The following is a 72089-nucleotide window of genomic DNA, read 5'->3' as shown; positions in this document are numbered from 1 at the left end:
GTAATCGGTTATTTATAACGTGCATAATACCCAGAGGCTTCTAAGCGCAGACCCGGGGATCAAATCTGTGTCGCACCACAATGTCTTGCTTCCAAGGCAAGCGCGTTTCCCCTGAGCTATCCTAAAATGACAGACAGAGCAAACAAAACACCCGTTTTGATTTTAGAGACCAATTGTACACAACCATATAATAAGATCCAGATGTGATAGGGTCCATCTACTGACTCAGAGCTATCCATACAAATCATTGAAAGATAACCACATATCATCATATAAATCAAATTGCTCTCCTCTTTTGTACATTACCTTCTCATAGTTGGATAATACAAGCAAATTATTTAACCAGGTATCAATCTGAGGCTTTTCCCTGTTTTTGTACACCTTTAAGATCTTGTTATGAGATACCACTAATGCTCTGACTAGCCACATCCCCATACCATAATTGATCCCCAAGGTGCATCCTTCTAAGGATAAGATTGTACGTTGGGGGCGTCTAGGAACTCTAATGTTTGCTACCGGAGCTATCCGATCTAGAACATCTACCAAAATTCACCAATTTTGGAGTAGTTCCACAACATATGTAACAATGTCCCCCTCTCCTTCCCACACCCCCAACATTGGTTATCGTCCATATGTCCCAATAAGTACATTCTGTCTATTGTCCAATATAACCTGCCCAAAATACGTTCTAAATTGAGATCCAACTTCTATAGGGTTGATCTTTTAGTTGTCTTCTACCATTTTTCTTGGGGTGTCTCATAAAATAATTCCGTAGCCCATGTTAGTCGCAGATGATCTCACCCATCAGAAATCTCAATCCCAACTGGCATACGTTTTAGAAAAGTTGACACCATTCGGGGAGGACAATCAAAACTCTTACATTACTCTGGCCCATCAGCTAGAGGAGTGTTTGTCATAAGGATTCTTTGTGACAATAGTGTACTTAACTCTGAGAATATCTCCCTCTCTCTTACAGCCAAGTGGCATTTGTCTCGTAATCTGTCAAAGCTAATTACTTGATTACCTCTAAAAAATCGTCCACTTTCAGTATACCCCTGGAAATGTAAACTTTCTAACATATCATTCTGTTATTTAACTGAAGTGCTGGTTGTTCCATGAGGAAGCATTCTTATGTAACCAAATGAGTTGATTATTCTCCTTCAACCAAGCAAGCAGAACTCTGAGTTATCAGAATAGTCGGCAATCATTTATTGGCCTGAGGTAGTTTAGTCACAGAATAAATATTTGCAAGCCTGAAATGCAACAATGGATTTGTCCAGAGCAAGCCTGCTGCTAAAGTTCTGATGATCCAGGCTGCTGCAATACATGTTGTCATACCGAGAATGCATTATCTGCAGGACAGGGGAATGGGGGCAGGAGGTTTGAGAGCCCTATCAAAATCAACTGTGTTGAGACCCCTGTGTGGACTGAAGCTCTCTCCTGGGCTATTCTAACTATGCCCCTTCCTCTGTCTGCCTCTATCAAATGAATTACAATAATGAGCACCCAAGTATGCAGTGACCAATGTAATGACAGGACTGTGCTTGAAGCACCCCTTCCCAGAGGACCTCCCAGGGTGTGTTCCTGGTAACTGGAGGAGATGACTACCCTTCTCATGGGGATCAAAAAGTGGGCTTCCTGGATTGGACTGAGCATGGTTGTTTTGGGTACACTCAGCCCAGGCAGTTTATTTCACAGTAGGCCATGTCATGAATGAGTAACTATCCATCAAGCTGACACTAAAACTACATCAAATGATTGTGGCTGTCTAACTGTGTAATCTCAAAGGACACCATATAAAAATAAGACATGGCATGGATTACATTGTTAAAAACTGACACCCTACTTCTGAGGTAAATAATTATGATTTTGTTTAACCAGAGGTGAATACAGTTAGAACGCCACCTCTACCTGTTGGAATTTTGGATCTCAGCAGCTATATTCAGGACTGCACTAGTGACATGTGAAGTTGCCCTGCTGCCGCCACAGGGCTGCTGACAGGGATGTCTGGAGATGGTCACAGAAAGGTACACTGGTGCGTTATGTTTTTTGGCATGGTGCGCTATAAAAGCAGGTTCTGATTAGCAGATCCCACTTTCAGAAACAGGATTACCCAAATAATTTTATATTTAAGAATCAAAAAAGGTTAGGTTATGCCGACCTCATCAGATGGTATTCTGTCACAGAAAACCCTAGATTGCTGGAACATAATAGGTAATGTTTCCTTATTTGTCATAGTTATTCAATGAGGAACAATTCCTTCTGAATATCGTAAACTGTCTGAAAAAGCAAGTTTTCCTTCAGGGCCCATGAGCAATAGCTCCGAAAGAGCAGCACTGTATTCCAATCCGTTGTTTTCTCATTCTCTGCCGCCTGGATCCAGATATCTAAAAAATGGATTGACCAATGGTGATGGATCGAGCAAATGGATTGACCAATGGTAATGCGATGTGTGAATTGTAGATAGTGGTTTAGAATGTTGATTCACTCATAGTAATCTGTCAGTTCAATTTCTTATTTTCATTCTGCAAGGGTTTGAGTCCACATATATTGACTTTTTCTCAGATGCATTCATCATGAATACATGATATCTTTGAAGTATTCCCAAGACCTCCAGGACAACCTTAAACATCTCATCCATCACTTTTTGAGAATTGCCACATGACTGCAATTCCTAGGGCAAGCTCACTCCAATGTGAACTGACTGATAGAGCATCTCAATTTCCACAGCTAAAGTGAGTCCCACGTGGTTCATAGGCCTACTGAGCTGTTTAAGTGTTTTAAAAGTAGGAAACTGTGCCAGATTGGGTGGTCCAGGGGATCTCCATGTACCATCTCTGGGCCTGCATCATGCCACAGGTGGCAGCCCCTGTGGCCACCCCATCCCCTATTCCCAGGGAAAAGGCAGGTGATTTCCTCATCGGCTGTAACCTGAGAGGGTAGGAAGCTGCCTTACATTGTGTACAGTGTTGACAAGCAATTTTCGTGTTTGATCAGTGCAGAAATTGTGTATTTTGATTACATTCTAAGCTTCCACCAATGATGGTTGAGGGGGTCACAGGTGTGAAACCGCAAAGAACTTCGAAGATATGCTGCTCAATTATGTTATATCCATTGCTCTTGAACGCTTCAACAGAATGGCACTTCAGAAGAAAGTACACCAGCCTGGTTAAGCACAGGTGAAACATCTCCAAGAAAGGGCAACAGTCATCTTTGAGGGTAAAATTGGACAGGGCCTTCTTCCACAAGCACATCATTTGCGGGACTCTGGTCCTACTTTGATCACTAGATACACTTTGATCACCAGACGTCCCGGAAGGATAACTCAGACGACACGAAGTAACACAGGTTCGATCCCCGGGTCCGCGCTTAGAAACCTCTGGGTATTTAAGCGCATTATAAATACGCAACTAAGACAAAAAGAAAACCATTACGCAAACAAAACGAACAATGTAACAGCGCCTCGTTGCCCGCGGGCTGTGTGAGCGCCATAAAAATGCAAATGAATAAATAAATAAAGCAAGCTCGTTCTTATGAGTTTATTCTTCAATTTGTAGTGTCTATTTTTAAATGCATCCCTCTATACAGTATAATTGTTTCAATATAGAATTTCGCTATTTTCATGCTTTCCTGGAAAGGTAGAAGTCTGAGACCACACTGGGCTTCACATCCACTGTTTTAAGGCGAAGGAACAGTTTCTGTACCAGTGTATTGGCCTCAAATAGAGATAATCCATAATGTTTCCCCTGCTACAGTAGGAATTGTTTGTGTCGTCCGTTCATTATAGGCCCTCTCACAGCTGCAACCGATCTCGCCAGCATTGTATACATTTCCTTAGTGGAAGTGGGGAATTCACATTTGCTTTGTTTCGGGGTGATTAGGGATTCCAAACCATTGCCTAGAGCAGAGCTGCATCGCTGCTGTGTATGTGTTCAACCACATGCCCAGGACCACCTCATACTTGTTTCTCAGGCAGTTAGCACTGCTTTCTTGCCTATAGCACACCATATGTGCAGGGACGTCATTTAGGGATCACTAGGGGTCACACATGCGACCCCCGAGGTCTCCCTTGCTACCCCTAAAAAAAAAAAGTACAAAACAAGTTTGTTTTTCTTTTTTTTTTTTTTCGTTATGCAAGCTCCTGGGCTGTGGCAAGCGCCATGTGGCTCTTTGCTTCTGGAGTGGCTGGCTTTCTTGTTCAGACCTTTCAGCAGTGACCCTAAATAAGAAAAAATAGGAATACCAAATAATGTGTCTTTCTGAAATTCTTACAATAATTGCTAGACTCATTAAAGGTTTATTTCAGGCACACTTCAAGAGTCGAGTCACTGATTAAACACCTCAACTCAACCATTCACCCTTCTGAGGGCGATAAATGAGTACCAACACATGTTGGGTGATATTGTATGTATTTTTTCTTCTATATAAAGTGCTTAAGCGTAAGTATTATATAATAACATCAATATTTAGCCATGGACATCTGCTTGCCGTCACAGTAATTTAGTAATATGGGACTATAAACACTGATCTTAATGATACATATGGGACCCATTCTTGTATGAAATGTACATCACATTATAGTGATATGGTAATCGTATTTTTCCTAGTGTACTTAGAAACAATGCTATTTGATGACACTTCCTGTTTTTCAGGGGTGAAAGTGTTCCATCACTTCCTGCGATATCATTTGGAGGTGGGGTCAAATTACATCACTTTGTGTGAAGTCATCAGAGGTCAAGGGTCATGTAATGTCACTTACGCCACCCCAGGCATTTTGGTGAAATGACGTCCCTGCATATGTGTTTAAGAGCCTCATTCAATCATAAGATCTTACAGAGTTTTTCTCCCCCTTCCGACGTTGCCTTGTGAGTCTCTTCTGACAGTTTCTAATTCTTCCTTAGACCCTCTTCTTGGTGCCCTCCTTCCCTCTCACCAACCTCTTTTTGTTTCCTGCCATATCTATCCACAGACGTTTGTAAGTACTCTCTCCAATGGCCCAATATTTCATTTTCCAGCTTCTTGTGCTCCTGCCTTCTTGCCGACAGGCTGTGCTGGTGTCCCCTACCCAATGCCCCTACTTAAGGCCTAAAACCTGTCTAGTGCCTGTCCGGGGCATGTCCGGCACTGTCGGCCTCGCATGTCTCTTCTATACCTTCTGCCACCCCTGACATTCTCCCATTGGGAAGCTGTGCAGCTACGTCGCATTACACATAAGGTAAGGGGGATCGGGGACCCTTACTACAAACTCTACCAGTGCTGACATTTCCACTACATTTAGCCCCTGTGTCATGATTCACCTGCCCTGGTGGATTCTTCCGGTTGAACACTCCCCTGATCCTACTCAAAGCCTCCCTCCAGTGTGGCATTCAACCCCAACTCTTTATTTACTTTCAGGCTGCCTTCACCAGAACCATTTCATTTTGCTGCCTCTGTGGCGCTTTCTTGACTATTCTCCTCATCACATGTTTATTGCATCACTGGCTGCTGTGACTATATTTACCCTATGCAGCATTTCAACCTCATTCACATATGATGTTGCCATTCTACTGTGCAGCTTTTCCATACTGTTACTTTCCTGCCTGTATCGCTGTTATATTAATGGTTTCACCTGTATGCTATGTTTTATCTTTGCTTGCAGCCTCATACTGCCTGACCTCTGCAATGCCCTCCTCCTCCTGCACTGTTGCCGCTGACTGTGCTCTTCTTGCACTGCCTTCCCCTTCCTTCCTGTAGTATCTTTGCATGATTGATGTAGCCCCCGTACCATGAGGTCTGGCTTTCTCAGCTCATACTCCTACTTGACTTGGCTATGTATACCTGATGTAGCCCCCCGTACCATGAGGTCTAGCTTTCTTAGCTCATACACCTACTTGACTTGGCTATGTATACCTGATGTAACCCCCGTACCATGCAGTGCGGCTTTCTCAGCTTATACTCCTACTTGACTTGCCTATGTATACCTGATGTAGCCCCGTACCCTGAGGTGCAGCTTTCCCATCTTATACACCTACTTGACTTGGCTATGTATACCTGATGTAGCCCCCCGTACCATGAGGTGCGGCTTTCCCAGCTTATACACCTACTTAACTTGGCTATGTATACCTGATGTAGCCCCCGTACCCTGAGGTGCGGCTTTCCCAGCTTATACACCTACTTAACTTGGCTATGTATACCTGATGTAGCCCCCGTACCATGAGGTCTAGCTTTCTTAGCTCATACTCCTACTTGACTTGGCTATGTATACCTGATGTAACCCCCCGTACCATGCGGACGGCTTTCTCAGCTTATACTCCTACTTGACTTGCCTATGTATACCTGATGTAGCCCCGTACCCTGAGGTGCAGCTTTCCCAGCTTATACACCTACTTGACTTGGCTATGTATACCTGATGTAGCCCCCCGTACCATGAGGTGCGGCTTTCCCAGCTTATACACCTACTTAACTTGGCTATGTATACCTGATGTAGCCCCCCGTACCATGAGGTGCGGCTTTCCCAGCTTATACACCTACTTAACTTGGCTATGTATACCTGATGTAGCCCCGTACCCTGAGGTGCAGCTTTCCCAGCTTATACACCTACTTGACTTGGCTATGTATACTTGATGTAGCCCCCCCGTACCATGAGGTGCGGCTTTCCCAGTTTATACACCTACTTATTTTTATGTTTATGTTTATTAGGTTTATACAGCGCTTTAATCCAAAGCGGTTTACAATATAACAACAAGGTACAATAATGAAAGAAGCATATTTACAATCATGAAACAAACCAGTGAAACAATATGTAGAACAATTTACTTAGATGGAGGAGGTGAGGGAAGGGTGAGGAGGAAGGGAGATGAGGTAATCAAGGGAATGAGGAACAATATTTCAAATTTCTGGTTCAAATTCAAGTGGGTGTGAGAAGGAAGGGGAAGGGGAGGGTAGGAAGGGGATAGGAGGGGGACAGGGAAGTTGGAGAAGAGAGATGGTAGGGAAGGAAAGTCAAGGGGCAGAGAGGAGAAGAAGGGCTTTGAAGGAGGTGCGGAAGGAGATGTAGGTGGGGATGGAGCGGATAGAGAGAGGTAAGGAGTTCCAATGTACGAGGGCCAAGAGCTGAAAGGAATGGAAGCGTGAAGTGGCACATGGGGAAGGGGGTACAGTGAGTAAGAAGAGGTCAGCAGAGCGGAGAGAACGGCAGGGACTGTAAAATGAGAGGAGAGAAGAGAGATAGGGGGGAGCAAGGTCATGAAGAGATTTGAAGACCAGACAGAGGAATTGAAATTTAAGTTGGGAGAAAAAGGGAAGCCAGCCAAGGTGAGAGAGCGAGGAGGAAATAGAGTTGCGAGGACAGAGGAGACAGAAAGTACGGATAGAGGAGTGGTAGATGGATTTGAGGGTGGTCAGATAAGAGGCAGGGAGTCCAAAGAGGAGAGAAGAGCAGTAGAAGAGACAGGAGAAAATAAGAGAGGAGATTAAGAGTTTAGAAGCATGGAAGGTGAGGGAGGAGCAGATCTTACGAATGTTGAAGAGATGGTGACGACAGGCACGAGAGGGGAGAGAAATATGGTGGGAGAAGGAGAGAGAGGAGTCAAAGTAGAGGCCAAGATTGCGAGCATGGGTAGAGATGGGGAGATTGGAAGGGGGAAAGTGGATGAAAGGAGGGGAGGTAGGGGAAAGTGTGTTAGAAGGAAAGAAAAGGACTCCGTCTTGTCACTGTTGAGGGAGAGAAAATGGGCAGGCAGGAATATAAAGTGTGGTGGAGATTGGGAGTGAGAGAAGAGAAGGAGAGAAAGAGTTGGGTGTCATCAGCATAGAAATGGTGAGAAATGCAGAAAGAAGAGATAGCGGGGCGAGAAGGGAGGTATAGCGAGAGAAAAGAAAAGGGCCGAGTACAGAGCCTTGGGGGACACTGTAGTCCAAGGGAATATTGGAGGAGGTGCAGCCGCCCCAGGAGACAGCAAAGGAACGATTGGAGAGGTAAGAGGAGAGCCAGGAGAGGACAGAGCCTTTGAAGCCAAAGAAGGAAAGAGTACTAAGGAGTAAGGGGTGATCTACGGTATCAAAGGCAGCAGACAGGTCAAGGATTATGAGGATAGAGGATTGCTTAGCGTAGCGAGCAGTAAGGAGGGAATTGAGCCCGTAAGTGAGAGCAGTCTAAGTGGAGTGTTTAGGGCGGAAACCAGATTGAGAGGGGGAAGGAGAGAGTGAGTGGATACAAAAGCTGAGAGTTGAGAGTAGGCTAGGCGCGAATGATACTAGCGAGTTTGAATGCTGAAGGAAAGGTGGCAGAGGAGAGACAAATGATGAAGAAGGTAGTGACGTAGGGAATGAGGAGGGGGTAGACTTTAGGAATAAGGGAGGTGGAAGGGGATCAGAGGGGGCAGCAGTAGGGTGAGTTTTGGACACAAGAAGAGAGATGCAGGTTGCAGTGATAGGAGAGAAGTTAAACATGCAAGCAGGGGTGGGGGAGAAGGAGGAGGAAGGGGGGAATGGGAGGGGGAGAGTAGGATGTTTTGGCGTAGGGAGAGAATTTTGGATGAGAAGAAGTTGGCAAAGTCGGAGGGAGAGAGAGAAGAGTTGGCAGAGGGATCAGGAGTAGGAGGGGAAAGAAGGCGAGCGAGGGTTTGGAAAATTCGGCGGGGGTGTGAGGCTTGTGACTTTCATATGTATACCTGATATAGCCCCCTGTACCACGAGGTGTGGGTTTCCCAGCTTATACACCTACTTGACTTTCCTATGTATACCCGATGTAGCCCCTGTACTATGAGGTGCGGCTTTCCCAGCTTATACACCTACTTGACTTGCCTATGCATACCTGATAAAGCCCCTCGTACCATGAGGTGCGGCTTTCCCAGCTTATACACCTACTTGACTTGGCTATGTATACCTGATGTAGCCCCGTACCATGAGGTGCGGCTTTCCCAGCTTATACACCTACTTGACTTTCCTATGTATACCTGATGTAGCCCCTCGTACCATGAGGTGCGGCTTTCCCAGTTTATACACCTACTTGACTTGCCTATGTATACCTGATGTAGCCCTCCGTACCATGAGGTGCGGCTTTCCCATCTTATACACCTACTTGACGGTGTCTAGTCAAAGGATCGAATCTAAAAGGTCGACAGGTCAAAGGATTGACACCAAAGGGTCGACAGGCCAAAGGATTGAATTTTTTTTTTTAATTATATATATTTGTTTAGGTTTTCGTTTAGGGAAAAAAAGGGGTTTTTAGCAAAAAAAGGGGGTTGGGTGGGACCCCCCCCCAAAAAAAAAAAATGTGTGAAAAAAAATAAATAAATTCGATCCTTTGACCTGTCGACCCTTTAGATTCGATCCTTTGACTGGCAACCCTACTTGACTTGCATATGAAGGCTTGGCACGCTGCTATAAATGCAAAAAATGAATAAAATAAATAAATACACGCGCAAAGGATTTATCCGCAGGACACCTGAAAACTAAGGATAACTAGTCAATTATCTAAAACAATCCTCTGCTGCAGGTTTCATTGGGAGCCTTTCTTAGAGGTTGCGCCTGAGTTTCCAGACCTCAATCCAATACAAATGGTGTGGGCATGAAAGGGGCCCCTAGGGGTCCCTCGTGATATGGAAACAAGGCAATAACCATACACGAAAAGATGCGCCAGACACGAGGTTCAAATTCCCAATGCTAGGGTTTATTGCAAGCAAAAATAGTCCCAATTGGCCAATTCTGGTCTCACGCCCCGCAACGTGAGTTTCCTAGACCTCGAGGGACGCAAGAGAGCGAATTACGTCCATCAGTTACATATATACAAAATGCATATCATACAAATCAGCTATGTCATGTTTAACACCCTCCTTTATTAAGTTTCTTTGAACTCGGGATGACGATGAATATTTCCGACGGGTATGACAATTATGACACTTTCGATGTCTATTCTAGTAACAATGTGCAATTTAGAAAGTGCGGAGGCATCTTTTAGTTGTTGAACAGAACACGGTGGTTCTGTTCTTGGAAGCAAGTTGCACACGGGGGAAGAGCCACATTCCATGCTTTGCTATCTATGAGGTACTATTCGTGTCCTGGGAGCCGACACGCTCTAAAGGGTTTTGCGAAGGGGGGCCGTAGGAAGAGCATAATTCAAGCCTTTAGCTGGTTTATCCTAACATATTCTACCATCGTACGAGACTGGCTGGCAGCTGTGAAGTGATTAAGGCCCTGCAGTTCTCCCTCAAGGCTACAGAGAGGGAGCGTGGGCATTCCTTTCTGGGCTACTCATGAGGAGTTTTCAACGTACTCCTCAGTCCCGCGACCTTGCCCTTTCATATTCAGACAACAATGTTAACAGTTGAGCAGAGTAAGCAGAATCCGCAAGAATTGCAAGCTGCAAAGCAGTTTTAGACAGAAAGCAATGAGCAATGGTTAACAAGCAAAATGGCGATTCTTGCTACGTTTAAAATGGCTGCTTGTTGGTCAAGCATAACAGTCTATATTTCTATAATTCGGTGCATAAGACGGTTGGCCTACGGCCATCAAGTTACGTCTGTCATTCAAATGAAGGGGATTCACTTTTCCAGATTGACAGGCAGACCTCAAGGGATATTTAAAGGGGGTTCATAAACACATGAATGAGCCAAATTAATGGCTATGGGACAATCTGCCACACTAAAGCTCCTGCAATTGGGCCTCGAAAGGAATGGGGCAGCAACAAAGGTGGAATGTGTGTGTATTTGTGTGTGTGGCTGTTTTATCACATTCTCTTTGAATGTTGTTGTTTTTCTGACCTTGAACGATGATAAAATAAAACAGATATGTTTCCTTGTGCCAGCCTCCCTCTGGAGCTTCTTTTGGCAGGAGGGACAAGTGCAGCAAGATGGTGCTGGGGGAGTGGCGGGGCTTTTAGCCATGCAAAGGGGAGGGATTTGTCTAAAAGTGTTCTAGTTGACTTCACCTTAATATAAGTGTGTGGGAAAGCAGAGCGGGTTTCTGTTAAATGGTGTACATTGTGTCTTGGGTTGGACAAATCACACGTCGTGCTGCACAGTCCAGTGAAATGTATCCAGGCGCGTGGGCACGGTGGGGGCAGCTGTAGGAGCCGGGCTGTTTTGCAAGCACCAATAAGGTCTTGCGGCCAAAGTCAGAGGTAACAATTTGGGCAGAGTTAGGTCTGTTATCATTAGCAGCCCAAGCTAAGATTTGAGCACTACAATTAAATATAAATATCTCGCTGGGAAATGTGCAGAACAGAAAAGAGCCTTAATATAGCACATCTTCTGCCCACCAAATGAGTGTGTGTGGAATATGGGCAGAGAGAGTATTGTTTCTCATGGCACAGTCCACAGTCCATTGGAAATCAGCCTAGAGCACGGTGTGTGGGGCAGTGCAAAATGGATGGGCAGAATATTACTCTATGCATAGCGAGTGGGGAAGGCAGGGTCTGACGCTGTGCTCCCAGCTCAGCACTCAGGGGAGGGGCAGTGCAAGGTACTGCTCATGGATGGGCAGAACAGTACTCTATGCATAGCGAGTGAGGAAGGACGGGTCTGACGGTGTGCTCCCAGCTCAGCACTCAGTTGTGAACGGAGGGGCAGTGCAAGGTACTGCTCATGGATGGGCAGAACAGTACTCTATGCATAGCGAGTGGGGAAGGCAGGGTCTGACGCTGTGCTCCCAGCTCAGCACTAAGTTGTGAACGGAGGGGCAGTGCAAGGTACTGCTCATGGATGGGCAGAACATTACTCTATGCATAGCGAGTGGGGAAGGCAGGGTCTGACGCTGTGCTCCCAGCTCAGCACTCAGGGGAGGGGCAGTGCAAGGTACTGCTCATGGATGGGCAGAACAGTACTCTATGCATAGCGAGTGGGGAAGGCAGGGTCTGACGCTGTGCTCCCAGCTCAGCACTCAGGGGAGGGGCAGTGCAAGGTACTGCTCATGGATGGGCAGAACAGTACTCTATGCGTAGCGAGTGGGGAGGGCAGGGTCTGACGCTGTGCTCCCAGCTCAGCACTCAGTTGTGAACGGAGGGGCAGTGCAAGGTACTGCTCATGGATGGGCAGAACATTATTCTATGCATAGCGAGTGGGGAAGGCAGGGTCTGACGCTGTGCTCCCAGCTCAGCACTCAGGGGAGGGGCAGTGCAAGGTACTGCTCATGGATGGGCAGAACAGTACTCTATGCATAGCGAGTGGGGAAGGCAGGGTCTGACGCTGTGCTCCCATCTCAGCACTCAGTTGTGAACGGAGGGGCAGTGCAAGGTACTGCTCATGGATGGGCAGAACATTACTCTATGCGTAGCGAGTGGGGAAGGCAGGGTCTGACGGTGTGCTCCCAGCTCAGCACCCAGTTGTGAACGGAGGGGCAGTGCAAGGTACTGCTCATGGATGGGCAGAACAGTACTCTATGCATAGCGAGTGGGGAAGTCCGGGTCTGAGGGTGTGCTCCCAGCTCAGCGGTTGTTCTAGGGCAGGAGAGAGAGAGTTCATTGAGAAGTTCCAATGGTTTCTTTATACAGTGTGTTATGTTACGTTGTGTTACGTTGTGTTGATTTATACCGCGCACCGCTACCATTTGCATGGTCTTCAGGCGCTCTATGTGATGCCTTTCCACTGCCTTCACGAGCAACTATATAACTGGCACTATAAAAAGAGCAGGGAACAAATGAAAACAAAACCTAATGCATAAGCAATAAAAACTGAATGTATTCACCGACATCACGTGCTTATTTCCCACCGCCCAAAATATTAGTGAAAAACACACCTGCAGGTGTTACATGTAGTGTTTACGGAACAGATTTACTGGATTACTCTGTCTATTGTCTACTTTGCTGTACATGTAGGACCAGTACATTGGCTCAAAAGGCGAGGGAATACACAAAAACCCGTTCTATGTTCTTAGGTCGACAGGTTTTGTTTCACTGAATTTTTTGCTCATTTTATTTTATTTGGGGAGGGTCCTGCCAAACCCCCTTCCTTATTATATTGTCCCTATTCCCCACACCCCCTACCCCTTGTATCCCCTTACCCAACCCCCATATTTTTCAATTATTTTTTTTGGCCAAACATTCCCTGAAAAAACTCAGCGAAAAAAAGCTTGGCGATGTAACAGCGCTGTAACATAAAACATATGTTTACTGCATCCATTTACTGGTGTTCCGTGCTAACTGTACTGTATGCATGGGGTAGGTACATTGACTCATAAAAATCAGAGAATAATCAATACACATAATAAATCTGTAACAAACATTTACGAATGCTTTCATTAGTCATGCATTTCATTGAGGATAGCTCAGCTACAAAGTGTTCGCCTTGGAAGCAACACGAAGCAACCCAGGTTCGATCCCCGGGTCCGCGCTTAGACACCTCTGGGTGTTTAAGCGTGTTATAAATACGCAACTAAGACAAAAAACAATTATGCAACTAACACACAATTCCTGTAACAGCGCTTCGATGCCCGCGGGCTGTGTGAGTGCTTTAAAAATGCAAAATATAAATAAATAAATTAAAATAAAGTAAAGTACACAACATATTGTATACAACAAAATGACTTAAGTGGAGCGGATCTGGTGCTCGATTGAGGTGCCGCTCAGTTGTTGAGGTGTTTGCCAAGTTGAGAAAGCGCTCACCAGGCCCGAACCCTAAGCCCCTAATCTATTATGGAAAGATCAGGCAGGTGTTTTACCGCATGCCATCTGATGTGCGAGCAAACCGCGGGTGCATGAACACCTATGTATAATACAATACAATGCAAGGTACTTTATTGGCATGACAAGTTAGACACATTTTGGCAAACTAAAGACGTAGGCTACATACATTTTACATTCTATGCCAAGACCGGAGGCGAGCATCATGCTTCTCTTCGTCATTTCTACCCTTCAGCAGATTTAAATCTTCATACTTTCTTTTAATAAAACATATACATTTTTTTAAAACGAAAAAAGATATCTAGGCTCCATTTCCCATGCCTGCCTTTAATGCGATAATGTACTGTTTGTTTGTTGTTTGCACGTTTTTATGACTCGATAAAGACTGTTTTGTTCATAGAAGGTGGCATGGTCATATGTGCAGGTTTTATAAACATGTTTATTCAGAGGGCTTTTTGTAGTGTTACAACCCACTGTGAGCATGTGTTTTTGTGTGTATATATATATATGTGTATATATATATGTTGGCTTTCCGCTGCTTGTCAGGCTGGGCGAGGGCTGGAAGTACCAACAATTGTAAACTTATTTTGGAACATTAAAGGACATTTTAAATCCATTGGACTGCGGTGCATTTTGTGGGACATACTGGAACTTGACTCTACTTTCCACTTCGTGAATGCGGCTCAGGGCTACGCCGACGTACTGGTGTCGAAATGTTTGGAATATATAGATATAGATATATATAGATATAGATATATATATATATCCTTTTGGTCAAGTCTGGTGCATACAGGCACAATACAATTGAAGATATATATAGTGTGAGAGACAGGGCAGAATGTTGCTTCCTTGGCTCATTGATATCTTTCAGTTTTGATTGGCACTATGCACTTTCGATCCAAGTGCAGCATTTTAAACGCACTTTGCACTTTATCAAGGCTAATGTCGGGTTAAGAAAACATACAATTGTCTATCAATTGAAAATAAACGAAGATGTCTTATTATATCATATCTTAGACCACGTGCTTGTATTTACACCATGTACATTCTACATAAAACACACTTAACCCCATTGACAATTAAGAACTGCCCTAAAGTTTGAATTACCGATGCACTATGCACCTTAATGTTTAGCGTATGCTGTTTTTTAATGATAATCCTCGATGCACTTTAATTGCCAGACCGTACTTGTGACAATGGAAATAGATATCTCATTTCCTAGCCCTATATCAATGGGAGCAAGCTTTTTAGAAAAAGTTACATGTATAGATTGTGATATACATGCAAGCTCTGACTCTGTGCCATTCTATCCTTCTTGCACCTTGCACTTTATCTGACGCACCAGAAATTAACAACATAGGTAGGCTCAATGCATCATAATTGGCTCGTGGGAATTAATTTCAGGAAATCTTCTGGAGTAAATGCATAAGATTTGCAAGTTATTATGTGGAATTGCATTCAATAGTGTTTGGTTGTATTAGCAATCTGGTGTAATGACCGTACTTGGGACACCTACATTTTGGGAATATAATGTGCACTTTGCACTATACTCTTCTCGAATTCAGTGTTAAATAATATTAACACGTTTTTGTTGTTCTGAATTACGATCTGAAGGTCGTTTTAAAAACTTGCAATGGATTTACATATGTATATAAATGTATGCATGACGAATGCTCTGCTGAGCATTATGTTCAGCAAGAGAGACATTATATATATTATGTACATGTGTTACTATAACATATATGTTCTTACAAATGGAGCCTGTCCTTTCAAAGATGGCCATTACCAATTCAATGTGCTATCAGTCACCTTTTTTATGTTTACCACAGTATTTTTAAACTGGTTTCCCTGGAAAGGGAGGAGTTACTGTGATCAAGCCACAGGTGTGTGGTGAAACGCGTCAGGCTGCCGGCCGGCATTGATGTGACTGGGAAAACCGCATTTGAAACTGCACTATTTTCGAATAAAGGTTGCTTTATTAATCCGACCCTTGCAGTTTGTAAGTTGACTTTTGTTTTGCTGCAACCATTTGGAAAGACAGTGAAACTCATGCATGGGAGTGCTGCTCCCCGAAATGGCGTTTTTGCTGTTTGCTTTAATAAAATAAAAAAAAAATATATATAATGACAGCAGTCATGCAGCATAATGAAACGTGACCTCTTGGTCGCTTGCGTGCAGAATTCTATTCCCCTCACAGCTATCGCATGCTGTCCTTTTGCTTTTTGCTGTCTTTGCAGCCGCGTGCGCGCGCAGCGAACAGGGACAACAGTCACTAAAGCGCAGCCTAGCCCACGAGTATCACACAGGGATAATTACGATTGTAATTATAATTATATATGAAAGAGTAAGGCCCAGGCTCTTGAATAGTCCAGAAACAACTGAAGGCTAACGCGCATGCACAAGACGTAGGGCGCAGAGAACACAGCATGCAGCTAGTGCCTTTTCTCTAATCTCTGCGAGTGATCAATGGCAGGTTTGTACAGTGCTCTCACGCCAGTAAAGAGTACAATCCTTTCTATTTACTCAGCAACAGTTCAGGAACAGCTCTATCATGCCAGTAAAGAGTGCAACCCTCACATTGAGTCTGCAAAATAATAATAAAGCCCAACTGTGCAGGCTCCATAACATCAGGGCCTCAGAGCAACACCTGAAAATAACGATCAAGCCCAGCTGGGCAGGCCCCATAACAGTGAGGGCCTCAGAGCCAAATACCTCAGCAAGCCACCTCCAACCCTCCCTTCCAGGAGGACATGCCATTCAGCCTGCACCGTTCAGGCACTCAGGCACACAATTATTATGGATTCAGAGGAGGGGAGTGTTGGAAGCCAGGAGCAAGTGCTCTCAGAAGAAGACGAAGAGTCATATCTAACTCGTAGTTTTTAGCAGGTACTAGGGGATTCTTTGACTGATGCAGTGGCACAAGGGGTACGCTCACTCCAGTATAGATTAGACACCCTGTAGTACCTCACTGGGGATGGCCTTAAGAAAACGGGCTCTAAAGGAACTGCCAGCACGTCCTCCAAACCGCCCACTAGCAGGGCGACAAATAAGAGGATCGAACAGACCCGTAAATGTAAAGCCTCACCAACTCACCAGGGTCATAACAAGGAGGGTAAGAGGAGACCTCCTGAGGCTGTTGACGCTTTCGAGAAGATGAAAGATGCTTTTTTACTAAAGTCGACCGCGCCAAGCCTCCTACCCACTTCCCCAGGGACGAAAAACCCAGGGAATGATGAATCCTCGTCGGAATCTAGAGATTCAGACTCTAAAGCTTCCCAGAGGCACAAGGCCGGCAAAAGGAAGCGCAAAGAGAAGCATTTAGAGGAGCACAGGTAGAATTAATGGATATGTTTGACCCTGAGTCAATAATACACTGACGATCGAACAGCTGGCAGCCATCACCCAGAGTGAAAGCATACATGGCACAAATATTGTGCAAGCCCATTTAGAAAGAAGTGATGCTTCCCAGGCTTGAGTTGCCAGGCAAAATAGTGGAGACCCCAGAGCTGGACCCAAAGGTGACCACATTCATCTCTAAAGCAGCCAGTGATCTGAGGAAAGGCATGGACCGAGCCTGGAGAGGCTTCCAGGAAAAGGTCCTGGACTTATCTGGACTCATAGCTAAGATCATGGCTAAGCTACGATTAGCAGAGAGAGCCAGAGATAACGGAATGCTGGTTGATCCAGAAGTCCTAGCCAACTGGGATCAAAGAGCAGTATGCCTCCTAGGAAATGCAAATTGTGCTCTATCCTCCGAAAGGAGAAGAAGCCTTCTGCTAAAGGTGGATTCCAAACTGGGAGATTTAGCATCCTACAAGGCGGGAGAGGTGTTGCGTCTGGTTGCTTCCATTCACAGAGAAGACCTCAAAACTCCAGAGCGCATTACTGGGAATCCCGCCAACAATACGCCTTCATCACAGCTCGCGGACGCGGCTACAGAGGACGCAAAGGACGAAGTTACTACCGCCACCCAAACACACCAACGGGTGAGGAAAGTGACATCCTATCCCTCCCGCCCCCGTCAGACAGAGGCAGGACGCTACCATTCTTAAAATATTGGCAGATGCTTTCAAGCGATGCATGGCTACTTCAAGCAGTGATAGGTTTCAGCTTAGAGTTCGTAGCACTAACTCCACAGCAGATAAAGCCAAAACACTTCACTATAGCGCGCAAAGAGAGCGAGTTGCTACAAAGGGAACTGAGTATGCTAGAGAGCAAGGGTGCCATAGAAGAAGGGGAGACCAGTAATAAACCTAAGGAATTGAATGGTTGGCTGATCTACAGACACTTCAAAATGGAAGGAGTGCACCTTCTCAGGGACATCCTCCTCAAGGGAGACTGGTTAGTAAGACTAGATCTGAAGGATGCCTACCTGACAGTTCCGATCACCAGGGAGCACCGAAAATACCTAAGCTTCATATGGAACGGGCAGATATGGCAGTTCAAATGCCTCCCATTCAGCATGGCATCAGCGCTGTGGGCCTTCACAAAGATTATGAGATCAGTAGCGACAGCCATGAGAGAGAGAGGCACCCGAATGATCATCTACCTAAACAACATTCTAATACTAGCAGAGAACAAACAGATCCTCATCGAGCAGACCCAGTTTCCTGATAAATCAAGCGAAATCAGAGCTCATCCCCAAACAACGTCTAGAGTTCATAGGGTTCATGGTGAACACCAAGAAGGAGACACTAGAGCTTCCAGGCCCCAAAATCAGAGCGATAAAGGAGCTCAGAGCGACACTGACGAAAGACGTAATATTGCTCCGAGCACTGGCAAGAATTGTAGGCCTTCTAGCAGCCTCTATACAAGCCATCTTTCCCGGGTCCCTGCACTACGGAGCTCTGCAAAGGCTAAAGATCTGACACCTAGAGGGGGACTAGGATACCACAAACTAGTCTCTCTAGATCCGGAGGGGAAGTCAGAGCTAGAATGGTGGCTCCAGAACATGGAAGCTTGCAACGGGCGTGCCATATTTGGGGACATCCTGGAGCTGATCATAGAATCCGATGCCAGCAGTGTAGGCTGGGGAGCAAGGTACAGCAACCTAGAGACAGGAAGAAGATGGCCCCAGAAAGCTAGACCTCCACATCAATTGCCTGGAATTGCTTGCAGGCTTGTTCGCAGTCAAAGCTTTCACCAAGGACAAGGTGGAGTGTTGCATCCTACTCAGGATGGACAACATTTCTGTTGTCCGATATATCAATCACCTAGGGGGGGACACGGTCACGCATAGTAGAGCTAAAAAAAAGACTTCTGCCACTATTGCCTCAATCACAAGATCTCCATGACAGTGGAGTAGCTTCCAGGCACCCAGAACTTGGTAGTGGATTGGAATACTCACTATTGGCATGACTCCAGCGGCTGGAAGTTGCACAAGGAAGTGTTTGCGCAAATAGCAGCCCCCTGGGACCCCCTGAACACCAACTTCTTTGCTTCCAGATTGAACAAACAATTACCAACATTTTTCATCTGGAGGTTAGACGCAGAAGCACAAGGGGCAGATGTGTTTCTGAAAACGTGGTCGGGCGTTGTACACTACGCCTTTCCCCCCTTCGTAATACTAGCCAGAGGACTAGCAAAGATTAGGAGAGAAAACGCAATAGTGGTAGTGATAGCCCCAAAGTGGAAGTCGCAAGCATGCATTCCAGTTCTGATGGAACATTCTACGGATTTCCTGCAAGTCCTCCCTCTCAGAGAGGATCTCCTTGAGGATCTGTTAGGGAACTACCATCCTCTGACGAGGACCGACCAACCAACTACCTCTCATCGTGTGCAGAGTATCGGGAACAGATGGAGCTTGCCAGGCATTTCGAGGTCGGCTGCAGAGTTCATCAAGAAATCCTGGGCCCCTTCTATGCTCAAAAGTTACGAGACGACTTGGAGGAGATGAGCCTATGGTGCAACCAGCGCAACCTTCATCCTGTTTCTGCCCCTTTAGTGCAAGTCCTCGATTTTCTAGCTTCCTTAGCTAAATAAGGGAAAGCTTTCTGAACCATAAGGGTTTACAGATCGGAAAGTTTTGCTGTGGTGATCTGTACCATTCTGGTTTGGTTTGTTGCCCTAGTTCTGCTCTCCAGTGCATTGTATATTGCTTCTTTAAGGTCTGTTCTGGCCTTTGTACATTTCTCCTCCTTTCTTTGGTTTCCTACGCTGTCAAACCGTGGGGCGCTGCTGCTGAACAATCACGTTGCTCAAGGGATTGCTTCGAGGGTTTTGCTGGTCTTGCACTCACTGGTAGTGGAGGGCGTTTGGGTTACTGCTCTTGATTATGGCACCAGAATTTAAAAAGCCTTTGGATGTTGAGCAGCAGAGGGAATATCCCTAGTAGGCATCAGCAATAATCCTGCCGGTGAAATGGAATTGCCAAATTCGCCAACAATTCCTTTCCTCCGACGGGGGTTATTTTTCACCTTTTTTTCTGCACTTTGTGCAGAGGGAATTTCCAGTGAAAATTTTGTTTTGAATTTGAAATTGGTGGATTTGCTGAAATTCACCAGGAATCCGCCAATCATCCCGTTGGACGGAATTGACAATTTTCGGTCACCCCTAATCTTTAGTTCTGCTCTGCATGTGTGGCCACTTTCTATGCAAACAAAGTAACTGCTTGCAGAAATGGAGGGGCAACATTTCCTCACACCTCGCTCTTGAAGAGTCTCAGCGGGGCACAATCCTTTCGAAGAAGTGCCTATAGGAGAGCACTCTGCGGTGGTGAGACTGATGCAGGGAGTAAAAGCTAGTACACCTCACCTTCCGAAATATGCCCAGTTATGGGACATGTCAACAGTCCTACGACTACTCCTAGACTGGCCTCGCAATAGAGATTTATCCAACCAGCAGTTATCAGGAAAACTAGCTATGCTGCTGGGCTTAGTGTTGTGTAAAAGTGTGTCAGACCTGAAAGTGCTAGAGATAAATCGGAAATATTTCGGTCCAGACGGGGCGACCTTCTCCATCGCGAAAAGGATCAAATGACACAACTCCGCTATCACGTATCCCAACTTCCATGAGCAACCCAAGCTATATGTAGCAGAGTGTATCCAAATATACGAACTAAGGACAGCAGAGAGATATCCGGCAGGCGTATCACAGCTGATCATCATGTGCAGGAAGCCGTTTAGAGCAGTAGCGGCAGTGACCATAGCGTGTTGGGTATGAGAGATTATGACTCTAGCAGGCATAGATGTATCTAGGTTTAGAGCGCACTCAGTAAGGGGAGCCATGGCTTAAGACTTTCAGAGCCAGTGCAAGTCTTCAAGACATATTAAAGGCAGCAGACTGGTCAAGTGACGCCTCATTTAGGACCTTCTATTTTAAGCCTATAGCAAGTGCTTCAGGAGCAATAGTACATAGCTTTGAACAAGCATAATGTTTGCCTCCGGTTTTGACATAGAATAAAGATTACACTTGCCTTGGGGCAGGAAGTCTTGATTCTATTAAAGACACAGAGGTGAGCATTAACCTGCCCAGTGACTAAAGGGAAATGCACATGATGATAAAGAATGTATGACATTACTATTGTGATATTGCGTCATGTGTCCCTCCCTAACCTATACCTTCTCTGACAGGAGATGGCCAGAAGACGACCTGAGAATAACAGCGGAGTGAGAGCAGTCTACAGTCCAAGTTGCCATGGTTGGCCGTGAGAGGTCCTCATGCATGAGTGCACCGAATTCAGGGACAGTTGGACGCCATGTCGAGTTTCTGTTTAGGAGTTTGTTGGTGTTAAAGCAAGATGTCAGTTAGAAGACATCAAAAGAAGATGAAGGGAACTAGGCAGGAAGTGCCTAATGAGACTCAGTACAAGCATATGGACTACCAGAGACTCTGGGGTTCATGGGAAATGGAGTCTAGATGTTTTTACGTTTAATAAAAAATGTATATGTTTTATTAAAAGAAAGTATGAAGATTTAAATCTGCTGAAGGGTAGAAATAAAGAAGAGAAAGCATAATGCTCGCCTCCGTGTCTTTAATAGAATTAAGACTCCCTGCGCCAAGGCTCGGGTAACCTTTATTCTCTGCGGTAGCAATTATTTTGGTTTCAGCTCTTTTTCTTCAAAACTCTTTATTTGTATTTTCCAGTAAAAACAGTCAATTTACAAACACAAGGATATATACATTAAGAAGTGCACAAACTACCCTAACAACAATTTTGACAAAAACTACTGTTCATAAGAAGAAACGTATTACAAATTATTTTATCATCAAACACCTATATACAACTTTCCCCATGTAGAATGAGTAAAGAACAGCGTAGACACATACAAACATATAAGACAAGACACACTACATACACATACACAACTCTCCACACTCACACTAGTAACCCAGCCAAACTCGCCACTTCCCGTCTCCACAAATCATTCAAGAGCCTGTCCTCAACCATATAGCTCATTAAATGGTCCCCACAATTACAAAAAAGATTATTCTAGATCCCTTTTCTGCATCATGTACTTCTAGTCGCTGGATAAGGTCTGGAAATCTACAGCCAACCCTCTAACATTGTTTTTCTCCTTGTTTTCCACACTCTCAAGATTTGATTGGTCGCCACCATTAGTGCTTTAGCAATCCAACCTCCGGAACTACTAGCTAAATTACATCTCCCATGTATTGAAAGTAAAACCACGGTTGATGGTGACATCAGGAATGTTACACCTAAAACTGCTTCCAACACTTCCTTCCAAAAATCCACAACCCTCGGGCAGTCCCACAACATGTGTAATAGAGTGCCTCTACCCCGACCACAACCCCAACAAGTCGATCCATCTTGCATACCTAACCCATGCATTCGAACCAGAGTCCAATATAGACAACCTAATATACTATGATGGGTATAGCACAGGCTCAAATCCGCCTTTGACCTTGTGCCCACCCTCAATAGTCCCTCCCATTCCTTGCCCGAGATGTCCCTTCCTAACTCCTCAATCAATGCCTCCCCCAATTTTCCCCATGAAACTGCATGTGAATCCCCCATAGGCATCATTCTAGGGAAGGTTGAGACCATACGGGGCGCAGCGTCAAATAAATCACAAACCGCTGGTTTAATCTTCATTGGAGCATCCAACATCCCCTGTCTTTCTGACAATAGAGCTTCCAAAACAGTTTATCTCCTAAATTCTCTTTTGCAGAGGCCGGAGCTGTGGAGAAGCAAAGGAAATCATCCTACGATCATGGCAAACGGCATTGACTTTTAAGGCCCCGCTCTTATTCAGCTTTTTTTTCTTAAATCCTTGTTGCTTTATGCACGTGGTCTTCGTTGGTGACATGCATGCACACATTTGGCTGTTCTCTGCTAATTCTGGCATTTGTCTAAGGATGCAGGAGAGCTGCTCTTGTCAATTCCACTTGCAAAGACTTCCCTATTCTTGCAAAATGTGGTGAAATAAGTATCTAAAATATCTTTGTATGCAGAACAAGGGAGAAAGTGTCTTTCATTTTCTACTTCTCCTAAGTCACATTGCTGACAGATTCTGTCTTCCGAGCTTCTTGTTAGAGCTTTGTCAGCCAGTCTCTACTTCCAGTTTGTGGTCTCCAAGTCTTTATTTGGTGAGTGTTTGCCTGTGCTTTTGATTTTGATTTTTACAAAGATTAGATCTGCAAGTTTAAAGTTCTGCTGTGGTGATCTGTACCATTCTGGTTTGGTTTGTTGCCCTAGTTCTGCTCTCCAGTGCATTGTATATTGCTTCTTTAAGGTCTGTTCTGGCCTTTGTACATTTCTCCTCCTTTCTTTGGTTTCCTACGCTGTCAAACCGTGGGGCGCTGCTGCTGAACAATCACAATTCTGCAATACGTTGCTCAAGGGATTGCTTCGAGGGTTTTGCTGGTCTTGCACTCACTGGTAGTGGAGGGCGTTTGGGTTACTGCTCTTGATTATGGCACCAGAATTTAAAAAGCCTTTGGATGTTGAGCAGCAAAGGGAATATCCCTAGTAGGCATCAGCAAAAATCCTGCCGGTGAAATGGAATTGCCAAATTCCCCAACAATTCCTTTCCTCCGACGGGGGTTATTTTTCACCTTTTTTTCTGCACTTTGTGCAGAGGGAATTTCCAGTGAAAATTTTGTTTTGAATTTGAAATTGGTGGATTGGCTGAAATTCACCAGGAATCCGCCAATCATCCCGTTGGACGGAATTGACAATTTTCGGTCACCCCTAATCTTTAGTTCTGCTCTGCATGTGTGGCAACTTTCTATGGAAACGAAGTAACTGCTTGCAGAAATGGAGGGGCAACATTTCCTCACACCTCGCTCTTGAAGAGTAGGATAGGGTTAATGGTGACATTAAAAAGCTATAGCATTAATTGCACAGGTAGGTTAATATTTGCTTCCTTCTTGACGGAATAGAATGCACGCAGGGCTTTTTATTGCCATTTTAAATTCCTGACGCACATATTCTGAGACCTAGGCATGTGTAGTCTGTAACATGCTAATCTTCTGTGCCATTAAGGAATAGTTTCAATTTGGTGGTGGTCTTTGCTTTGTTCTAGAATAGCATGATTTTGGTCTTTCTTAGGTCCATCTCTATGACCCTCATCTTGAAATATTCTACTATGGGGTTAACGTGGTATTGGAGTCCTTCCTTGGTGGGTGCCTGTATGAACAGGTCACCTGCATATTTCAGGCCTTTTATTTCTAAGCCATTCAGTCTCAGACCTGAGGCCTGGGCTTCATCTATCAACACATGGAGGTCACTGATGTAGAGATTGAACAGGGCTGGGCTGAAGTTGCATCTTTGTCTCAATCCTTGTTCCTGTTTAAAGGCCCCAGCTTGCATATTGTTAATCTTCACCTTACAGCTGATTGAGTTGTACATGGATTTTATAATCTCATAGGACTTCCCCACTTTTCCGGCCTGCAGTATTTTAAGAATAAGGATAGACACCAGATAAAATCAAATTCCTTTAGGGAATCTATAAAGGAGCAAATTAGTTCCCCTGGTTTTGGTCTTTACATCTGCATTTGCAAATCAGAGACTATATGGTGAAGACAGAAGATATGGTCCGTGGTTTGGTGTTTGGGTAGGAATCCTGTATGACTCTTATGTATAATGTTACTCTTGATTAGGAAGTTCAGTGTTTTGTTGTTTGTGAGGCTGCACAGTAGTTTGCTGAGGTTAGTGTAATCACAGACTCCCCTGTGGTTGTTTGGGTCCAAGTCATCACCATCCTCATGGATATGGGTGATGTACCCTTTGGATCAAGAGTTGAGAAATAGCCTACATTGTAGCAATATCATGTTATGTTATTCAGTATTTATACTGCACCCATCACCACCTTAGTGGTCTTACAGCATCTGACCATGTCCGAGAGGTGGCGTATTGCGATCCTGTGCGGGTGCTGTCAGACCTTGGTCTGTGGATATAAAAAAAGAAGGTTTAGGGGAGAAGAAGTGGAAGTGGGTGCAGGCCATTCAAACCTGTTGACGGAAGGCCCTTAGCGACTCGCAGTGGATGGTGAGGTACCCATGGTGAAAATGGTTGGGAAATATTCAGGCTCTGGGTGACTGGCGGGAGTGGGTTGCTGTTTAAGTGTTCAAAGTGCACTATTGATAAAAAAAGATCCCTGCACGTATTGTCCAAGTGTAAAAACATGAAGTGGTACAGCCTCTGGTTGTCTTCTGATTGGACTTGTGTTGCTCAGCTGCTGTTTCCAATCTGTGGCCAGACACTTGGCAGGCACTGGATGTCTGCGCTTTGGGGATTACGCCTCTTCGAGATGCTCTGTCTGTTCACAGTTTTGCCCGAGTGATGTGCAATAGTCCAGGTTGTTGTTTTGGAAGTCTGCTTACATTTAGAGTCATTTGGTAATATGGGGCTATACACACTGATAACAATGCTAAATATGGCGATCCATTCTTGTATGAAATGTATATCATATGACAGTGATATAGTAACCATATTTTTCTTAGTATACTGAGGAACACTGCTATGTGATGCCACTTCCTGGTCTGTCAATGGATGAAAGGTCATGTGCCATCACTTCCTGTTATGTCACTTGGGGTGGAGTAAAATGACATCAGTTCCTGGATGTGATCAGAGGTCAAGGGTCGTGTGATGTCACTTCCACTACACCAGGCATTTTGGTGAAGTGACGTCCCTGCATTGAGGATTTGCAGACCTAAGCTCTTGCACAGATTTAGTACCTTTTAGCTGTTTGAGTTAGTGTTATGGTGGTGGCTAGTTTCTGTGTGTTAATAGGCTCTCCTGGTAGGGTGAATGCCCCGAGAATATGTGTTTGTCTCCTTGGTTTGAGATAAGGTTGAGGTCTGAACTTATATGTGCATTCATATCCCCCAAGATGATTTTCCACTGTCATTGAAACATCATTTCAAAATGAATCCTAATGATATAATCTGAGTCTGCAGCGGGCATTTACATTGCACAAAGGCCTGATTACATTTGCAATAAATATTGAGATATTTGCATCCAAATTATGTGCAGCCTTCCTTTTAAGAGGTGAGCAATTCTGCTATTTCTTTCTTGTGCCTACCAGGATGCTCTCAGAGTGTCTACTCCCTTGTGTCATTTTATAGCTGGGACAATGAACTCGCTACAGCCCTGTGGGCAGTCACAAGAGGTTTCTTTATCAGCCCAAGTTTCCGGCAAAATGTTAACATCATGGACCATCACTCTATGTAGAAAGTCTGCATTTTTAAGCTTTGTGTGCGCTAAAGTCATCTACATTGCCGACCCCCTTCACAATGCGTTTGTGGCCAGCACGTGCGCGTGTTTTGGTACCTGCCCAACTTGTAGGGGACAAATCGTTGCGGCTGTTTTACCGCATTTTTTGTAGCAGTGCAGGGTTAGGGTTTATCTTTTTAAAAAATGTTGGGGTTGGGGAAGAAGTGAGCGGCATACAAAGGAGGTATGTGTTAGGCAGAATCCTGTGCAGTGCCCTTAGGGACCACTACACACAATTAAGACTACAGGGGGCAATACACGTTTTACCTTTGGTACAAGGCTGTACTACTATGTTAAAGTGGTAGCAGTAGCGGAGCAGCCAGGCTTATCTCAAGAGTGTATGAGCAGTAGCAGAGATTACACAAAGGGACCACAATTACTGTGACTCAAGCAAACACTGACTCAAGGTTTCAGGTAAAAAATAAAAGTACATTTATTTTTAAACCATTTTTTATGAACACAACACTTCTATGAATTCAAAACCACACGTAAAATACACTACAACCAACCAATTCCCTTTGGTATACTCTAACTCAAGGTAAGTACCCTATGTTTTAATGGACCGGTCTTGTGAAACAAAAGACGTTACCGGGAATACACTTACGATCACTTTGTGACAGTAATGACAGTTCGCTCTTACTAAAGAAACGCATATCCACAGCAAGAAATGTTACCGGGGCAAAAACACACTTAGCACCTGAGTTAACCAGAGAGAGTTGGGGGCAAAAATCATAGGCAATACTTTTGTCAAGGCAGACAAAATCAGAGAACACTATTTGACGGAATTCAAGAGTCAATAGGCCGGAGCCAGTGTCAAGTGGAACCGGGTTCCTGTTGTCGAGGATCACACAGACAGTTCAAGATTCAACATTGCCAGGAGTACTCAGATATTGTCAACAGAGGAAGCAAAAGTTATAAGAAGGAGGGAAAATAAGGGCAAGCCTTGGAGGCGAAAAAAAGGGATTCACCCTAATTCCTCAAGCAGAACACAGTACCTAATTTAATGAAGAAGCTGGTGCCACGGCAGTTGTTCCTGTTGGTTTCCTGCAGACCCACGGTTCCTGGAGCTTCGGTGCGAAGGAGGACATCTGGAGGGGTCTGCACCACACAGGGAAGAAGCCGGCAGCAGTGACGGTGAATAAAAGGTGCGATCCTTAAAAACAAGAGAGGCTCTTCAGATGGTAACCCGACCACTACAGCAGTGTGCAACGATTTCGACCGAGAAGAGGATCCTCTGGCTGTGGAAGATGAGCTGGTTATCCCCACCATGCTCAACGGAAGAAGACTCCGGACTGGATCTTCTCTGGTCGTTGAAGGGTAGATAGCTGAGGACTGCAGCAGGGCTTCACCGGGATGGAATATACCTCAACTCCGACAAGACCAAACTCCTCCTGGTAGGTTCCCCCGACATGCTCAAAAATCTAGACTCACAATTCAGCCACTTCACCATCGACACCATCAAAATTCCTGTCTCAGATTCTGTCAAAACTCTTGGAGTCTACCTGGATTCCAGCCTATCCATGGACAGACAAGTCAATGCAATTGCCTCCGCAGCTGCATATCATGCTAAACTTATCAACGCAGTCAGACCCTTTCTCTCCAAAGAGAACTGCACCAACATAGCCAGAGCCATCACCGGCTCTAGGCTAGACTATTGCAATGTACTCTTTTTAGGAACCTCCAATAAAACCCTAGAGAGACTACAAGTCATACAGAACAATGCTCTCCGGGCAGCCCAAGGCATTGCCAAAAGAGAACACATCTCTGAGGCCAGGAAAATAGCCCACTGGCTCCCAATAAAGGAAAGGATTGTCTTTAAAGCTCTGACACTGACCCTCAAATGCATTCACCTCACTGCTCCTGCCTACCTCTCAAAAAGAATCCACCCTGTCTCCACTACCAGGCCAACTAGATCACCGTATACCAACATGCTCTCTGTGCCACTTGTAAAAAAAGCCAGAGCGGGCGGATCCAGTTTCCCCTATCTCGCACCCATTCACTGGAATGCCCTACCCCCCACAATCCGAGGTGAGGCCTCCCTCACCACCTTCCGCAAAGCTATGAAAACTATCCTCTTCACATACAGCCTCGCACACTAGCATGAATACTCACCACATGACCCAATGCATAAGTTGTAACACAATGACCAAGTGCAATGGCTGTAACAACAGTATGATGGTCTGTAGTATTCACAATGTATCAACGACCGCCACTATGCCTGTACCTGTGTAACTAAGTTTTTTGCAAGTAACAGCGCCTCAATGCCCTTGGGCTGCTTGCGCGCTATATAAATATAAAAATAAATAAATAAATAAATGGGGTAGTTGCAGCTGCTGTCTTCTTCTCCGCTTCTCTTCGGTTCCTTGTAGTTCCAGTGGCAACTCTCACTTCTAGCCCAAAGAGACCTGCCTTTTAGGTGAAAATCCCCCATTTACACAGCCTGGCTGTCAATCACGCAGCAGGGGGGGTGTCCAGCCCAGACAACCACCTCAGCCAATCATGGCAAAGTGTGACTTGGGTTTCCTAGGATACCCTGTGCAGTGGGTGACTACACCCCTCCCTCACATTCAGCCCACCTAGACACCCAGGCGCCTGGAGGAGGGCTTCTTGGCAGAAGCCCGCCAAAAGACAGTGAACAAAGGAGGCAAACCTGATTTGCCGCGCAAAGTAAAACACAAGAAGGACTTTAACAAAAATAAATGTTGAATAAACCCGACCAGAGCCAAAAGAAAAAGTATTTGGTCAAGCGGTTTTATGTTCGAGGCTAATATAATAGCCTAAAACAATAGTACGTTTATATAACATAATCGCGGTAGAAAAGTTAGGGTAGATACCACTGCCACCAGCCAAGTCTAAATGTTAAAGAGCGAAACAATGCTCTAGGAGGTACAGATAAAAAGGGATACGGAGTAACCCTTTCCAGTACTCCATGTAAGATGGGGTGTACTGGATCTGTGGTTAAATGACTAAGTAAAGTTAATGGCAACTTTACCCTTTTCTGGGGGACTGTAGTCAGCCTCAGAAATGGAGTCGGTGGGAAGTCTAAAAGACAACCCTGTGTCACTGCATTGAAGGTAACACAGAAAAGAATGGGACTACTGAAGTGGTGTCCACAATCACAAAAACAGGTAGAAGACACATGGCAAAACATGGGTAAGAGTGGGGGAAAAGCTCACACTCTTACCAAGTGAAAAAAATAAACTCCAGAAATCCAGCAAAGCTGCTGGGGGACTCACTGGGTAAGGGAAATTAGCAATAAAATGATAATTCTCCCTAACAGGATGGGACGGCTTTCCCCCCCCATAAAAATGTGTGAAACATACAGGGAAACAGCCGTAATGAGTTGGCCACCTATGAGCTGTACCAGATCCCGGTACACCCCATTTCGGCGTGGCCAGCTCGGTGCGGGCCAATTTGGCGCGGCCAGTTCAGCACGACTAGTCTGGCGCCATGATGTTTTGCCGCAGGGATGTTTCAGCGCGGCAGTACATGGCTGTCCATGAGAGCGTTCTTGAGCGTTTTAGAGCACATGTTTTTCGCGCTAGTACATGTGGCTTTCTGTTGATGTAACTGTATATAATGTAAAGGCAGGTGAAGGCTCAAATATGAGATTTGTAAATGCATGTTCTCATCAAACGACAATCAAGCTGAAATTAAGTACACTCGCCGCTACCAACCATGTGGGTTAATTGTGAAATAACGCGTTACCCCTCGTAGGGTATTAACCTCCAATGTCACCCCTTTATTAAGAAACGCGTGCCCCATAACGTGACACTGTAAAATCAAGGGCCATTAAAAGACTTGTTTTGGCATCATGGAAAAATGTAATGTAACTTAAAAAGAGGGAGACACAGCTTAAAAGGGGAAGAGAAACTAATGCCATTCTTGCCTGGTATCCCATTTCCTTTCTAAGTGGAGTCCTTATAGCAGAAATATGGCATTCGTCTAGCAGCTCACAGTAGCTTTAAGCGAGGAATTGCACCGAACCGGCCGTGCTGAACGGGCCGCACCGAACCGGGTCCTCTGAGAACTGGCGATGGCAAATCGGCCCGTGCCAAAATGTCCTGCTCCGACCAGATCCATGTGTTCCAACCCTGTTGAATGACAAGGAGCCACCTAGTGGTGAAAAGACAAACATCATCTTGAGTGGCTATGTGGCATGTATCAGAGGATAATTAAGCACAAACTAGTGCCAAGATGTGTTGCCCAATATAAAAGAGCGATAGGTCCAAATGCCACTCTCAAGCACAGTAGACCATTCACTGTGAGACTTGCAGTGCGCCACAAGGAAGTCACAGTACACGCAGCCATAGAATAGAGTCATTCACATTGCTCTTGGGCCCAGGTAGTACAGAGCTCACGCGTTTTCTTATTATCAGGCGTGATAGTAACTTAAGCAGTCCTGTTTTTTTTTTTAGCTTTCTAGGATCTATAGCCCTGCACTAATAAATAGGGAACGGCAAGCTCATCCCTCCTCTGCCCCCCACCCCCAGCAACTCCAAACACACAGCACGAGTATAATTTGGAGCGACAAGCTCATCCCTCCTCCCGCAAATCCATACACACACACACACACAGCACGAGTATAATTTGAGCTCTCTGAAGTAGACTGACAGCCCCGTCACAGGCCTCTGCACCCATGTGACCCCGCGAGGTGTCCATTTCGGTGTCAGCTTCTGTCCCGAGGTGGGCGTTAGGCCCAGCTTTGGAATACACGAGGATTACGTGATGTCAGCATAAATAAAGACAGTTAAGCTGCAGTCCTGGCAGCTTCGCACATGCCTGGCAATGAAGCTGGCTCTCCTGTTCACCTGCTGGAAGAGGCCGCGCCAGCACGCTTCGGTGGTTATCATTCCGCTGATGGCCGCGGCCTATAAATACCGCGCCGCTTTAATGCTGCGCCATCCAGGAGAAGCTACCGCGAGCGTCTTTAGCGCCCGCCTGCCATGTGCCCGCCGCCCAGGCTCAACTGGACTGCTCCCCAGGCCGGCCCGGGATATGTTCGCACAGCTGTCAGAATTTAAAGCAGCTGGCACAACACCCCAGGAGCTTAGCCGAGCCGCGGGTGTGAAAATCGGATCCCAGGGAACGACATGCCACTTAACACAAGATCAGGTGTGCACTTGACTGGAGCCGTGCTGCGTGGTATGGCGCAGAGCACGCACCAGTCCCAGAAGGGCCGAGGCACTGTGAGGACACGCTGTAGGAGAAGAAACATTAGGTCACCAGGGGCGCAACGAAACTACATTTGGGGGTGGGGGGAGAGTGGGGGTGTAAGTGGTGATGGGAGGGGCCACTTCAGAAAATAGGCGGGGCAAACTCGGAGGCCCCGCCCCCACTGTTCTACCCTCTTCCCCCCCTCATGGCCTGGTGTGGGGACCAACTATCAAATAGTATATTTTAAAGCGCAATAAGCAGAGAGGCGATGGAAGTCTTTCTTGAAAGTATTAGCTTTAAAGTTGTACTGCATTTGTGCTATAATTTAGGCGGGGGCTAAGACTTCAAATGTTGGAAGAGGCGCTAATTTCAGAGACGGTGGAGCAGTGACAAACTTACTTGTTTAGGGGCATCTAACTTCATTACTCATTGTAATGAAACTATTCTAGTGCAACTTCAATGTTACAATCAGTTAACTCTCTCCTTTAAGTCTAAAAACACCCACTTCTTGCATATCCACCAGAGAGGTGCACTGCATCTATTGCGAAGTATCCCAGTGTTCTCAGAGTAATTAACGTGTGCCTTATACAGCCCATGCCCATCCCAGTTAGGACTTTTTTGAATTCTGAGTTAAGCTTCCGCCTCGACTCCTCTACCCCTCCCAGGCTGCGCGCCCGCCTCCAGTTCTGTCGTGGATTGACCTCCGACCATATTAGTTCCGTGGTGTGCAGGACATTCCCCAGTCTCACCATAGTCCCCCTCATTTGTTGCAACAACCCCTCCCTTCCCATCTCCACTAAATCTCCCCCCCCACTAAATCATGACCAATATGTCCGGTGCCCCGTACTTTACTATTTTCTGACTAGCTTCCTTCTCCAGCTGTCCCCACACCATTCCTCCTTTCCCCAACCAATGCAACTCTGTATTTTCAAACCCCAGATTGCGACTCCACTCTCCTTCACCGTTTCCTCTAGCCTCTCTTGCGATAAAAGAGTGGCCCATGACCCACACCGCTGTCGCCCCCTGAGGAGAAATTAAGAACCGCATTACTCAATTTGTTCCGACCCAACATTCATAGTGTACATTTCCCTTGACTCCCCCAAAGCAGCCCGCCGGCCGCCGTGCCGTCGATCCTGCCCTTGATGAAAAACCCAAGGCCTTCATTTTTTCAATAACACATTTTTTTTTAATCATTATTTCATTACTTTGTCATGCTTGGTCTGATGTATGATTTAAACCTCCCGGATTTCCACCTCCCGATGTTCTTTATTAACTCCTCTCCTAGCCCTTCATTCTGTGCGGTTGTGGCCACACCAATTCTGAGGACTGCAAAGTGTATTTCACGCTGGGTTTCTCTGACTTGGGCAGGGCCATCTGTAGCACTTTCACAAACTGATATTGGGTCAAGGGCGTTGTTAGGAAAGATATCGTAATTGTAGGTAATTTTCCTTCCATGTGGCAACCCCTAAACGTTTTGCTGTTGTTTTTCACCTTGTTCTTGACTTTGCCAGAGAAGTGCAGCCTTCTGCCGCACTCCTCTGGGCTTTCGCTCCTTTCTTACGGGGAAACTGACAGGCCCTTAAGACAGTCAGTACCGGGGAACGCTGTTTCCCGTAGTTTCTTTTATCATGTTGCGGCTTTCGTGCAACATGACACAAGAGGGCACTGTAAGCTAAGTTACAGCTCTCTTGGGTCTCTAGCCTTCTACAGGCCCTAGATACTCGTTTAGGATTGTATCTGATCGGTGCAAGTGATTCAGGGACGGGAATGGTGGCAGCGATCGTTTCTTGTGTTTTGAGCTCCTTTTGGCGTTCTAAGCGCGTTTCTCGCGCTTAACCCAAAATGGTGGCCTGGCTCCCAAAATGGCCAGACCACGAGGCTCCTTTGTCCTGTCCGCTGACCGTCTTGCTCCCTTCACCTTCCCCAGGTCGAGCCGACCCGGGGCCTTCCTTATTTGGGCATGTACTTTCCCGCGAAACACGGATGCTTTCGCGGGCTTCTACATGTCTTGTGTGTGCCTCCAGGATGTGGGCTGGGATGTCTGGTCCCAATACACATCCTGGGTGCCAGAGAGTCTAGGGTGGTGTGAATGCCTGGGACCACCGTGGTCCGTCATTGGTCACGAATGGTGTGAGTGTTGATGAGCGGATCTCCCATTGGGTCCCCTCCGTTTTGGCGCGAAGGGAACCGTGGATAAGAGGGGGCTGGAAACACCACTACCAGGTCGATCTCCTGAGTTCTCACGAACGAAGGAATACAGGAGCCAAGTATCCTGCAACCAAGAGGCTGGACCGAGGAATCGCTGGTGACCCGCTGAAGGACTTCTCTGCACTGCTGTCGCCTTGTGAAACCCTTTTCACCTTTGATCGAACTAGAAGGCCTGTACTAGTACTTCGACCCTTGGAATAGCGGGAACAGCTATTCTCGGCATCTTCACCATCTCCTGCGAGTAAGCCTTCGGAAGCGTCTCTGGGCCATCCAGCTGACTGACCAGCTTACACGGGAGTCTTGCTCTGTAACCGCCGCCAGGTTGTGTAGTATTTCGAGTCCTTGTCACTCTCACACGCTTCGTACACTTGGCGTTCCCAGGTCTGAAGTGAGAAGTGTACATTTGGCTCAGATACACACAGCCGCTCCGTTGCCCTGCTGTGGTAACAAACTGTGCGGGTTTCTTCGATTGGGACGTCTTTTTACTCAACACGACGACGAGGCGTTCCCTGCTCTTCTGAACCTGCCAGCTACTGAAACGGACGCGAAGAAGCCTGGGTCTGCTTGCATCGGGGACCGGTGAGTAGCATAGCTAGGATCTGGTCTCCCTCCTGCAGAAGCCCATTGCTTTTCCCCGCTGTGTCAAACAGCACCCTTTTCCGTACTCGCGCTCTGCTTCTGCCCACTGTGGAGGCTGCGCTTGAGTCGCAGAACTTGTTCTTCTTCTTTTGTGCACTAAACTGAACTGCCTGATTTCCCTCGAAGAGCTTCTCCTTTTGCCCGTTGGCACCAGCGCGTGCAGGTACTTTTGAGCACAAGGCTCCACTCTTCGCAGGGCTCGGACTTCCATCTAGTTAGGTGCCTCTGAAGGCGAACTGGGTCTAAGCATTATTTCGCACTGCCTGTTTTCCCTCCCTTTTAGGTGGACTACACATTTCGTGCATATAACGCTTGAGACTTATTGTATTTGTATACATATTGTGTTGATATGGTATGTGTTGGTTTACTATCGTTATATTGTGATTTTCTCGCTACGGTCATTGTTTTAAAGGCCTTGCAATAAATGTGTATATATTTTTAATATAACAACTGTTTGGAGTAGTTTGTAAGTGTTCTTGCTTTGTGTGCTCATTGCGGGCTTTCAGTCACCCTCACCCCTCTTGAGACCTAGTCTTGACCGCCGCGATTGCTACCTTGATTGGTCTGGCTCGTCCAGAGGTTACCCTGTTCCAAGTAATTAGGTTGGCCTTCTGAACTTCTGCGCCACCAGGACAGAGTTCAGAAATCCGTCTTAACAGGCGTACCAGCCCTGTGCAGCAAGAAATATCCGCCCGCCCTTGGTCTCACTTCCCAACAAGCCCTGGTCAGCGCTACTGGACAGTATCTGTCCATTGCCAACCTGTTTAGCACCAGTTCCTTTCCTTCTCTGGCTTAGTTTGTTTTGGACTTCCTTATCCTTACTCTGACTGCGTCCCCTTCCATAATAATGTCCTCCCCACCAATACCCTATTGCTACGACCCCCTTTCTGATCTAGCCGCCAACTCACTGATCCTTAATGCTGCGAAGAATGCGAGCGAAAAACATGCCTTGAACAACACTACTTTGAAAATTGAACTGCAAACTCTCTCTAATTTGTCCATCAGTAATTGCAAAGTTCTGATGCTGGTAGGTAGCCTGTCGTCCTTCCTCCTAGCGCTCCCTGTGTCCCATCCTCGTACTACCGCTTTGATGTGGAAGCTCTTAGTTTGTGCCCCGGGCCCCCTGAGTTGTGCGTGGAAGGCTATTGCTGCCAAATGGTTCTTTACCCAGCTCTTAGACTTTCCGTTTTCTTTAGCCCAAACAACTAAGGTATTCACCCTTCGTTCCAACCCTTGTCCTCCAGATTCGGGTGCTGTTTCCTCAAACAATTTGATGCTATTTTTGTATTTTCTTCTCCCCCCCCCCCACCAGCGATACATCTGCCATCTTCCTTATTCTTGTTTCCACTTCACCATTTCCCATAGTCCCTCATGGAACTTCGTCATTTCCCTCTCTGCCTGAGGCCAAGCCTGTCTGAACCTTGCCATCTGTGAACGAGAAAGGGTGTCAGCTGCTGTGTTGTGGATGTTATGTTATGTTATTTCAACTTATAAAGCGCACGGTCGCCCAAAGGCATCATGGCGCTAGAGAGGAAGACTGCTCGGTAGAGGAGAAACTAATGGAAGAGCCAGGGACTAGAATAGATTACTTTTCAAAGCTCTTCTAAAGCAAAGGTGGTTAGAAGTGGCTTTAAGTAGCGGAGGGAGATTGTTCCAAAGTTTGGCCGCGGCAATAGAGAAGGCTCAGCCGCCAAGCCTTTCCCGGTTGAATCTAGGAACGATGAGTAGATTAGAGGTGGCGGAGCGGAGATCCCGATCCGGGGAGTATCGGGAAAATTTAGACTGCAGAAATTCGGCTCCATGACCGTGGATTGCCCGATGGACGATACACAGTGACTTAAAATGAATGCGCGGAGTCACCGGAAGCCAGTGAAGTTGGCAAAGCACTGGCGAAATGTGGTCACCATAGGGAGAGCCAGTGGCTAACCTAGCTGCGAGGTTCTGCATACGCTGGAGTCGATGTATAAAACCGATTGGTTGTGACAGAGACAGCGAGTAGCAATAGTCCAACCGTGAGAGGAATAGCGCAGCGACCACGGGGGGCGGAAGGCTTCCGGGATCATAGGCATGACCCTCTTAAGGACCCGGATCTGATGGTGGGCGGACTGGCAGACGGCCGTAACCTGGTTAGACATAGACGGGGAGGCAGAGAGAATAACCCCTAGGTTCTTCACTTTGCTAACTGGACCAGGTAAAGGGCGAAGGGAGGCGGGCCAAAAGGCAGGGGTCCACAATAAAGGGTTGGGGGGACATCCTACCAACAGTACCTCCGTCTTATCACCATTTAGCTTTAGCCAATTCTGGTCCATCCAGATCCCGCCTGCCTTTAGGCAGTCATGGAGGCAGGCTGAGACCTCAGTTTGAGCCTGATCCAAACGGATCAGGATTTGTGTGTCATCCGCATATGAGTAACAATTAAGCCCATAAGAGCGGATGAGACAGACCAAGGCCCAGATGTATATGTTAAACAGAATCGGCGAAAGAGAGGATCCCTGAGGGACACCGCAAGTAAGAGGACAAGAGGAAGAAAGAAAGGGTGGCTTGGCGAGGGTCTGTGTGCGGTCTGAAAGAAAAGAGGTACATGCACATGCCTGGCCCTCAGATCTGTGTTACACTGGAGCCCTGCCTGCACAAAGTGTCTCACCAGGCCTAACATTGTCATGCACTGTGCTGATTGATTATTGATTGCATGGACCACAGCCATGCTGTCGGACCAAACCGTAAGCCTTTTACAAGTCAGTTCATCCGACCGAGTTCGTAATGCGACCTGTACTGGAAATAATCCCAAAACATATATATTCTTGCACCACCCCTTTTTTTCCATTTGTTAGGCCAATCAGCTCTACTCCATGCCTGCCCTAAGATTGCTCCGAAACCGTGTCTGCCTGCTGCATCAGTAAATACATATTCTTGGTTGCAAAGAACCCAGGGCGCCTGCCATAATCGCACCCCATTGAAATTTTTTAGAAAATCTCCCCACATCCTTAAGTCTTCTATTACACTTACCTTGAGCTGGATCATGTGCCTCCCTTCCGTTACCCCAGCTGTGGCTGCCACTAGACGGCGTGCAAAGGCCCTTCCTGCCGGTATTACTCTGGCTGCAAAGTTCAACCTCCCCAGCAATGTCTGAATCTCCTTCATGCTTGCTTTATCCTTGCTTATAACGGCCATAATGCTCTCGTAGAATTCAGTGACTTTCGCCGTTGGCAGTCTGGTTACCCCTTCCACCATATCTGTTTCAATCCCACTGTATGTCAGTCATGTGCAGGGGCCCTCCGTCTTTTGCCCCTGCAGTGGCATACCAAGTTCAGCGCACAATTCGGGGAAGCCCCCCCAGGAGTCTACTGCATGCGTTTGACCCAGCCTCCTCCACAAATAGGAAGTCGTCCAAGTAATGCTTTCTTCCCCCCGCTCGTATTATTTGGGACAGTATCCATTCCAAGCAAGAGCTAAACGCTTCAAAGTAGGCGCTTGAGATTGCGCAGCCCATGGGCATGCATCGATCCGCAAAGACTTGCTCCCCATGCTGGAAACCTAATAGGTGAAAGCTTTCGGGATGCGCCGGATGAGTCGGAATGCCGCCTCTATGTCTACTTTTGCCAGCAGCTCCCCCTTCCCAGCCCTTTGTGCTAAATTGACTGCCTCGTCGAATGATGCATAATGGACTGAACAACCATCTCCTTTCAGCCAGTCATTCATCGAGTTCCCCTTTGGAAAAGGTAGATGTATCAGGCAGAATTCCCCTAAGTCTCTTTTGGGGACGACCCCCAGTGGTGAAATGATTATGTTTTTTAGTGGCGGTTCTCTGAATGGGCCCACCACTCTCCCCATGACTAGCTCTTTCTAGATCTTCTCAGTCACAACTTCTGGGTGTTCATAAGCAGACCTTACATTTCTTGATCGTAATTCTTGCGGCGGTCCCCTGAAGGGTATTTTTAATTCTTTTAGGAAACCTAATGACAACACGTCTCTCTCAGACACCCGGGGGTACTTATCCACCCACCCTATCAATTGTTTCACACGGATAGGGGATGGGCCTTTTACAAACAGATCGGATTGTGATGGGCAGGCCATTTTGTTCCCTATTCACTCCTCCCCCGCCCCCTTGGAGTTGCCACAAGTGTCTTTACCATGCCCGTAGTTTGAAGTCCTGCCACTGATCGTGCTGTGGATGACTCTGTGCCGCTGTCCTTCCGACTAGCTATCCCCCCTGACGAAGGAAGACAAATCTGTTAATAACTGTTTATTTGTGAAGAAATATGGACTCAAACATTTCTTCTTTTAACACAATTTACAATTTTCTATTTACTACTCTCCCTATATGTGCGTCCTTACCCTACTTGCAACATGCCCTGTTCCCTACCTTCTGCTGCATCGGCCTACTATTGGGGAGGCTGCCCTTAGTTCCTAGAACTGCCTGGCATCTAATCCTTTTTATCATTAGTTGCTCCCCTGCTACACATTTTTCTATTGTGCCCTTCATTTCCACAGTTGGCACACACGTGCATGGAATGACATGAATGCCCGAATGTGCATTGGCCATCATTAAAATGTCTTCACCAATTTGGGACTTCCAGGTTCCTTGCGCTCCTCTCCCTTCTGAGCCCAACTTGCCCCCTCTGCCCCCCCCTTGTGCACTCCCTGGCCCTGGTATACTGTGTCCTGCCGTACCTCCCGTAACCCAACTGCCTTGCCCCGTGGAGCCTAGCCTCATGTGATACCCTGTGCTTGAGGAGGGGGAGGGCCGTTCCCCTAGACCTTGCCTGTTGTGCCCTCCCCATCCCATCATGCTTCCGCCCTTCTCAGCCGTATTCTCGCTTCCCGATGGTGTGTTAATTTTCGGCTCTAAACCTTCAGTTCCTACCCTCGGGTCGAACCACTCCTCCACTAGCTTGTGTTCCCACTGAAGAGTAGCGTCGCTGGCCATGCGCATCCTGAATCTCTGGTCCCTTAATAGCCATACTGAGCCCCCAAACACTCTGTACTCCTCTAGGATATAGTTTCTGTACCCGTAGAGAGCTGGCCCTTGTTTTGGAAATTTTTCAACCATGACGTGCGCTAGTATCTTAAATGCCTCTAACCAGTTGCCTATGCTTTCTGTAGGTCTGACCCGTTTTCTTATTTTTACCACCTCGCTCCCTCTGCCTGTCAGTAAAGTGTCGCACCCTTTTGTCTCATGTTCCAGTAGCGAAGATATGTCAATAAATGACCTATTCCAGAACTGTTCTTTCACTGCCAAGGGTATGTGCCAACTCACGAAGTTGGTATCAGCCCGGGTTGGCAGCAGTCCCACCTGCCCCCCACCCCCACTAATGGCCTGATGGTCACTGTTGTCCTATTATACAGTCCCAAAGTGCTGGTGCCTCCTCCTCCTGCATTGCTGTTCCTCTTATTCACTTTCTTTGGTAGCTCAATGTGCCCCCAGAGTGCTCCCGCCTTCAGGCCCTCCGTTCCCACTGTGTTGTCCCTTGTCGGTGGAGAAGCTTTGCTCTCCTGGCGAGAGTCCGCACCTCTCTCTTTATCTCCCGCCTGTACCCAATCTAGTACTAATTCCAGCCTTTCTTTTAATCCTGGGACGCACTCACCCAGTAACTCTTTGCTCGGTAACAACTTGTGGCCCGTGGCCTTGGGTGCAACACTGGCTGCCCCGTGAGTAGTGTACGATTCCTTCCTGCTTGTTCCGGGAAGGTCCTCATTTAAGGTAAGTGTGTCGCCCATAATTTCTACCCGACCAATGATTGCAAGTTCCTCCTCCAAGCCTTTCTTAGTTTTTTGCCCTTTCTGGTCAGTGATAGTTTTGCAAAGCCTTTTCTTAGAGCCCTGTGACTCCATGCTGCCCACTGATTCCTGCGATCCTGTGCTCAGACCTGATCTGTCCCTCTTTAGATCACTGAGCTGCCCCTCGCTGGGCGTTGCAGGCTGGGGCCCCCCTCTGGGCCATCGCTGCCTCCCAGCCCTTAATTCTTGCCAATGCTGAACATTTTTGCCAGAATATATTTTCCTTCCCCATGGGCGATGAGTTAGTTGATGTTTGGATCTCTATTGATACGTCCTCTATTTGTGTGTCCTCGAAAATTTCCATAAGTGGGCTTCCCTCGTCATACATGTCGGCCATTATTGCTCCCCTGCCCTTACTCCTATCTCTGTTTTGGCATTCTGGAATAACATTTTTACAGTTTAGTTGTGCCTTTCACAATGTTTAGCCCCCCCTCCCCTCCTTGTGCCCCCCCCTTCCTCTGGGATCTCTGCCCCCTTTTGTGTGAACAGTAGCCAAGAAGACATGATGCGAGTAGGGGGGTTAGGTGGGAATAGTGGTTAGGGGAGCTGATGCAAGGGGACTGGGGAGAAAAGTCAAGAAGGAGTGAATAGAATAGAAAGGGGATAGCAACTGGGAAGAGAAGATAGTGTGAAGAGCCAGGAATGAGACACGGGCACAGTGGATTCATGGTTTTGGTCAAACACTTTTATTAAAATAAAAGGGGGTAGGAAATGCCTCTCTGTCCCTACTCTAAGAGGTGTTTCCCACCATAAAACCAAAACTAAGGGTTTGTCAAAGGTCAGAATGTCTCAAGCAAATGGCCCTGTGTCCAAAATACTATTCTGCCCCTCACATCTAAGAGAAATAACTCTTAAGGTGAAAAGGAAAATATGATTTGGCCTTCAGTGCACAAATATTCAAAAAGAAAATGCGTAACTCCAACACAAACATGATCCAAACGGATAGAGTTCCTTGTTCCAGAGGGTGATTCCCTTCATCCGGATTTCTCTTCACTCTTCCTTGTGTTTCAAGAATGTCAATTCTTAAAGACTCTTTGATGAACCACACAAAACAGCTTAGCTGCTAATCCGTATTTTACTTGGATCCCTGGTGTGCTCACCTGACAAGTTTCCACTTCCTTTTAGCATGCTTTCGCAGACTTCTCAGCAGTTCTATTTTATCCTGCTCAGGACTGTCTTAGGTACTCTATAGTACACACTATTCAACTTGACTAAACCTGGTATACTTCTGCTACCAGGGCTTTTCCACTTAGTTACTTTCAACTTTGTATTTGCCTGGTATACTCTCCTGCCAGGGCTTCTGTTGTCTGCATTCTTTCTTACCAGGGCTTTTCTCCTCTGTTTATGTTCTTGCAGCTTTTAAGTTGCCTGGTATCCTTTCTGTCAGGACTTTTCTCTGGTGAATATTCTTGCAGTTTATATCTGTCTGGTAACACTCACGAATTTGATTACCTCTGTGGTTCCCTCTTAAATCCACCTGGTATATTTTTCTGCCAAGGCTTTCCTTATATATGTATTGTGCACCTTCGTAAACTTGACAGTTTTTTGTATCTGTAATGTCCCATCTGGAACTCCCGGCAGGACCCTATCCTGCCAGGGTTTCTCTCATACACGTGTTGCATACACTTGCAAACTTGATAGTCTTTTCTGTATATTTCACTTTGCTGCTTTAAAGGAATATCCCTTGCTCGTTCTTTCTTATGTGCTTTACTTGCATTTGCTTCAGTTTGGTAGGCTTGCTGATATGCCCTGGTGATCCCGCTCCCCTGGGTGGACTCACCGGCTTTGGCTGGCATACTTCGGGTCTCCCAATGCAAGCTGGTTGCAGCCTTCTGGTGTTCTGCCTTTTTTCGCTGTGTCTGCTTTCCAGCTCCATGGCACCTCTGTCTCCTGCTTCTCTTCTTCGTGTCTCTCTGGGCGTCGGTTTAGTGGAGGCTGCTTGGTAGTACTGGCAAATGCCCAGACGCTCACCGAAGTCTTCTGGTATTCTCGCATCATACTTTTGTCTGCAATCTGCTTTTCCTGCCTTTTTTCAAAAAGCCGCTTCACTCCACAGCCACCACTCCAGCCTTGCGGTTCCTCCGTCAGCACTGAGGGACAGAGCGTTCTCCAGCCAGCGTCCTTTCTTCAGCTGTTGCACCAGTTTAAATTCTGCAGCTTCAGGTAGGTTTCGGTGACAACTAGAGTGCGGCTTGTGCTCCGGGCCTCCATTGATCTGCATTACTTAGTTCCTCTTCCTCGTTACAGTACTTTCACACTTACGAAAATAAAACTCTGTTTCTGAAAACTTGCATGAGGATTTGGTTCTTGGTGAACGTGAAGGGCATGTCTGTCCTTGATATCTTATGTGCAAAACCTGAGCAGATATGTTCAGTGTCTTTCTTGGGTCGGTGAGGGGAGGGATAACAGTATGCAATTAGGGCATGGCGAATGAGAGGGGTGTCCTCAAACGAGAAAGGGGGATACCAGGCCTCGTCCAATGATGCCATAACAACGCCCTCCTTGAAGGTTGCCTACCCACAATGTGATCCACCCTTATATAGCCACCCCATGGTCAGGATCAGGTAGCGGCTGCCGTCCCTTGGCTACATCGGGAGAGGAGTAATGACATCATCGGATTCATCACAATAGGTAGATTGCTATTGGCACCCTGTTTGTTCTGCTCTTTTGCTATATACTGGGTTTTTTATAGTTCAATTACAGCCTCTTGTTGAAAAAGGTTCATATCCTTTGTTCTTGGGGCATGATTCATTGGGATTGATCTCTGACTCTTGTTAAGGGTTCTGCCGTATACAGGTTTAATGTGTCATGCTTTGGCGATAGTTTTCCTTATGGAGATGGGGGAGCGGATGGACGATGAAGTAGAGAGTGAAAGGTCAAAGTAGTGAGGGAGCTTATGGAAGGAAACAAAGGAGCAGATGGAAGAAGAGAGCAGGAGACTTTGGAAGGGGTACCCGAGAGCCTGTGATTTTGGAAGGGTTGAGCAGGTGGAGGGCGAGAGCAGATTTCCTACTTGAACAAATTGAGTGAACCTGGGCAAATCACTTTCTATCAGCGAAACCTGGTGAGGTGAACAGGCTGTTTCCAGCCAGAGTCATATCCCTAAACACACAGCTCCAATAGTAGAAAAAGACAACATAAAAACATGTAACAATAGTTGCACTCGAGGCAGCCATTAATTAAGCTCCACACTCATGCCCCGCCTACCCAGGGCCATCTGTCAGCCTTGCCCAAGAATCCCTTTGCCTTAAATCTGCCACAGAGTGCAATCCATTCAAGTGGTCTTGCAGCTAAATGTGCCAACCCTGGTCCTAACAACCTGGGGTTGAATGCAGGCTTCCACACCTTTTAAGGCAGTCTAACATTCAAAACCAATTAAAGGGTGCACATTGATTTTCCAGATCCGGGCAGACATTTTTTAATGGATCACAGATCTGAGGAATCTGGCTTAGTGGCAGCAGTTTTTTAGGGTACTCCTACCCCCACTTGAAAGAAAGATGCAGACACTTTTGTCAGGCGCTCCAATCAATTGTTTATTGATGTTTTGAAATCGTAGTCTCTGATAACTCTCGTGTTTTGAAGAACTATATAATTGCCTAGAAGCACAGAATAATAATTTAAAACGTTAATTTTTTCCAAATCAAGTATACATTTCCTTTATTCTTGTTCACAACTTTATTTTTCCAGCAAATTGTTAAGATTTACCTTACCTCCTGATGAACCACCTGAACCAAGGTCGGGAAACACATGTTGAGGACACTACAAGTAATTTACACGCAATTTTCAAAAACGTTAAAATGGTATAAATCTGTGAAGTTAACAGAGACTACGATTTCAAAACATCAATAAACAATTGATTGGAGCGCCTGACAAAAGTGTCTGCATCTTTCTTTGAAGTACTTTAAAAGCTCTGGGCAGCCTTCGGAGCAGCTAAACACGATAGTAGGCAGCACCGACAGCATCAAGGAGAATCTAAGCACGCTTGTAAGTGTCCAGGTACTGGCCTGTTTTTCCCACGCAAAGGCTGCCATTTACTCCTACCCCCACACCCAATGGATGTTGGGCACCCCTGATCAGAAACCTGGCCCACCCAGACAAAGATGTCTGGAGCCGGGCCTACTCACAATGCAAACACAATAGGAGAACCGTTGTGTAGTGGTGTATGGGGGCGGAGCTCCGTGAATCTCAAGTAAAGGTCGCAGTTTTGTTGTAGCCAGCAGTCCTCCACTTCTAAACTCGTGGCATATCCGTATGAATATGTTTTTGTTTTTTGGAAAACCTCAACATATTCGTTCGTGTCTGAAAGGTAACGACTTTAGTGTTTCATGTTATTTTAATCTGTGCCAGTTTAGCCCTTTCGATAAAATGCCAACACAGGTGTCCCTGTGGTGTTGACAAAAGGCACCTCCTTTTGCCTCATAACAAGTGGAGGAACCGGCCTCCCATTCATACAATAAAGATGGCACAGAAAGAGTGTGCTTCAAACGGTTGTGTATTTATCCAAAACAGCCGTGTGTCTTCTGTGTCTCTGCCTTCAAAATATTGTTGCGGATAAGCACGCTGCCCATGTGTCCATTTGCACTGAAAGGTCTGTGTCACCTTGTCTTTGGCTGAAGTCTAATGGGTTTCCGGACAGGCTTCTGCAAGGTGTCCCCTGTAATCGTCCTCTTGCAATGCCACTCGTTGCCCCAACATACTAATGTAGCTAGTAGCTCTTGCTGCATGCATGCACCACCAGTGAAGTAAACATCGGACCATCCACTCGGACAACAGGATAACCTAACTCCTTCCCACATGAAATATCTTATTTGGGCCCTTCTCAGCTCAGCTATTAAAGCACATCGATGGACTATTGTATTGTATTTTGTTATTTATATAGTGCTCTTTCCCCACTTGTCTGGCCTCGATGCACTTTACTATGTTACCATAGTTCTGGTGCACCAGTGGCGTAGCCTGTCAAAGTTCTGGCAAATGGTGGGACATCCTGGTATAGTTCTGGCACAGTGCTGGGATATTCTGGCACTTTGACAGGATGTTCTGCCATAGATCTGGCACAGCTCAGAGACATTAAGTCACAATGACACACCTGCCAATGGTCTGCAAAGTGTCACCTAAGATTGCTTGTGGCAGCAGTCAAGGCAAATGTAATGCTTTTGGGCAGCAGAAACTCAACGTGACTACAAATGCAATGTAAGTATTATTTGGAAGGCCCCAACATTGGGGGATCTCATCTAGCAGTTAATGTTCTTGATATCAAAGGGATGAAACAAAGCGAGAGTGACAGTGCAAGCCTGACAGGTCTCGTTATACCCCCATGCAGATCAAATGGTGTTTCGGATGCACCATACCCGATATGTAACAAGAATTGGCAATGCCAACATGTAGGCTTGGGAAAGGCACTTGCCAGGCACTGCCGTAGTGGTATTAACTGCCCATTGGTGGTAGCAGGGGCAAAATGGTATGAGTACCTCTGGGCATCTAATAGCTGTGCCTGGCAAATGCCTAATACTTATACACAAGCTAAGACGGTGGGATTTGCCAGTGCTTGTTTTTAACATGACTTCAGTGAAGGACAGGCGTAGGGCTTATAAATCCAGTGTCTGAAGGCAGACATTGTTTCGACATTTTTATTACACCAGAAGTGGGTTTAAGACTCCATTTAAGTCATTAACTCTCAGCAGACTGCTTTGAAAGAACACTGGCAGGAACTTGAGTGCAATGTTTGATGTTAAGGCTTGAGTAAAGCGAGCTCAAAGAGTTCCAAGGAGGAGGTGTTTTGGGCAGGAATTAGAATGGCTATGGGCAGTCAAAGGGTGGGCAAATAACCAAACAACACCCGCAAGCTGTGTGTCCCTCCTCATATCCCATTTCTCCCCATCTGTACTCTATGCAACACTTTATAGCCCCAACTAAAAAGGGACGAGAGCATCAGGCATGTCGCTAAAGACGTGCATCAAACCATTTAACTCACCCGTACTCTGTTATTGCTTGCTGAGCCTTCTACCAATGAGCCTGTGTCAAACACTGTTGCATGCAAATAACTCGGTATGAATTCAGTGTTGCCACTAATATATATTTAGACACATTTGCTTTAAAATGCTCCTTCTGTAGTGAAATATTCTCCCACAACTCTTCTATCCTGGCTTTCCCCAATCCCTAAACCAGACTATTCAGCGCAGTCCCCCCAGAATGAGATTTCGCTCTATAGTCCTGTTGAAATAACATGACGGATCCACATAAAGAGGGGATTTGGGTTCATACACTTCCTGTGGTAACATGGGCCTTGACACACTGATAATAACGCTACTTATGGTGATCCATTCTTGTATGAAATGTATATCTTATTACCGTGATATTGTAACCATATTTATTAGTGTACTGCAGGACACTGCTATGTGATGTCACTTTCTGTGATGTCGAGGGGTGAAAGGTTTTGTGCCGTCACTTCCTGTGATGTCATTTTGGGGCATGGTCAAATGACATTAGACCACTTCCTGTGATGTCACTTGGGGACGGAGTCAAATAGCATCACTTCCTGTGTCATCAGGGAGGTCAAGGGTCAGGTGATGTCACTTCCGCTACCCCTGGCATTTTGGTGAAATGACGTCCCTGCTGGTGTGCAGGCACACCATCTTGCTCTTCTTTTCACTTATCCTGATATGATGACCTACTGATTCCTTTTACTGTGCCTTCTGGGTTCCATGCTCGCAGCCATTCATTGCGGCTAAATGTACCCCACAAATGTGTCTATTCTGTTTGCCTCCCTTACTACCAGGGCTTGGCCCCGGCCTCTGGTTAGAGTGTGTTTTCGTGTCTGTGAAAGGTTTCGGGTACATCATGTGTCCCAGTTACTGGGGCTGTGATGAAGAATCGATGGTTTCATGTGTTAATAACCCCGCAAAAATATCGCCATGAAAAAAATCGATATATTTTTGCGGCTATATTAAGGCATGGAACCTGCGGGGACACCCCTGCAACCCCTGCATTATTTTTAAAGGAGCGGGGGACACCCCCTCAGCCCCTGCTCCCAAAATTATCCCCCCCCAAAAAATATCGCCTATGGCCGTTCCAGACGACCATATATACGGCAATATTTTTGGTGGGGATAATATGTAGTGATACCGAATCGATGGTCTGGTTCAGTTCAGAAGAGGGGCTCACTGACTAACATAGCCTGGGCAGATTCTCAAAATCTTCCACTGTACACAGTGCTCTGGATAACAGTACAAATGCCCATTGTTATCTTTTAATTGGAATCCTCTTTCGTGCTCATTTATCCCTTCAAACTAATTCATGCCTGCCTTGCTAACACGTTTCTTTCAAAAGGTCTCATGCTGATTTTCTGTGTCTTGTGCTTTGCAAGGGAGCTTTGTTTAGTGCAGGGTATCTATTAAAAAAAATCATTGTCTTTTTTGTAAAGGATGGGCGAGATGTGTTTACTGCCAAATAGAAAGTGACAACTACGAAACCTGATCTCAAATTCTCGGCTTCCCCATTTGTCAAAAATGTGTGGTTTTGGGCAATTTTCCTAATTTTCAGTTAACCGTAGCCATACCTGCCTAACCTCCGGGTTTATCCGGAGACTCAGGGTTTTCACGCTCTTCTCTGGGTCTCCGGGGAAGAGCTTGGAGTCTCCAGGTTTTCGCATCAGCCCGAGTTGCTGCTGCTCTGAGGCTCTGAAGGGCTGGAGCAGTCAACATTGAGGCAGGCATGGCAAAACTTGCAGCACCTGCATCCCCGAACAGGGTGTTTTTTAAATTGTCCGTGATTTTCTAATTAAGGGTTACTTTTATTTGTTCCTGCCAGGGAAGCTCTGATCAAGGGCTTGCTAAAATGTTCGAGAGATGTCTCAGCAGGACTATGCAGGTTGCAGGCATTTCCCCCTCATTCCCTTTGTTTATTTAAAGTAGCCCACTTGGCACGTCGTATTGCAGGCAGTAGCAGACAAGTGTGTGGGAATGGCCCATTTCTCTGTCAAGCCACAGCTCACTGGGATGGGCTGCTTAGCATTTAAAAGCCCCCTAATCTGCATCTATGCTAAAGTAAATACCAGACTAACAATGCATACTACTCTGTGCCATGTCTGCTTTGTTGACATGAAAACAATATTTTTACCTTTATTGAGGCATTGCACATTTTATTTACATCCTGCATAACAAGATGCATGTCAGTGTGAAATGATTGAACTGCATTCTGGGACTCGTAGGCTTGTAGTTATAACGGGGAAACCAGGGGTATATTCCCAGAATCAACTTGAAGAGGCTGGAAGGCCGCCTCTGAATGGAATGGTGTGTGGGTGCATGAGGTTTGGAGGCCCCCTTACCTGCAGCTGTGAAGACCCGCCTGCACATGTTAGCAAAAATGCCTTTCTCTGGATTAGTGTAATGCTTCCAAATGCAAAAGGGCCGTGTAAAAATGGTACATGCATTTTTTGAGGGCACAGTTAAATTTGATGCAGTTTTGTGCACATAACCGACACATTCAATATAGTTTACCTTTTTGACATGTGGGCGGAACCTTGTGTAACTGGGCGGAGTCTTGTAACAATGTCCCTCTGCCCTGCCCCCTTTTATGCCCGCCCCCTTTCCTGCTCCATTCAATCCCCAGACTGTCATTCACACTCCCCCTCCCCAATTAAAACACCTGGGTCCTTTCAGTCCTTCCCTCCACCCCAAAAAGATGTGATTTACAAAAGTTCTCTCAAGACCAAGAAACCGAGGCGAAAGAATATACATTTAAATGCCCCCTTAGCATGCAGCTTTATGCAGCCTCCCCTCCCCTTCACCCACCATTCACGCCTCTTAAGGGGCGTGTGCATGACAATAGCCACTGATAGGCCTGCCCCTCCCATTACCTACACACACCTCTGTGCTCAAACAAGCCCCTTGTGCCTACATGTAGCCAGCACTTGTGAAATAGCACAATGTCGTTTACTGTTATTTTCTTATTTTTGGCCTTTTCTTCCGTCCTGCAACGGTACTCCAGGTCACATACAGTAAGGGAACTATGACTGATTTCCCTGAGAAGTAAGGGAACGTTGTACCCTTTAGTCCCTCCCACTTTGACCTTTGACACTATGCAATAAACATTGCATACGCATCGTTTTATAGACTAGAGCGTAGCTCCACATATTACAATAATAACGACCATGTCTAGAGAGTACCCAGCAGGCATAATATCACTTGTGAGACACATTTCGCTCAAAGAAAGTTTAAACAAATGATAGATTGTACGTTTGATGGATTGTGGAGATTCCATGGGGCCTGGGTCACCTAGAGACATCAGCAATAGCGGAACGAAATATTGAATCCTGTCCTCGGGGCAAATGAACGAGGAAGGGAACACCAATAATCTCTGTCCAGCACACAATAAAGATTTTTTTGTGTCCTATTATTGAAGCAGGAGCTATAGAATATGGATTCGAGAGAGCCGGGTTCAAGTCCTGGCTTCCCCACATCACCAAATTGAGATGATCCCAGCAAATCTTGCCGACCATAAAACCCTCTGCAGACAACTCATGAATTCAGCCTATTTCACACCGGAAGCCACTTCCTGGATCACCTCCTTCCTCGAAGTTAGAGCTATGACGGTGTTCTCAGAGCAGGCCTGCGCAGCTCCAACCACCATCCACTGCTGAGTTGCACAAGGCTCCTGCACTTCACCAACACTGTGTAATATTTTCACCCTTCCACTCTTCAAAAAGCTGGACAATCTCGGCATAGCTTACACAAACTATGCTGATGACACACAGGTCCTCCTTCCACTAACTGGTTCCTAAGAAAAAGATTCAGAAACACTGTGCAAAACATAGGCCAGCAAATGGGCTGTGCCTCAACAGTGATAAAACCGAGATCCTCCTAGTTGGCCCCAAAGAAACGCTCAATAAACTTGACAAACAATACAGTAGCTTAAACATAGACAACACCCAGATCACAGTCTCGCCATCAGTGAAAACCTTACAAGTGTTCATGGACTCTGCGCTCTCCATGTCGCGCCAAGTTAGCACCATTGCATCCTCTGCTGCATTCACCACCAAATTGATAAATACAGTCAGACCCTATCTATCCTTGCAGAATTGTCTGGCCATAGCCAGAGCCACCAGTGTGGCAAAACTGGACTACTGTAACGTCGTACTGGCTGGAACCTCAGCAAAAAACCTTAAAAGACTACAGACCATTCAGAATAATGCACTCGGGGCATCGCTGGGCATTCCCAAAAGGGAACACATCTCACTCGCAAGACGTCCAGCCCACTGGCTCATTGTGAAAGAATGCATAATATTCAAGACTTTGGCCATTACACACAAATGCCTCGCACTCACAGCCCCTTCCTATCTATCAGAAAAAATAGTTTGTGCCACATCCTAAAGACCCAAGCGCTCACAGCACGCAAATCAGCTTAAAGGATAGTTCCGGGACTTTTTTTTTATTGTCCCTACGGTTCGGCCATGTGTTTTTAAGCATAAATCGGTAGATCGTAGAAAACTTTCCTATGGACTATACCCGACTTTTCGTCCATTAACGCACTCGAAATCAGCCGCCATTTTCTGATAATCCTATCACTTGCCGCATCGCCCTGGCTCACCTGCTTTTGCGGCACTAAATCAAATCCCCCGCCCCTGAGCCTGACATCAGCAGACGCGTACCGCCCATTTCCCAACGCCAAAGCACGTTTCGTGTCAACAATCGCTGTGCCTCAGCTAATGACGTGTCGCCATGGAAATGGCAGGACGCCTCTTTCCTCAATAAGTATAAACACACCGTTTCACAACACACAGCAGCAGATTTTCGATTCCATTATTCTCTCTGTGTTACTTTGAGTATTCTGTGACTCGTTTCTGTGCTCTGGTCAGCTACCTTCGCCACTTCTAGGCCTTGTGAACACCTGTACCATCTCTGTAAATTATTTTACTTTCTTTACCACACAATGGCTACAATAATGCCGTATATGTACGAGCCCGAGTACACCGAGGAGGAACTACTGGAAAGGCAAACACGCGAAAACGATGGGGATTCGGACGGCAGTTGGGAGGACCAGTCAACGGATGAAGAGCCTGGACCATGTCGCATGGACGGCGTCTCCACCTGGTGCACGTGCAATCGGTGCGAGCTAATGCCAACTGAGGAGGAGAACTGCTGCTGCCGTGAAAATTCCGGGTGCTTGGCCTACATTTCGGAAGGCGAGCCAAGTCCGCAATGCATCACCGAGCTGCCAGAGTTCAGGGAAGCCTGCCTCTCACGGACCGTGTTGAGGATGATGATGGTGCTTATGCACGAACTTCGCGGCACTGTTCGTCCGCGTAATCCGAGTAACGAGTAAGTATACTCTGGTTTTGATGTCAGTGATGCCACTACTATGTCATGGTCGTCTCCCACATATAAAATTACATCTACATATCATTCGAATGCATGTAAATTGGGTCCATATTGTGCATTTTCTAGATAGAATTTTTTTCAAAGCAGAATGATAAGAAAGTTTTGTCATTTTAATACAGTTTGCATCTTTCATTTTCACAGGTGGTACAGGCTGGTGGCCTATCGTTGCTTCACTTGGTGGCTTCACGGGAGGCTCGGACACCGCGTTCGGAGAGTAATACCTGCCTGTGCGGTACTTGCCATTAGACAACATTTCCCAAGCGACAGTGGACAATACCGCGGATTTTCCCTGGATGTGCTGCAACCGGAACTTTACAATGTGTAATGTTTATTATTTATGTTCAATTGAAATTAAGATCTAAAATAAAACCCAACATATATTTTAACAATGGTTGTTTTCATTTTTTAAATGAATCTAGTGTGTCTCCATTGAATAGTCTTCCTGTGCCTTGTCTTGTCACACCACATGTCTCCGGCCAGCATCCTCCCTCACGCTGGCCGCCCACCTTCAATCCACATAACCTTTGCACCCATATATTCTCCTGGGAGGGTGAGGTATTTATAAAGTCACCCCCCTGCCTTCCATGTACTAGATCCTGCAGCCTGCCTCTTACATGCAGTTAGATGGCCTCTCCTTGGTGAGGCCCTGCGGCAAACAAGTCTTGTCTGCACGACCACCGCCCCAATCCACCCCCCCGCCCTATCAAAGGCAGTTCGCACCGGGGTACTTGTGCTGCCAAGTGGAGCTGTCAGGGAGCGATAAAGGCCAAGAGGTGCCAAAGACCATGTACACTTCAAAGTGGTCTATAGAGCATGGGTTGTTGTTCCCATGTCTACCTCCAGACCCCGTGTCTCCTGCCAAGCATCCCCCCTCACGCTGGACGGCCCCCTGCAATCCACATAAGTGTGTCTCCATTCACGAGTCTTCCTGTGTCTTGTCTGCACGACCAGCGCCCCAATCCACCCCCCGCCCTATCAAAGGCAGTTCGCACCGGGGTACTTGTGCTGTCAAGTGGAGCTGTCAGGGAGCGATAAAGGCCAAGAGGTGCCAAAGACCATGTACACTTCAAAGTGGTCTATAGAGCATGGGTTGTTGTTCCCATGTCTACCTCCAGACCCCGTGTCTCCTGCCAAGCATCCCCCCTCACGCTGGACGGCCCCCTGCAATCCACATAAGTGTGTCTCCATTCACGAGTCTTCCTGTGTCTTGTCTGCACGACAAGCGCCCCAATCCACCCCCCGCCCTATCAAAGGCAGTTCGCACCGGGGTACTTGTGCTGCCAAGTGGAGCTGTCAGGGAGCGATAAAGGCCAAGAGGTGCCAAAGACCATGTACACTTCAAAGTGGTCTATAGAGCATGGGTTGTTGTTCCCATGTCTACCTCCAGACCCCGTGTCTCCTGCCAAGCATCCCCCCTCACGCTGGACGGCCCCCTGCAATCCACATAAGTGTGTCTCCATTCACGAGTCTTCCTGTGTCTTGTCTGCACGACCAGCGCCCCAATCCACCCCCCGCCCTATCAAAGGCAGTTTGCACCGGGGTACTTGAGCTGCCAAGTGGAGCTGTCAGGGAGCGATAAAGGCCAAGAGGTGCCAAAGACCATGTACACTTCAAAGTGGTCTATAGAGCATGGGTTGTTGTTCCCATGTCTACCTCCAGACCCCGTGTCTCCTGCCAAGCATCCCCCCTCACGCTGGACGGCCCACTGCAATCCACATAAGTGTGTCTCCATTCACCAGTCTTCCTGTGTCTTGTCTGCACGACCAGCGCCCCAATCCACCCCCGCCCTATCAAAGGCAGTTCGCACCGGGGTACTTGTGCTGCCAAGTGGAGCTGTCAGGGAGCGATAAAGGCCAAGAGGTGCCAAAGACCATGTACACTTCAAAGTGGTCTATAGAGCATGGGTTGTTGTTCCCATGTCTACCTCCAGACCCCGTGTCTCCTGCCAAGCATCCCCCCTCACGCTGGACGGCCCCCTGCAATCCGCATAATGCCACGACATATAGACGTCATTCATTCACAAACACACCCCTGTTTCGAATTCTTTATAACCCACTTCATATTTCTAATGAGCACTTCTTTGCGCTTTGCTAGTCAACCCGTGAAGGTGCTGGTTATCTGCTCTTCGTCTCTGTGAACTTCCATGACCACTCCGAGGAAACTCCTCAGTTTGCAACCGGTGAACTGCTCCCTGTTGTACGACAAGAAAGTACTCTGATCCCTGCATCTAACTGTTTGTTCGTCAAGGTAAGGCCATGTACCATAATCATTTTGCGTCCAATTTCTTTTTGTTCAAGACAGTACATGCAAGGAACTAGTCACATGTTCTGAGTTTACATTGGTATTCATAGAGAATTGTTGATCTTTACTTTTCAGAACTTTCCACAATGCCTGCCTGTTCCATTGGCGGTTGCCCTTCGAAGACCCATAATAAATCTGAAGGTACTATAATGCATGTTTTCCCTAAGACAATAGATCAGATAAGAGAATGGGTCCGATATTGCGGATATCCACCGTCTGAGCTTGAAAGTAGAGTCCTAGAAGTCTTTGCGGACAAGAGGGGTGATCGATACCGCATCTGCAGCAGGCACTTTAGCTCAGACATGTACTCCACATCATTGCTAATAAAGAAGAACACACCGCGAGCGAGGCGAAAATTGCTCTCAACCGCTATTCCCACTCTATTCGTCCACATCCCTCCACTGGTGAGTCAAGTTTACTTATTTATCTCTCGGCCTTGCGGTAGTGTGTAGCATTAGCTAACAATAATTTCCCCATTTATGTATCCACTCAATATGAAGGCGGAAGATTCTCCATCCGTGTCGTTATTGCAGTCATCAGCCACTTCAAGCGCCTATCGGGTAATCTTACTTGGCTATTCTGCCACTGACTTTTTTTAGGCATGTAAATCAATAGTTTTAATTTATCGTGTAATTATTTTACCTAATGGTACACCCTTGTACTCATCCTCTAGTCTTTGTTTTCAGTTATAATTATTGTTATCCAAAATAATGCAAGTACTGTCTTTCAGGGAGATGCTGAGGAGTCCAACGTATTGACGACAACCATTGATGTCACTCAGATGCTCGAGGTACGTTTCCGGACAGTTCCATCGATGGAGATCATCAGATCTTGCATTCTTGTAGCGTGATTGTTACACACAATGTTTCTTTCGTTTTTAGCCATTGATATGTCCTTCTGTCGTCGCCCTCCTATGTGTCTTCTTTTTTCAATATTGTGTTCATTACTAATGAAAGTCCTATGTTTCAGGGAGTCGATGGAGCATTAGTCCAAGAAGAAGGGGGAGCATGCAGTTACGGGTCGGCGCAACAGCTTGCAGAAGTGTGCACCGCAGTTACATCGTCCCTTGATGTTCTTATACATTTCGAGGTATGGATACTGACAGTTCGATCAAGCGAAATCATATGACGTGATTACATCCGCTATACTTCCATCTTTATTAACGCAAGTACTATGTTTCAGGGAGATGACGGAGCTTCTTCTACAAGGACATGACCCCTAGTAGTTGATGCAGATCTCTGGGTGGTGACACTTCCAACGATCGAGCAAATCGAATCATATTTACATATCCATTATTTATTTTAGACAACTGATCATTTGTGCAGGTCTATTTAGATGAGCCGTTGACGCCTGCACAAAGTTTATGTTCTTTTTAACAAAATAGAAAACCATACTAATGCAATTACTGTGTTTCAGGGAGTTACTGAAGCATCATCTTCAATAATATCATCAATGGAAGTCTATGAGGAGCCCGAGGTATGGATCTTGACAGTTCCATCTAACTAGATCAACAATGCGTGAATAATTGTCGTTTGAATGTTCTACACAAAGCGTTCATTCGTGTTTTGCTATTGAGATGTACGTGGGTATTGGTCCCCAAGTACATTTTGTGTTTTCGATATTATTATACATACTAATGAAAGTTCTATGTTTCAGGGAGTCGATGGAGCGTCAGTGCGTGATGGATGTGCTTATCATGAAAATATAGTCGTTGCAGCGCAAGAGGAAGTGGAGACATGCACACACGAGTCGGAGCAACAGCGTCCTGATGTTGAAGTTCGAGGCAAGAAAGTTTCAAAGAAAAGAAAGCAAAAGAAGGTTAGTGTCCTGGTCACTATATTATGTTGTTTTTCACTGTTAATAGTTCAATACTGTAAATTGTGTTTAAACTGAACATCCCTTTTCCAATCTGTCCTCTAGTTGCGAGTGGGTGTACGAACTAGATCTACACAGACAGTGAAGCGAACGAGAGATGTTGCTTGTCAAACCTTTTGGCAGGGACTTGAGACTGGAGATGCATCGTGCCAATGGGAAGAATATGAAGTGATTGACAACGGAGCTATACCACATCCAGCCATTGATAGTGAATGTCCTCCTGGTAGTTCGGATGCAGTCGGAGATCAGTTCACAGAATCCACACCCGCAAAAACTAAGACCGCGAGAAAGTTGAAGAAATTGTCTTATTCACCCATCGCCGGAGAAGGAACAGATGTTGCAATGGAAGAGAATGAAGTGGATGACAATGAAACACCATCAATATCACTGAACATAGCGGAAGACGATATCAGAGATTCTACCTTTCATGTGAGTGACATGTCCTCAACATTACAGGCCGAACCAGCTGGGATGCAGAGTGACAGTATAAGGAAAGAGGCCAAATTCATTGTATTCGATAGTTGTTTGATTGATATTATTATTCGGATGAAATGTGGGCATTCGGTTGGTGGGGAAGTATGTGGGGAGCCATTGATTAATGTGACTCGTGCAATTCGAGGCACTAACCTTAAAATACATGCCACCTGTACAAAATATCATCCTTTCTCATGGTCTGCACAACCCATGCTGGGGCAACTGCCAGCAGGCAATCTACTTTGTGCAGCGGCTGCACTTTTTAGTGGTTCAAGTTTTAAAAAGTTAGAGTCTTTCTTTCAGTTTGTGGGAATCCATTTCATTGCCAAAACTCAGTTCTACAAATACCAAACCGATTATCTATTTCCAGCCATTAGCGAAGCTTGGAGAATGGAAAAAATGTCTATTGATAGTACATTCGCGGGCAAACGGTTCAGGCTAGCCGGTGATGGACAGTGCGACAGCCCAGGATTTTCAGCCAAGTACTGCACCTACCACTTTCAGGACATGGAAAGTAAGAAAATTGTGAGTTCGGTGGTCGTGCAGGTGTCACAAAGTACATCCTCAGTGGCCATGGAGAAAGTTGGCTTTGTAGCATCATTGCAAGAACTACAATCGCGGGGAATGGTGATCGACCTGATAGCCACGGACAGACACGTTTCAATTGGCAAGACAATGAGAGAAGAGTACAAAAATATAAATCACCAATTTGACGTTTGGCATCTTGCAAAAACAATCAATAAAAAAATGTCTGCTGCAGGTAAAAAAAAAGAAACGCAAGGTATTTCACAGTGGTCCAAGTCAATCAGCAACCATCTTTGGTGGAGCTCAAAAACATGTGGAGGGTCGTTGGAAATTCTACTGGAAAAATGGCGGTCAGTAATGCTACACTGTACAAACGTTCACCGTTGGAACACAAACCAACATTTCCACAATTGTGAACATGGCCATTTGTCCACAGAGGAGGCACGGAAGAAGAAGTGGTTGATTCCTTCATCACCCACTCACAAAGCCATTGAAAAGATTGTATTTGATAAAACTATAACAAGAGATTTGAGGGGACTCACGGAATTCTGCCACACAGGAGATTTGGAGGTGTTCCACAATATGTGCCTAAAGTACAGGCCAAAACGATTGCATTTTGGCATGGAGGGCATGATAAATCGGACTCTTCTAGCGGTCTTGGCACATAACCATAATGTTGGACGTCAACAAAGTAGGACGACCGGAACTTTAGGGACGCTTCGCTACAATAAGGCCTTCACTAAAAGAAGTAAACAATGGGTGATCAAACCAGTGTTTGAGGATATGCAATATGAGTTTATTGAGAGACTTATTGTTGACGTCCTAGATAGGCACATAAATGGAGTTGTGAACGAACCTGTGCAGGGGACAACTGCATTGCCACCCAACATTGCCTCTGTTCCATGTCCACCTAAAGAAGAGCTCATTGAGAAATACACATCACGGTTTAAATGATTGTAATTTGATTGTCTGTTCTCTCGAGTCTCCTCATGTCGCAGGCCCATTGAATATGTGTATCTATGTAATGTTTAAATTAAAGTGATTGCTCAGTGTACATGCAATGTGTCTATCCAACCTTGTTCATCTGCGCATTAAATTAAACCAAACAGTATTATAAATCATTTTTCAAAAAATATAGAATGTCTCCGTATTTATGGTTCTCTGGGGCTGCAAAGCACGCAGACAAAATGCAAAGATGGAGTGTAAATTTCAAGTCCTGTGAGATGGCCTTACACTGAATGTAGCTAAATAGGAATGTGCGCTCGTTCAAAGTGAAGGTCAGCTGCTTTGATTTTTTGCTCGGGTGCCGGAATGGCCCACGACTCAGTATAAGGTTGTATTGTTATTTGACCTTGACAGGCCGGGACCATCCCGAAAGACTTCTTTTTGGGGGTGTGGGGCAATAACGTAAGAAACGATAATGAAGCCATTTCATGTTCGTTCATTAGAAGAAATAACGTCGGCATAGAAGGAGTGGTATTTCGGGGCTGCCCTACGCACAGACACAATGGAAAATGCAAATATAATGTAAGTAACTCTTTAGATGAGTTTATACCGCAATTTAATTACTATACAGTAGCTTTAAAGACGGGTTAAGTTGTACTTGTTCGTTCTATGTGGCATATTGTTTTGTACCGCCACTATCTTGGGGAGAACCATCTCCTTTTACGGAAGCACCTCAAAACCTTCCTCTTTGCTTCTGCTTTCTCTCTCCCTCTCCCCTGCTACAACTGGTCCACTGTCTGCGACCTCGGTCCTGGGCCCTTCCACTCTCCACCTGCACTGCCTCCCTGTCAACCCCTGCACTGGGGGACTGTCTCAGTATCCTACAGCCCCCCCTTGATGTATAATACCCAGTTGCACTGTCCTAGCTATGAAATAATTTCCCGACCTAATATATAAAATGAATAATTTTAATAAAGATCTGATGGTGAGACTAATTTCATTTTTTATGTTTTTCAAACAGGTACATCATGCATTACTGCATGTGTCACGAGTACCAGACACCGGCGGATGGTTTTTTAACCGCCAGTTGCTTCTCCGCGTGAACAACGTTACCACCCTGACCATTTTATGGGACGATCGCCAAGTACAAGTATGCCCTTACGCGGTACTAACGGCTAGATGCAACATACAGACCGTTGTGGTGGCCTAGTGCCTCGTTGTTGGAACAGCCATGCGATTATCAGTGCGACCGAAGAGCTTATTTTATCGTAAACCAACACCCTGTGTACTGCACACGAACATCGCTTGCCTCAAGACGAACTATTTTGGATCGAGAGCAAAGAAAAATGCAAATCGCAGAATATTCTCTAAACATTTGATGTCGAATAAATGTACTTTGCCAAATGTACAATCTTGCCGTTTGCTTTTAAACCACAGTTTCATATTCCGAATTGTGGCGCTGTATTGTGAGATGATCTAAGACCCTGTGTACAGCAAAGGAACATCGCGTGCCTCAAAACGAACTTTTTGGAACGTGAGCAAATAAAAATGAAAATCGCTGAATATTCTCAAAACATTTGATGTCAAATAAATGTACTTTACCAAATTTACAATCTTGAAGTTTAATTTAAAAGTACCGTTTCATATTCCCGATTGTGGCGCGCTGTGTTGTGTGAGCTCATCTGTGTTGATTTCCGGGTTCTGTGTGGAGTCGCGTAGAAGACGCCTGGGCGCGTTTGCCTACGCAGCTCAGTCACGTCACGGATAGAGGCGGGGAATATGAATGTTTTGATAAAGTCTGTTTCAGGGGCGGGGGATTTGATTTAGTGCCGCAAAAGCAGGTGAGCCAGGGCGATGCAGCAAGTGATAGGATTATCAGAAAATGGCGGCTGATTTCGAGTGCGTTAATGGACGAAAAGTCGGGTATGGTCCATAGGAAAGTTTTCTACGATCTACCGATTTATGCTTAAAAACACATGGCCGAACCGTAGGGACAAAAAAAAGTCCCGGAACTATCCTTTAATGGCTCAACCTACAAAAGAACCAAAGTGGGAGGCTCTAGCTTCATATTCCTGGCACCTAAACATTGGAATGCGCTCCCCACGGCCTTAAGGAATGAGACCTCCCACCTTGCCTTCCGTAAATCACTCAAGACTAAGCTCTTCAACTAACCGACCTCACGGCAATTTGCCCACACCTATTGCCATACTACAAGGTCCTCTTTGACGCTTACATTCTTAATCTGCCCTGGCTCCTCCGTAACCAAAAGCTCTGCCCAATATTTATTTCTGTGAATACCTCCAACAACTGCCTTGTAACAGGTTCACTGTAACCTTGAACCTTGAAAAGTAGCTATGCCAGTGAATGAAACCTCATCCACCCTGTTCGGCTACAGGTTCACTGTAACCTTGAACCTTGAACAGAACTATGCCAGTGAATGAAACCCCATCCACCCTGCTCTGCTACAGGGTCACTGTAACCTTGAAAAGTAACTATGCCAGTGAATGAAACCTCATCCACCCTGTTCGGCTACAGGTTCACTGTGACCTTGAACCTTGAACAGGAACTATGCCAGTGAATGAAACCCCATCCACCCTGCTCTGCTACAGGGTCACTGTAACCTTGAAAAGTAACTATGCCAGTGAATGAAACCTCATCCACCCTGCTCTGCTACAGGTTCACTGTAACCTTGAAAAGTAACTATGCCAGTGAATGAAACCTCATCCACCCTGTTCGGCTACAGGTTCACTGTAACCTTGAACCTTGAACAGGAACTATGCCAGTGAATGAAACCCCATCCACCCTGCTCTGCTACAGGGTCACTGTAACCTTGAAAAGTAACTATGCCAGTGAATGAAACCTCAGCAACCCTGCTCTCATACAGGTTCACTGGAACCTTGAACAGTAACTATGCCAGTGAATGAAACCTCAGCCACCCTGCTCTCATACAGGTTCACTGTAACCTTGAACCTTGAAATGTAACTATGCCAGTGAATGAAACCTCATCCACCCTGCTCTGCTACAGGTTCACTGTAACCTTGAACCTTGAACAGTAACTATGCCAGTGAATGAAACCTCAGCCACCCTGCTCTGCTACAGGTTCACTGTAACCTTGAACCTTGAACAGTAACTATGCCAGTGAATGAAACCTCAGCCACCCTGCTCGGCTACAGGTTCACTGTAACCTTGGACCTTGAACAGGAACTATGCCAGTGAATGAAACCCCATCCACCCTGCTCTGCTACAGGGTCACTGTAACCTTGAAAAGTAACTATGCCAGTGAATGAAACCTCATCCACCCTGCTCTGCTACAGGTTCACTGTAACCTTGAAAAGTAACTATGCCAGTGAATGAAACCCCATCCACCCTGCTCTGCTACAGGGTCACTGTAACCTTGAAAAGTAACTATGCCAGTGAATGAAACCTCATCCACCCTGTTCGGCTACAGGTTCACTGTAACCTTGAGCCTTGAACAGGAACTATGCCAGTGAATGAAACCCCATCCACCCTGCTCTGCTACAGGGTCACTGTCTCCTTGAAAAGTAACTATGCCAGTGAATGAAACCTCAGCAACCCTGCTCTCATACAGGTTCACTGGAACCTTGAACCTTGAACAGTAACTATGCCAGTGAATGAAACCTCATCCACCCTGCTCTGCTACAGGTTCACTGTAACCTTGAACCTTGAACAGTAACTATGCCAGTGAATGAAACCTCAGCCGCCCTGCTCTCATACAGGTTCACTGTAACCTTGAACAGTAACTATGCCAGTGAATGAAACCTCAGCCGCCCTGCTCTGCTACAGGTTCACTGTAACCTTGAACCTTGAACAGTAACTATGCCAGTGAATGAAACCTCAGCCGCCTTGCTCTCATACAGGTTCACTGTAACCTTGAACCTTGAAAAGTAACTATGCCAGTGAATGAAACCTTAGCCGCCCTGCTCTCATACAGGTTCACTGTAACCTTCAACCTTGAACAGTAACTATGCCAGTGAATGAAACCTCATCCACCCTGCTCTGCTACATGTTCACTGTACCTAAGAAGCCCAGACTGTTTTGTGCCATTGTTTTTTCGTGCTTCATGTAACTACGTAAACTTGCTGGAACAGCGCCACGATGACCCAGGGCCGACTTGCGCGCTTTATAAATGTAAAAAATAAAATAAAAAATAAAAATCCCCTTGCATCCATCCACTCGCCTGGAAAAACATGAGTGCACAACAAAGTGACCGCTGAAAAAACTGAGGGCCATTATGAACAAACAATGGCCTCATAGCCCACACCCCATTAGAAGAAAAAAGGGGGGACCCAACTGGGTCTGCTCCCTGAATACAAGTAAATACAAGTCGTGGAAATAAAGGGGAGGGAGAGAGTGTGTGCATGGTGAGCGCACTAGAGAAAAAGGGGGATGGCAGCCTAGATTCGCCCCCTCCTGGATGTTGGCACGGGCGATATTTAATGAATCTCACAAACTGCACTCCAGGCAATTAGGTAAGCCGCGCTCTTAGTGAGCCAGAAAATACGTATAATCTCTTTCCCAAAAAAATCAATTATGCAGCTGTGAAGTGGAATCCGGTTTGGGTCACGCAACATCAATCTCCCTGTCCTGGCCCCCTGTGTGCTTCCAAAACTGCTGTCACCAGAGAAGGCTGCGGCTCGATTTCTGGCCTACAGATCAAACATGGAACGGAGCGGGGGTAAAAATAATCATCCAGTTTTTATACCACGCTTAATGCTGTTGATGGGCCAGTTTATAGGCGTTTCCAGTTGTGTCCTATGGCGGTGGGAGATGAAGTGATTTTCCCGGGGTCACGGAAGGTGATCAAATGTGGAAGCTGGAATTGTAAGCCGCCAAGTGCAAAGTCAGGAGCTACTTGCACGCCCCCGCTTACGTGTCTGTGTTATTGAAAGAAGGCCATGGATCCCTGTGCCCCACAGGGTTTCATGGAGTCACCTATTTAGAGCGCCTGGAGAGTATAGTGTTCTTTCATCGATGGGTGAAATTTCAATGGGTTTTTCATGGAGTCACATATTTAGAGCGCCTGGCGGGTATAGCGTTCTTTCATCGATGCGCGACATTTCTATGGGTTTTTTTCCGAGTACACTTTACCGAAAAAAGTCATCGACATTTTTAGGGGGGGGGCTTTGAAAATGATATATATGGGGTGGGGGTCATCGGGAATAGGTAAAAAAAATATAGGGGTTGGAGGGACCCCCAAAAATAAAAAATCGATCAATTCCGATGAGTTCTTTCAGTAAAAAATACTCTGGAAAAAAAACATCAAAATTTCACCCATCGATGAAATGACATAGGACCCCCTGGAGACCATGAAAATGGCAGCGGGGCACTGTATACATCACTTTAGCATAGCATATTTCCAAACCCACCTGGCTAAATGGACATGAAGGTATGGCTGAATAGTCTGCAGCTCTGCCCTGCCAGTTAGCAGCCATTGTGTGCCCTCTTCTGTGATGTCATCCATTAAGTGTCACTTTTAATATTGATGCTATTACAAACAAGTTCATTAGGCAATATTCAGGTCTCAATGACAGGAAACAGGAGGTGCATGATGGCAAGGGAAAGGTGTTCACATTTCATGGCTGTTCTAGGTTCTTCTGCTTGAAAGACTCTGCATATGTGGCTGAGTTTGAATGAGTCCGTAGTAAAGGAAATGGCCCACAATGTCGCCCTCACAATTGCGACGGAAGAAATGCCCGACATTTTTGTGGGGGTATTGGATATTATAGTAATATGGGGGATGTCTGTGGGGGGGTCTCCCCCCGCCCCCCGCATATCTATGTGGTGTAAAGGGGGTTTAATGAAAACAAAACAAACAAAAAAATCGCCATTTTCGGCCGTCGCAATTATGTGTGGTCGCAGTGATCACATAGATCCCGTAGTAAAGCCTCAACTCTGTTTCTCTTCGTGTTTTACAGGTTTTCCTTCCCCTATGGATGACATGTTCAATATAGACTGCTGTGTGCGCCTTAGCTCTCTTTTTGAAAGGAACGAGACCTGTCTGTAGTAATAAAGGAAGCTTGGGTTCAGGAAATATTGATTGGCATATGTGTTCATGGGTTGGCGACAGCCATTTACCTAAGTAATGAGGGTGCTGCATTAAGGTTGTAGAAACCCCAGAAGCCGAGGAACTCTCTTGGCACTATGCAATATCATAAACTGTTTCCTATTTGAAGAATCCTAGGACTCATGTGGCTTGGCACTTAGTCTGAATGTATGCAGTTGCACTTTCCCCATACCAGCAAAGTAACGCAAGAGGTCACTTGAGTTCAGTGCTGCATGAATATTTCATTTCAAACTACCAGAGAGAGCTTTTGCACACACTGTTAACTTCCTGCTAGGTTTTACTGAAAGGAAGATAATTGACCCTCATGGAAAGGTGCCACCCAGTGCTTGAAGCACACCCGACCTGGCAGAAGCCGGTGTATCTGGAAAGTGCTCATGCAGAGAAAGCAATGCGACACTTGTCATTTACAAAATGCCTGAACTGTATGAATGAAGGTTAGACCACAGTCTCGGGAGCAGCACAGGTTCAATCCCTGGGTCCGCGCTTAGAAACCTCTGGGTATTAAGCACATTAGAAATAACCAATTACAGTTAGTGGGATGCTTCTTGCCTGGAAAATCCCATGGTATGATGTCATGTTTCCTGTCATGATGTGTGTGCAATTTGCTTGCGTGTGATATTCCCAGCCTTCTGCTATAAAGAATCCATTCTTGACCTAGAAAGAGGTTGCATCTGCCAACCCTGTACAGTAAGGATCTGCTCTGGGGACCATTTCTGCCAGTGCTGTAAAGCCCAGCATTTTGAGGTCTGACACGGACATTCATCTATACTTTAGATAAGTCCATGATAAACAATACTGTCTGAATGTTCATTGATAATTCAGATCTAGACCCTTTTACTGACCAATGCCACCTGACTTTGAGAAAACATAATGAATCTGGAGCTGCCCGTGGACAGCTATATTTAAGACGTTTCATCTCATGTGACCTCCTTAAAGTGATGTCTTTTAAGAGCCCCTTCAAGACGGTTAATCCTGCAAAGTCTTCTCTGTGCAGACATCTTCCTGGCAGCGCACCCCCTCACAAATTGTTTGGCATCATTGTGTCTCTTGCGAGTGCCAGGCAGATCTGCTGTTACCCTGATTGTTGCTGAAGGTGTGATCCACCCACAATGGATACTTTCTTTGTGGCGAAGAAAGCCATGGTGGAGGAAGGACAGAGGAAAAGATGCGTGTGGTGACGTATGTGGTATTCTACCACTTGGACTTGGATCCAGACAACAAAGGAGGTAAGGCCCTGCCTTGCAGTGCTCCCGACCCCCTTTTTGTCTCTTTCCAGCCACCGTATTCCTTTGGAAAAGTTTATACACCTCCTCCAGTGCCCAATCGGCGCTCAGACCCTTTCCTCCTACTCCGACCCCCACCAATCCTCCCAACACTGGCCCTCCCCACCTCAGACTGGCTGTTGTTAGGGTCACGAGACCCGGAAAAGCAGCCTTAACCAAGATTCCCAGGGCAGCCTTGCCTGGCCAGTGGATAAGGGCACCGTCCCTGTTTGCCTGTTCACCTGATGCCCAGCCCTGCCCTCCAGCCCCCACCTACCAAGGGGATCGCGAAGAAGAAGGTAAGGGACCGAGTAATACACGCAAACATTAACCACTGTTAGGTTATGCCACTCCGACACTCTGCCGCTATTGAATTTGGCCTTTGAGTTTTTTCATTGGGAATTTTTTGACACATGGAATTTTGCCACTGTGATCATTGGCCCCACTTGCATTTTGCCACTTTGTGTTTTCCCATTGTCTCTGCCACTTGGCATTCAACCTCTGTGTATTCAGCCACTCATTTGCCACTCTGAGTTCTGCCCCTGTGAGACCGTACCACATTCACCCTTTGCCACTGTGAGGCTTTACCACTTCCACATTTTGCCATTAAGAAACTCTGCCACTGTGGAATTCTGTCACTATGAGACTCTGCCACCCCTGCATGTTGCCACATTGAATGTTCTCAATGTGAGGTCTTCAGACTTTGAAATTTGCCATTGTGAGAATCTGCCACTTTTGTATTTTGCCACTTTTGCATTCTACCACTGTGAGATTCTGTCACTTTAACCGTAGCTGTTATGGGCTTCCCAGCTTGATGCTTTTATCACTGTCATTTTGAACTCTGCCACTGTCAGACTCTCTTAACGTTGACTTTTACCACTGTGAGACACTGTCCTCCTGAATGTTTTCACTCTGATACTCTGCTCATTTGGCACTTAGCTGCTGTTGAGTTTTTAACTTTGATTCTGGCCACTGTGTGATTCTGTCATTTCGAACTTTGCTGCTGTGAGTTTTAAACTTAGAATTCTATTCCATCAAAAACTGTGCTGATATGGTCTTTACAGTCTCCGAACAGGGCCCACTGGGGCATATCTGGTCTCAATCTCTTTCTCTTGAGATTATGACTAGTGATTTACACCCACCCCACTAGGATAGTAGCTACCGTTCATAAAGCATCCAACAATGGCCAACAGCTCCAAAAGAAGAGGCTACAAATGGTGCACCAGAAAGGTCACTGATCACCCAGTCAGACACCACCCCTACTCCTCTTGCACCCCACCTACCCAAGCATTCTAGAGAAACAACGAGCAGCACCCCCTACATTTCCCTTAACTATCACCCCTGCCTGTACCAATAGACTTACTATCTCTCACGACACCTCCAGCAACACAGACCCTACCACCGTACAGCTGTTCCAACCCCCGCCCACCTTTCCATGATAATCACTCAACTTCCTTCAACCCACACCCCTCACTCTTCAATGGACACCCACAACCCTCCTTCAGAAAACCTACTCTCACCCGCTTCCAGAATGCAAGCTCCCTCGAAGATCAAACATTTCCAACACATTCCATCAATCACTCACCATTGATATTCATACAACTCAAGCTACAATCTGACATTCCTCTTCTAACCTCTTGACTAAGGCAAATTTCTCCCTGTCCGGCTAACTCCTCACAATTCCACCCTTCCCATCTGCATTCACTGTCTTTCCAGAGCACCCCATCTCCTACCAAATCCCCTCCCTTTCCTTTAACCTTCATCCCTCTCCACCTTCGACCCTAACTCATTCACCTCCTCGTTGCACCAGCTACCCACTGCCCTTTCCTCAATGCCCGCCCCATTCCCACTCACTCCCACATCTCTAACCTTCACCCCGCACAACACCATTCGTAAATTACGCTATGAACTTGCCACCTCTTCCAACAGCACACCCTGCCTCCCACCCAAGGAAGATCCCCTCAACACACCTCGTGCTGCTTCTCCAAAATCTTCATAAGCCCTGCAAACCGTTACATCTCAGTCAATTCCTGACTCATTCCGCTCTCCCCCCGGCTCCTAGCTCATCGGCGGGAACCACCTCTACCCGCTGTATCCCTGCCTCCCAATTTTACCCCCTTCCAGCACCCCTTTGACCATCATCCATCCCCTGCACAGGCTTTCAATTCAGCTCTCACCCTCCCACCTGGTCCACCCCACAGTAAGCCACATCCCTTTCACTCCATCTAGCATTACTCTCACAACTGCACCACGGCCACCACAATCAGACCCTCACTGTGCATCACTAAGCACCTTGTGAGCAATTCTTGCCTCCAACCCCCACTCGGCTGACCCACCTACTCTTACTCACACACCCCAGCACCCTAAAAAACAGAAGGAATAGACATCTCACTTCACGTACTAAACCTATCGAGCCAAACTCCCCCGACCTCCCTCCAAGACATAATAAAAAGGCACACACCTACACTATCTCCCACTCACCCACACCTCCAAACCCAGTGATATCCCTCGTCAAACTGCTAAACAGCCCACTATAGTTGCATACCAAGCACTTCACCTCCCACACCAAGAGGGAATTGTACCCTGACTCCCCACATCCAATTGGAGCTCCAGCTCCAAAACAGAGACCGACTGCCTCCAACTTCACCACTAACACCACAGACCTCCCCTCTACAGACCTACGGTGTCTAAGCAACCTGCACTATAAGTCACTCCCTCCCTCGCATACACCTTCAACCATCCAAGCCACATTACCAATCGACCTCCTGACCTCTCAAACCACCCCAACCTTCCCCACACAACCACCAACACTGCATCTGGCATCTACTTCCTCCCCCTCCACCTCGAGCCAACAGCTTCCCTCAAGCTCCAACCCAGCACCTAATCCCCCAACTCTGGCAGTCACATTTTGTCATGATCTCTGCTTCCAAAAGGTCAGGGTTTTCCCAACTCCCTTGGAAGCAGATCCATAACCCAGGTTCCGAGTGCCAACCAGTCCCAATTGGGACCTTTTGGACCCAGTCCTGGCGCCAGTGGCACCAGGCTCATAAATATGCCCAGTCCCAGTGCTGGAAGCGCCGGGCTCATAATGCTTGGGTGGACTTACCTGCAGCAGACCATGCTGCTTACTTGCCTGCCAGTTGAGCCTCTGATCCTCTTCTGTTTGGAACTACTTTTCCTGTTGGGTGGGGCAGGAGCCACTCCCTAGATTCAGAACACTGGAACTCTTCTGGAAAGCAGGAACTCTTTTCTTACCTAGGCGTGGCTGTGGAAGGAGACACCTAAGCACTACAGGAGGCTATTTAAACCACACCCGATGGATGAATCTTGCTTTGCGTTATTCTGCATCCTCTGCAGCAGAACGCTCATCGTGTCTTCTGCATCTGATCCTGGGCCTAAGGAAAAAGGCTTACCATCCTGAATCCAGTCTTCAGCAACACCTATAAAGACAAGAAAGAACAGGTTAGCATTACGGTCTTCAGTGACAGCTCTTCACTTCCCTGGTCCATCGGCTGTCACCAACGCCTCGCGCTGCATTCCGGCATCTGAAAGACAAAGGCTTACCTACTCTTCGTGCGCTCCGGAGGTCTTCACACTGCATTCCGGCATCTGAAAGACAAAAGCTTACCAACTCTTCGCACGCTCCGGAGGCCTTCGGCGCTGCATCCCGCATCTGAAAGACAAAACAAGGTGCGTTTAAAGACATCGGGGAACTTTAATACTCACGTGCCATTGCTCCTTTCCACATCTAACCCAGTGGGTATTCCGGCACCCTGCAGCCGCTCCCAACTTGTACCTGCAAAATAAAAAGACAGTTAGAGCGCATCGTGAAGCAGGCAACAAGCGCTTACTTACGTACTTCCAGGCGCTTCTATTCATCACACGGGCTCCATCTTCAACTCACTTCAGCCAGGCATCCGCCATCGCCGGAACCCTGCAAAACAAGAAACATCATTACTAAAGACTTTAAAGACATTAGAATTACTCGAAACTTACCGTTCGTGCAGTAAACGACGGACAGCAGTCCTCTGAAGTCAAGAGGCCTGCTCCCCTTATCCAGTGAAGAAACTGGTTACAGCACCCTGCCCCGAGGCAGATGGAGAGCACGGCGTTCACTTACCTAAGGTGAGAGCGTTAACTTTTGGGGTTCTACAGGAGAAGAGAAAGGGAAGAAGAGAGAGACATTCAATAACCCAGTTCCTTAATCCCATATTTTCTATCTGCAGACATCTTACCCTTCAAGTCAGACATACAGTGCACAGAGGTCCAGCCCAAAGAGCCAGCCGTGTGTTACACATCACCTTTGCAGATACGGTATACGCCCAGTCAAGACCGGCGCCTCTACGGGAATCAGGTGAGCGTTACACATTTCCAATGGACCTCCCGACCTCTACACCCACCCTAGCATTCCCTACACAACCTCCAACACTGCATCGGCCATCTCATTCCTTTACTTCAAGACAACCTTCTCCCTCAGGGGTCATCCCTCCTCCTCACGAAGCTCTCACCCCCCAGCCTCCAACAAATGATCAAAAAGCACCTGAAATGCATTCTCTCCAATTACAGATCGGCCACAAAAATCATCATAATATATATGACCTCATTGTAAGGAATGCCTCGACATCCTCTTCATCACTGAAACCGGGTTCTCCCAAGATTTCCGCCTGATTGCACTTGAAGCCTTCCACTGGGCTACAAATTAACTGTCCAAAACCAGGCCAGCAGGGCAGGTGGCATTGCCACCCTCCACAAAGCCTCTCTCTCCGCCTCACACATTGACAACCCACCCGTTAACCCAGAATGCAAATCCATCTTGGTCAAATTCCTATGCTCCCACTCCTCTTCACACAGCTTCTTGCTTATATATGATAGGTTATTTATAACACGCTTAATACCCAGAGGTTTCTAAGCGCGGCCCCCAGGGATCAAACCTGTGTTGCTCCGTGTCGTCTTGCTTCCAAGGCGAGCACGTTGCCGCTGAGCTATCCTCCCAAGACATATATACCGCCCACGGGATAAAACAGAGGCTTTGCAAAATCCCTAAGCAACTGTTACAGCCACCATGGCCTCCCACCCCCCACCTAACCGTATTAGGGGATTTCAACATTTGGTTTGATATGCCCCTTAACCCAATGACCCTAACACTACTGGAGAACCTGGAAGCTTTGCACCTAACATCTAGTCTCAGCCTTAACACACCCTTTGGTCCCACCCTAGATGCAAACTTTCTGATCCCCCAGCCACATCACCACACTACCGCCCCCCCCCACCTCCATTGGCAGCCCCTGGACAACTAACCTAATCCTGCCTCTGGAATAAAATCAAAGTGACTCCTGACCTGGCAGAGATACTACTTACCTCACAGAGCACCCTGTTTCTCTCCCCAGGACAGATCACCATTCCTAACTGCCATTTCTGGCTTTCCAAAGCACTTAACTCCATCTCGACCATCAGATCGTTCTCTAACAAAAAAAGCCATTCACCCAGATGGTTCACGCCAGCCCTCAAAAAACAGAAAACCTTGAACCATATCATGTAGCGTAGATGTCGTGCAGACCATCCTCATCCAGCAGACCTGCCCATGCTTCCCAGCTCAACCTCTGCCAGGCAGAAATCTGCAAAGACAAAAAATCCTATTACAGGAACATAATCTCCAAAGCCCCAGACCCAGTCAGGAAACTATTTAAGCTCAATGCTGAATTCATCGTGTTTGCATGCTCCACCACCAACCACACACTCAATTCTTTTGTGACTCTCACTCAGACCACTTCCACAACAGTCCTTGAGAGACACAACTCTAGCCGCTATAAAGTCTTGACCACCCCCCACTCTCCCACACCATCTCATCGCTGGTAACAGAACCACCTTCTACCATTCCACTTTTCTTCTCACCACTCCCCCCATCCCCCTAGAATTCCTAAAACTGGTATCACTTAGCCGGCCATCTGGCTCCCCAGAAGACCCCTGCTCCCCCTCCCTGTCAAAAGAAATCTTGATTTCCACCTGTGCTGGCAATTTCACGTAATCCATTAACTCATCACTCACTTCGGGTATCTCCCCAGCAGAATGTAAGACCTCCTTCATCAAGCCCCTCCTTAAAAAGGGCTCCCTCGACCCTCTTGACCTGACTGTTGGACTGGATTTCTAAACTATGGCCTGGTTGTGATGAATCAACTTCCAGGGCACCAGTGTGAAAGGGGCCCCTAGGAGTCCCTTATGTCTATGGAAACAAGGCAAGTGACCATACACGATAGATACGCCAGACACGAGGTTGTATTCCCAAAGCTAGGGTTTATTGCAAAGCAAATAGTCTCAGTTGGCCAACTCGGTCTCACGCCCCGCAACGTGTATCTCTAGACCTCGAGGGACGCAAGAGAGTGAATTACGTACATCAGTTTCATATATACAAAATGCATATCATACAATCAGCTATGACATGTTTAACACCCCCCCTTTATTGGGTTTCTTTGAACTCGGTGTGATGATTGGCACTTTCGACAATTATGACACCTTCAAATATCTATTCTAGTAACAATATTCAATTTGCAAGTGCGGAGGCATCTTTCAGTTGTTGAACAGAACACAGTGCTTCTCTTCTTGGAAGCGAGCTACATACGGGGGAAGAGTCACATTCTAGACCTTGCTATCTATGAGATGCTATTCGTGTCCTTGGAGCCGACACGCTCTACAGGGCTCAGTAAAGGGGGGGGCCATCAGAAGAGCATAATTCAGGTTTTTATCTGCTTTATTCTAACATATTCTACGATATAACGAGACTAACTGGCAGCTGCGAAATGATTAAATGCCCTGCAGCTCTGCTTCAAGGCTACATTCGGGAGGGAGCCGGGCATTTCCTCCTGGCGCTGCCTACGTTGTGTTTCAACAAACTCTTGTTAGCCTCGTGGCCCTGCGGCCTTGTCCTTTCACGTTCAGACAACAATGTTTAACAGTCGAGCAGTTTAAGCAGAAAATGTGCTGCAAAGCAATAAGAACAGAAAGCAATGAGCAATTGTTAGAAAACAAAATGGCGATCCTTGTTACATCGAAATGGTCGTTCATTGGTAAACTCGGAAACCTATATGTCTATCATATCGTGCATGAGATGGTTGCCCCACGGCCACCAAAATACGTGTGCCGTCAATCATGAAAGGAATCCATTTTTCTAGACTGACAAGTGGTCCAGGGATGA

The sequence above is a fragment of the Ambystoma mexicanum genome, chromosome 11 (genome assembly GCF_040938575.1).
Source record: "Ambystoma mexicanum isolate Mex_15411 chromosome 11, UKY_AmexF1_1, whole genome shotgun sequence".
Taxonomy (NCBI): Eukaryota; Metazoa; Chordata; class Amphibia; order Caudata; family Ambystomatidae; genus Ambystoma; species Ambystoma mexicanum.
The sequence above is the reverse complement of the archived record's forward strand: the minus strand, read 5'-3'. Positions refer to the sequence as shown.